This window comes from Aquarana catesbeiana, linkage group LG12, assembly GCF_042186555.1.
Source record: "Aquarana catesbeiana isolate 2022-GZ linkage group LG12, ASM4218655v1, whole genome shotgun sequence".
In the NCBI taxonomy this organism is placed as follows: Eukaryota; Metazoa; Chordata; class Amphibia; order Anura; family Ranidae; genus Aquarana; species Aquarana catesbeiana.
Window position 1 is genome coordinate 209,588,477 of NC_133335.1, and position 72,089 is coordinate 209,660,565.

A 72,089-nucleotide genomic window follows, 5' to 3' on the forward strand; every position below is an offset into this window, starting at 1 on the left:
GAAGTGCTGCCCACCATAGACGGGGTAAGTGCTCTGGATGACCCGACGGACCGGACCGGGGGGTGGGGTGGGGTGGTGGTAGAGCAGGTTACCCGACTGACTGGGGGATGGAAGCTGTGGGTGCACTGATTGCTGCGCCCCCCCCCAAAAAATGTTACTACCAGCTGCCACTGGCAGATGGTCTAGATGCAGGCTTTGTCTGCATAGTGTGTTTACTACACCGGCAGAGAGCAGGGGTGGACCTTCCATTAGAGGCGCACGGGCACTGCCCCCCTATGTATGCATCTGGCCCCCATGCAGGACGTCGGATGTATGGATTCCAGTGGGGGGGGGGGTTAAGCACGTGATTAGAGTCAGAGGCTCTAATAGGCTTCCAAATAGGGTGGGATTGGGGTGCAGGGCACTGCAAACCGAGCCCGCCCAGTTGTGTGATAATAGAGAATGAATATTTTCTCCTCCCGGACATTTATGAAGCGGGTCTGAGACTTCTCAGACCACAAAAGACTTCAAGCTGTCATTGATGTTAAAGGGGGCAATACACGGTATTAAGAACTGGGGTATGTAAACTTTTGATCAGGTTCATTTGGGTAGTTTTTGTTGCCATTATGATTTAAGAAGAGTAAACACAGTTGATTGATAATAAATGGCTTCAGCCAAACACTAACCATGAGTGAAAAATGTTTGTGTTATCATTCATATTCTCTGAAGAATGACCAAGAAATTATAAATTATGCCGGAGTATGTAAATTTATGAGCACAACTGTATATATATATCCTGGAGTTTAAATAGCTCATCTGTATACAGTAAACACTTTCTTTTCTTTACATCTGCTCTATATTCCATATACTGTGTCACATGATCGCAATGCAGATGATTTGGCCAAAGGTCTGGGTGTGATCAGGATATGACAGGTAAAGGTGCACAGTGTACAGTGGGTGTGTCTATCTCTCATACAGCCTCAGACAGTCATCCCGGCTACACTACACCTGCACCCAGCACAGGGACCATGAGGACCATTCGCTGCTCCTACGCTCCCCTGGTAAGTGACAGAAGGCTGCCGGTACATTGTATGCTAACCTTCTGCTATGTGTGTATTGTCACTTGTTATTGTCATGGATGACTGTGGCAAAAAGCTGATTGTCAGAGACCCTTCTCACCTTTCAGCAAGAAAATAGCATAGTTCGGAATGACAGGCTACTTATTGGGCTATTGATCTTTTTTGATATTATATTATGTAAATTTAGTGCGAAAGTCCGACTGCAACCACCGGAAGAGCTTAGTCAATTCTGCCAGCCCCTTGGTATATAGACATATATTGCAGCATTGCTGTCTTTTACATATGTTTAATGGTGGCCATGCACACATTGTTTTTTTTTTTTATCCAATCGGTATGCAATTTGATCAAAACTGCAACAACTGACTAGCCATATCTTCCCTTGCGATCAGATTCAATCAGTCAAGTGGAAATATATTGATCGGTGTGCATCAATCAGCAGCACTGAGTACTTGAATCATGTTCAGGAATATGATCATATGTTGATATGATTGATAATTTACAATATCATAAATTATGATTTCATCTTAACTTCCAATGAAACCGTACTTCCCTGTGCGGCATATTGAACGAATGGGTTGTTGTCTATAGATCGAATATTCCTATCAGAAGAGATTGATTGGAAAAATTGTAATTTATGGAAGAGTGTATGACCACCTTAGTCTGACAATCTGATTGTACAATCTCCTTTAGATCTACTATTCACTTTGTAGCGCCTGCCAAATTTGATACTAATTGATTGGATTGTTTAGGTTTGTTTTTATATTACATAGATTGGGTAACTCTAATTCTCTTCATACACCTTAATGCCCCGTACGCGCGGTCGGATTTTCCAATGGGAAATGTTCAATGGGAGCTTGTTGTCGGAAATTCCGACTGTGTGTAGGCTCCATCGGACATTTTCCATCGGTATTTCCGACAAACAAAATTTGAGATCTGGATCCCAAATTTTCCGACAATAAAATCCGTTATCGTAACTTCCGATCGTGTGTATACAATTCCGACGCACAAAGTTCCACGCATGCTCGGAATCAAGCAGAAGAGCCGCACTGGCTATTGAACTCCATTTTTCTGGGCTCGTTGTACGTGTTGTACGTCACTGCGTTCTTGGCGATCGGAATTTCCGACAAGATTTGTGTGACCGTGTGTATGCAAAACAAGTTTGAGCCAACATCCGTCGGAAAAAAAACATGGATTTTGTTGTCGGAATGTGCGATTGTGTGTATGCGGCATAAGGGTTGTAGACACAATGAGAATATTGGAGGAATGATTGTCTGTTTTTTTTTGCACGCTAGTCTCCATATCGAAAGTTAAGAGGTTACTCAATTTACGAAAATTCTCGAATGACATAACACAACTTCGGAAGTGTTATAATGTATTGTATTGTATTTGTATTGTATTTTCGGACAAAAATTGTACAATCGAAAAATTTTCATGCTTGTCCCTTCTGATAATTTCGGTTGAACTGTTGTGATCGGCTCTTGAAAGCTGTGTACTAATGATCAGATTTTGGTATACATATAGTTGTTATATAGTACATTATATTACGATCGATTCAAAGCAGTATTTTTTTGTGTGAGTTTCTGATCAAGTGTACTAGGCTTTACAATTTGACTGTATGACTATCTGTACCGAAAACAATGTAGTAGAAGGGCCTTCCTGGTTAGATACAGATAGATAGCATAGAAAAAATATTGCATAGTTTTGGTAATTCTAAAACTGATTGTGCAAAGGTCAGATTACAGCATGTATGGTGACCAAAGAGGAAATCCGTCAAGACCCTGTGTATACGCTCGTAAAATTCTTCTTTAACCTCTAGCCAGGGAGGTAGCATTTTCAGAAGGTGAGCAGAAATGGAAGTCTCTATAATTCTCTAAAAAAAAAAGGTTCACTTCAAATATGTGAATATTTAACCCATTTATGTTTTTGATTCTTCCTATTTCAGTTCTTTGTTGGTTGAATAAATGTGCAGCATTTCATTGCAACCAATCAGATTTCAGTTTTCAGAAGTCAGATCTTAAAAGGTGACATGTTATTGGCTGCCATGGCGGTTGCATAAACAGTAACAGCTCTTTATGTATAGGAACATGTTTCCCCAATATACTCCCATTGCTCCGCTGCTGCTCCACTCATGTAAAACCCCAATTCCAGAAAAGTTGGGACAATGTGTAAAATCTACATAAAAATAGAATGTAATGATTTACAAATCTCATAAACCCATATTTTATTCACAATAGCAAATATATCCAATGTTTAAACTGAGAAAATGGACCATTTTAGAAATAAATAAGGTCATTTTGAAATTGATGGCAGCAACATGTCTCAAAAAATTTGGGACAGGTAAACACAAAGCTGGCAAAGCAAATGGTACTAACAGGAAAAGCTCTAAAAACATTTTGCAACAGGTCAGCAACATGATTATGTATAAAAAGAGTATCTTAGAGAGTCAGAGTGTCTCTAAAGTAAAGATGGGCAGAGGTTCACCAATCTGTGAAAAGCGGAGTCTAAAAATTGTTGAACAATTTCAGCATAATGTTCCTGATCGTAAAATTGCAAAGTCTTTAAATATATCATCATCTACAGTACATATCATCATCAAAAGATTATGAGAATCTGGAGAAATCTCTGTGTGCAAAGGATAAGGCCGAAACACGATATTGGATGCCACTGATCTTCAGATCCTGAGACGGCATTGCATTAAAAACAGGAATGAGTCTGTGATGGACATCGCTGCATGGGCTCAGGAATACTTCCACAAATCACCGTCTGTGAACACAGTTTGCCATACCATCCAAAAATGCAAGGTAAAGCTCCCTCATGTAAAGAAAAAGCCGTATCGGAACATGATCCAGAATTGCCGTCGGTCTCTCTGCTCATTTAAATGGTCTGTTACAAAGTGGAAAACTGTTTTGTGGTCAGACGAATCTAAATCTGACACTCTTTTTGGGTCACCATCCTCCAGGGGTCTCAAACTGGCGGCCCTCCAGCTGTTGCGGAACTACAAGTCCCATCATGCCTCTGCCCATGGGAGTCCTGCTTGTAACTATCAGCCTTGCAATGCCTCATGGGAATTGTAGTTCTGCAACAGCTGGAGGGCCACCAGTTTGAGACCCAACTAGACTAAAGAGGAGAAGGGCATTCTGGCTTGTTATCAGCTCTCACTTCAAATGCCTGTGTCTCTGATGGAATAGGGGTACATTAGTGCGTAGGAATGGCCAGCTTACACATCTGGAAAGGCTCCATCAATGCTGAAAAATATATATCCAGGTTTTAGAGCAGCATATGCTCCCATCCAGATGACATCTTTTGTCAGGGAAGGCCTTGTGTATTTTAGCAGGACAATTGTAAATCACATACTACATCTATGACAACAGCACAGCTTTTCTAGTAGAAGAGTCCGGGTGCTTAACTGGCCTGCCTGCAGTGCAGACCTTTAACAAACTGAAAATATTTGGTGCACCTTGGAAAGAAAAATACGACAAAGAAGGCCCAGGACTGTTGAGCAGTTAGAAGCTGACAGTGCATCCAGAAAGTATTCATAGCACTACACTCTTTCCACATTTTTTTATGTTGCAGCCTTATTCCAAAATGGATTAAATTAATTAATTTCCTAAAAAGTCTACAAACCTTACCCCATAATGACAATGTGAAAGAAGTTTTTTTTAATACTTGCAACTTTATTAAAAATAAACAATAAAAAAAATCACATGTACATAAGTATTCACAGCCTTTGCCATGACGCTCAAAATTGAGCTCATGTGCCTCCTGTTTACATTGATCATCCTTGAGATATCTCTACAAATTGATTGGAGTCCACCTGTGGTAAATTCAGTTGATTGGACATGATTTGGAAAGGCACACACCAGTCTATATAAGGTGCCACAGTTAACAGTGCAGGTCAGAGCACAAACCAAGCCATAAAGTCCAAGGAATTGTCTGTAGACCTTATGAGACAGGATTGTATCGAGGCACAGATCTGGGGAAGGGTACAGAAAAATTTCTGTAGCATTGAAGGTCCCAATAAACACAGTGGCCTCCATTATCGGTAAATGGAAGAAGTTTGAAACCACCAGGACTCTTCCTATAGTGGGCCGCCCGGCCCAAACTGAGCGATCAGGGGAGAAGGGCTTTAATCAGGGAGGTGACCGAGAACCCGATGGTCACTCTGACCGAGCTCCAGCATTTCTCTGTGGAGAGAGGAGAACCTTCCAAAGAATAACCATCTCTGCAGCACTTCACCAATCAGGCCTGTATAGAAGAGTGGCCAGATGGAAGCCACTCCTCAGTAAAAGGCACATGACAGCCCAGGTAGAGTTTGACAAAAGGCACCTGAAGAACTCTCAGATAATAAAAAAAAAAATTCTCTGGTTTGATGAAACAAAGATTGAACTCTTTGGCTTGAATAGCAAGGATCATGTCTGGAAGAAACCAGGCACTGCTCATCACCTGACCAATAGCATCCCTACAGTGAAGCATGGTGTTGGCAGCATCAGGGTGGTGGTTGGAACTGGGAGACTAGTCAGGATCGAGGGAAAGATGAATGCAGCAATGTATAGAGAAATCCTTGATGAAAACCTGCTCCAGAGTGCTCTGGACCTCAGACTGGAGCGAAGGTTCATCTTCCAACAGGACAACGACCCTAAGCACACAGCCAAGATAACAAAGGAGTGGCTACGGGACAACTTTGTGAATTTCCTTGAGTGTCCCAGCCAGAGCCCAGACTTGAACCTGATTGAACATCTCTGGAGAGATCTGAAAATGGCTGAGCACCGATGCTCCCCATCCAACCTAATGGAGCTTGAGAGGTCCTGCAAAGAAGAATGGGAGAAACTTCCCAAAATAGGTGTGCCAAGCTTGTAGCATCATACTCAAAAAGACTTGAGGCTGTAATTGGTGCCAAAGGTGCTTCAACAAAGAATCATTATGTACATGTGATTTGTTAGATTTTTAATTTTTAATAGATTTGCAAAGATTTCAAACTTCTTTCACGTTATCATTATGGGGTATTGTTTGCAGAATTTTGAGGAAAATAATGAATTTAATCCATTTTGGAATAAGTTTAGAGTGTTGTTAAAAACAGAGGGGATGATGCACCATGGTAAACATGACCCTGTCCCAACTTTTTGAGACATGTTGCTGCCATCAATTTCAAAATGACCTTTTTTTTTTTTTTTTTTTCTTCTTAAAATTGTACATGCTCGAGTGATATACGCCAGAGCGCGGGGTCTTCCTCTTCCCCGCCCCTCTCTTTCCTTACCCTTCTCCTTCCATCTTTTTTTTTTCTCTTTTCTGAATTGTTTGCTTAAAATGTTCTGCATAGGCAACTCCAGTAAAGGAAAATAGAGGGTCCCCTCACCTTGGAGGAGGGAACCTTCTCTTCCATATATAGAGGGCGAATCCTGAACTTCATTGACACACCTTGGTTTCGATGCAAATATTATGCCATAACGAGTTGATTCGATATTTATAATCTCTCTATAAGATATTGTTGTTTGATCTATAATGTTTGCAACTAAGTGCCTCGGATATGCCTGGAGACGGCGCTTTCGAGGGAGTACTCTCTAGTTAACATGGGGCTTAAGGCTACATGCCTCCTCTTTTTCTTTGATTGTTAATACACACTTTTCTTTTGTGGATATACGAGCACTTCAGATTGTGGAAAACTGTATGTTACGCAAATATCTTCATTGTTATTTATGAAAACTTTCAATAAAAAATATTGAAACAGAAAATTGTACATGTTCTCGGGTTTAAACATTTGATGTTTTCTATTTTCTATTGAAATGAATGAATAAAATACGGGTTTATGAGATCTTCAAATTATTGCATTCTGTTTTTATGTAGATTTTAGACAACGTCCCAACTTTTTGGAAATGGGGTTGTAACTAAGTAAAGAGAAGAAGCTCTATAAGCTGTGACAGGAGTGGAAGGGGAGTCAGTCACATGGTCACCCATACATACCTAGAAGTAATATGTATAGATAGGGGTGCAAACAAAAGGTAAGTATAAACTGACGGGCAATTAAGTGAATTGTTGCTTTGCCCTGTATGGGTAAAATACAGGTTAACTTTAAAATAGATCTCCTGCCAAAATTTGTTTTAAAATTATTTCTATTATTTTAATAGTATTAATATTATTATTATTATTATTATTATTATTATGAGGGGTCTTCAAATATTTACCGCACTCACTGGAAAAAGGTACAGTGAAGTGGGCAGGATTTAGTTCCAGTGGCAGTTGGGGAATTCAAGCCGTTCGTAACAAAGTAAGGCTGGGTTCACTCTACAGTTTGTATAATAGAGGTTAAAAAAAGTGCAGAAACGTTTTGAAGAACCCTTGTATTATTATTATTATGATTATTAATAATTCTAATAATAATATTAAAAATATATAGCCGTGGTTTCCAATCTGTGGCCCTGGGGACGGATGAGGCACTTTGCTAGACTTTATCCCCTTGGGGCACTTTTCCTTCCTCTGATACAAGACAATGGGGCAATATTCCTCAACCTGACATGAACAGTGGGGCACTATTCCTCCCACAGACGTCATTGATGGGGCACTATTTCTTCCCCTGACACCAATTATAGGGCACTATTCCTCCCACTGATACCAGCGATGGGGCACTATTGCTACCACTAATAACACACGCATTGTTTACTCCCACTGATGCTAGGACAAATTCACTTCCAATGGCCACAGTCAAGCCCCCACTAAAGTCTGGAGGACAGTCAACTGGTGCTTTGTTTAGAAAGTTTGGAGACCCCTGACATATAGGATTAAGCTTGTGCAGCGCTTTACAATATAAAGCTACAATACAATTCAAGACAATAGGGTTAGGAGGGCCCTGCTTGTCAGAGTTTACAGTCTAAAAGGGAGGGGCAGGTGATACAAAAGGTAATAACTGTGGGGGAAATGAGCTAATGAAGAAAGTAGAAGTACAGTTTTTAGGTAGGATAGGCTTTCCCGAAGAGATGAGTTTTTAGGAATCGTCTAAACACAGACAAAGTAGGAGACAGCCAGACTGATTGGGGTAGGGAGTTTCCAAGGATGGGAGAGGCTCTGGAGAAGTCCTGGAAGTGAACATGGGAGGTGACGAGGGAGCTAGAGAGAAAGAAGTCTTGGGAGGAGTGAAGAGGATGGTTTGAGTGATATTTTGAGACAAGGTTGGTGATATAGCTGGGGGCAGAGTTGTGGATGGCTTCTTATGTTATTGCTATTTTGAATTTTACTTGTTGGGTAAGCTTGAGCCAGTGGAGGGATTGGCAGAGAAGGGCTGGGGACAATTAACAGTTGGTAAGGTAGATGAGCCCAGCAGATGCTTTCATGATGGACTGAAGAGGGATAACCTCTGTAGAGTTAGGCCAATGGCATAACAACAAAAGTCGGAATAACTGAAAGGGAGGAGTCTGTGCAGAGGAGGCAATAATTAACTGATGTTTAAAAGTAGGATCTTGCAAGCAGAAATATCCTGAGTAAGCCTCAGTTCACAATAGATGCAGTGTGAATCCACAGCTAATTTGTTGCGGATTCCGCACTGTAACAAAATCGCAACCCGTTCATGCGAACTGATTGCGGAGTGTATGTTAACTTGATGTAGCACCCTGGAGTTTAGGCAGGGTTGCTCCTCAAAAATTAACCTGCCAGGAATAGTCATCTTGGCTAATTGTTAGAGATCAATTTTTTCTCCCTAAGTTTGACCTTGTTTCACTTTTCTCTTCTACCACTAGGTGGCCAGGTACCCGGTGGTACTGGATATGAGAAGGGCATTGCAAGGTCAGATTATGGGTATATGGGGTATCTCAGCCAATGGGCAGGGATCTTCTTGGGTCCCTTGGCCTGCTGGGAGAGCATATTTATTTGGGTGAGGTCAGGTGATTGGGGTTCTGTGCCACCTGGACGGCTGTCTGGGTGGACGTGTGTTGTATTGCCCGGGGCTGCTAGGCCGGAGATTGGGCCTATCCTGGGGGGTATCTGGCTGCTAGGCTGTCTGAGGGCCTATCCAGAAGCAAGAGAGCAGCACAGGGTTGGGACTTCGGCTTGCAGTCCAACCAAAAGTGACTGTTCTACCGGAGAACCTGTTGTTGTCGGAGGTAGAGGGGCAACTGTCGCCACTAAGGGTCCAACGATCTTATTACCAGGGACCACAGTGAGTAGCTGAATCAAGTACCAGAGCAGTATTCTCATCAACCGGGGATGGTGAAGAATTGGGAAACTTCAGTGGGTATCAAGCTAGGGACCCAGCTACCGCAGGTGATGCTTGCAGAGCAGCCTTGTGTGTCAAGCTAGGGACTGAGCAGGCCAGTGGGGTGAAGCTTGACAGGTATCTTGAGTGCCAAGGGTCACTAGGGTTGTCACCCCCCCTCCACCAACTATAGTCCGCCCTCAGTACAGACCCCCCTCCACTAACTACAGACCCCCCTCCCGCAATATAGATCCCTCTCCCGCAGTACAGACCTCCCCACTAAGTACAGACCCCCCTTCCGCAGTATAAATTCCCCTCCCTCAGTACAGACCCCCCCCACTAAGTACAGACCCCCCTTGGGCAGTATAGATCCCCCTCCCTCAGTACAGACCCCCCTCCATCAGTATAGACCCCCCTCCATCAGTGCAGATGCCCCTCAGTGCAGACCACCCCCCTCCATAAGTGCAGACCCCCCGTCCATCAGTGCAGACCCCCTCAGTGCAGATCAACCCCCTCCATCAGTGCAGATCCCAACCTCCATCAGTGCAGACCACCCCCCTCCATCAGTGCAGACCCCGCCCCGTCCATCAGTGCAGAGCCCCCTCAGTGCAGACCCCCCTCCATCAGTGCAGACCCCCCCTCAGTGCAGAACTCCCCCCCTCCATCAATGCAGACCCTCCTCAGTGCAGAGTGCAGGCCACCACCCCTCCATCAGTGCAGACCCTCCTCAGTGCAGAGTGCAGATCACCACCCCTCCATCAGTGCAGACCCCCCAATCAGTGCTTGAACTTTAGTACATTAAACTTTACAGACCTCAGACCGCGCCGCAGAACTAAGCTGCCTCCCCCTCCTGTAGATGTAAACAGAGAGGAGGGGGGGGGGCTTTGATCCGCTCCGCTGTGTGAGGCAGCCGGCAAAACGCGAGATCAGTGTAGGGGTGAGGACCGTGCAGCATTAGCGGTGCCGCTGCCCACAGGTGTCACCCCTCTGGCGGGTGTCACCCAGTGCAGCCCGCACCCCCTCCCCCAGCGACGCCACTGGACCCAGCAGAAAAGCAGAGGTGACGCTTGAGGAAGATGCCACCGTGAAGATTGGAGAAGCTCAAGGGATTCAGTGACAGTGAATCATCTAGTCTAGTGAGAGACTGGGAGCTGCAGAACTTTGGGAAGTGATTGTGGTGGAGGTGAAAGAACTGTTGCGCTTTCTGTACATGCAGATGTGGCGTCTTGCTGGAGGCCTTTCCCTGCATGGCTGTCCTCCTATTGAAGTCTCTGAGTCTGACAATTAATCTTGTGTCCTGGCCCTAACCCTCTCTCCCCAAAAAGAGAAATAAACTCTCTTGTACATTCAAGAAGTGTCTGGTGCCCAATAACTTGAACTACCTTGCACCTACCATGCCTCACAACCCACCATATACAGAAGGATGTCAGCTGCCTCTGGCCCTGGAGGTTCTCATTAGACCGAAGGAGGCCTGGAACCTTGCTACATTAACGACACCTCGAAATCAGTTTGCATAATCCATGCGATTCGATTCTGGTGGGGACAAAAAGAAGAGTCCTGCACGAGTTTGGTGCGAATGCGGTGTGATTTGGGCCATGGGTCAAATTGCACCCCAGAGACGCTGCATGTAATACACACAGGAATGTGATGCGATTCCTGTGCGAATTACATGTGGGGTCTCATATCACAAGTGTGAACCTGGGATAAAGAGTGTGAAGGGATATGCATAAATGAAATGTGTGAAAAATAAATGAACAATGAATGTATGAGTGGAAAATGGATGTGTAAACCTTTGTTACCATGCAATTGCAAACTCACTGTAATTTGAAAGGATCCCATTCAGATGTCTTGGCATGGAACTGCAGGGCAACACCTCCAAGTATGTGAGTACATTACAAGGTAATGTGGCCAGAATGTACAAGCCCTTACATAACCCTAAGACAATGGTTCTTGGAAAGCATTGCACATGCAATTGCATCATAATGTACTGCTGGTCGGTTCTAAAAACCAGGGACACTTTAACCCCTTGCCAACCCGCCACAGTGCATTTTACTATGGCATGTCGGCTGGTACAGGCACAATCACGTACTTGTATGTCGCTGCAGCACAAGTTGATCAACAGGTCCCGACACCTGCTGATCGGCTCAGGGAATGACAAAAGAGAGCCCTGTGTCGGTAAACAACACAGAGCTCTCTTCTGTCAGTGGTAAAGTGAAGTTTTGCATGTTGTGATTTATCATGCGATTTAACAGTCACAAATCGCACCCCATTGTCGGCAATGGAACCATTCAAATTGCTGTGACTCACGTCGCAGCAACTTTGAAAAAGGCTCCTGCACCACTTCTTTCCAATTTCATTGCAACTTGCATAGACACCCACCCCCCCCCATGCTCTCAACATGCACATGTTGATGAGGACAAGGGCCTTTTCCCGACAACCCTGGGCTGTGGTTGTCGGGGTCTGCAGGCAGGGAGCTTATTGAAATCTGGAAGCACCCTTTAACAAGGAGGCCCCCAGATCACGCCCCCCCCCCCTATGTGAATGGGTATCGGGTACTGGGTGTCTGCCCCCCCCCCCCGAGCTATCTTCCTGTGCTGTCTTCTTCCTCTCCGCTGGTTACCCGCTAAAAACAAAAAAAGGCCGCTCTTCTTCTAAGGCTGTCTTCCTCTGTTGTTTTGTCTTATCTCTTACATAGCCATGGGGCATGGCTATCCAGATGGGATTTTCTTTTTACCAAAGACATTCAGCAGAATACATTTGGCCAAAATTTATAAAGAATTACATTTTTTTTAAAAAATATATATATATATTTTTTTTTTAAATTTTATATCAATTCTGTTTGCGTACTGCATTGAATGACCGCGCAATCGCCAGTTAAAGTAGCACAGTGCCGAACTGCAAAAAATGGCCTGATCACGAAGGGGGTCTTGGTTAAGAGGGATCATTTTCAGGGACAAAAACTCTGAAAGGCTTTGCCTGGGACATAAGCTGGATACACACTATACAACTTTTGTTGTTTGATTTCCTTTAGATTTACCTTCAACTATGAAGTGCCTGCCTGATTGCATACAAATTGAAAGTGTTGAGGTTTGACCTCATATTATATGGTTTTGGTAAATCTAAAGAAAAAAAATCGGAAGAAAATTGTATAGTGTGTATCCAGGTTTAGACGCAATCATAATAAAGGCCCAGCATAAGCACAGCCAACACCTGTATGATTCTATACATATACTTGCAGTATATGAAGTAAATCTATATGTCCCTAGCTTACCTGGTGCAGGTGCTCTCTCTAATAATTATCTTTAATTATGTCATCTCACAAAGCAGTTAGGGAAAATGGACCACTGGGGAATGAGAACAGCCTCAGACACAAAGCACAGGTGTCAATGTATAGTTTTATCTGCACACTGGCCATACTATATCAACCTATTTCCGAAAGAAGAGATGTATGTAAATCACAAGACTTGCTGAACAGAGTTACATATATCGTTTGACTAGTGAAACAGTTCACTTGTATCTATCTCGGCAGTTTTCCTAGAGTTTAATTTTAATAAAATACATCATAAATATATATGAGTATCATAAGATGAAGTGGAAATGTATAATATCAATGTAGTTTGATTTGTATCCTGGAATATTACAGTTCTACTCAATATTCTGTGTTCTGATTGTCTTCTGAGGATCAGGGAGAAATTTATTTTTTAACAAACAAATAGGTTGTGTTTCTCAGAAAATTAACAAATAATAAATACATGCGAATTCAAACAAAAGTGATAAGCATATATAAAATGATCTCAATTCATAAAAAGTGAATAAATAAATCAATTGAAGTTCATATACTATCAGCAATCAACTCTATAAATAAATAAATGACCAAACGTTCATAAAGAAACATGCAGCCAAATGAAGCCCAAGAAAGTTCCATGTGAATAGGTACTCTCAAGTGGATGAAACACAACCAGAGTGTTCCTATGCTTAAAAACCCAGTGACGACGTCTGCTTAGACTAAACAAGTAGGGCGGAGTTACAGCGGTGATGTCATCACTCCTGCCGGGGCGTTGGGTGCTTGATTTTGACTTTTCTTCCCATGTGAGTAGATGTCTAGTGTTTAATAAATGTGTTTTTTAATTACTGCACTATAAGCGTTTCACTTCCTCGTGCATGCGATACCTTGATATGATTGTTCCATGGGGGCACCCGTGCATGCTCCCTCCTGAGCCATCTAGTCTGCATCTATTGGCACAGACCGGGCAACTCGGTCCCACCTCTGGCTCCCTCATCACAGCATTTGATTGATAACAGTGGCAGTCATTGGCATCAATCTACCCAATGAGAAGGGAGATAGTGGATCAGATTGGGCTCAGGTAAGAATACTTTAAGTATTATTCCTTATTCTAGCACCCATAGACATAACAAGCATTTATCCCTTGCAGTGGGGGAGAAGCCCAATTGCAAGGCTATTCTGTTGCTGATTGTATCCTGCAGCCTGTTTGTGACCACTTTCTGCTTACACACATTCCAGTGATGGCTGAATGGCATATCTTAGGGCGGGTTTCCTGGTGGTGTCAACGGTGGACCATGCCTGCATGTTGTGTGTTTAAAATGGTCCCTTGTAGTCTCCATCCAAAGCCTATGTGACAAGCTGACAACGCAAGGGCACAATTGGAACAAAAGAACAGTGCATTGTCACCCGACAAGAGGAAGTACCTAAACAAGAATGTTGATGGCAGGATCACCAAGTACTATTTTATTAAAGCTGCAGATTTAAATATTAAAATTTACTTTTGAAATAGCGTTGGTAAAGCTTATATGATATTTTATCGATTTTACATAAGCTTTAAATAAACATCTACTTTGTGCTACATGAACCTTTTTCAAACCATCTCACAGCAAAAAAGGTTTTTTGCCATTTAGCCCCAAACCCCCCCCCCCCCCCCTCCCCTTTCCTTGTACCCATCCACATTGGAGTCAATACCTGCTAGTAATTTTCCTGTTTAGTATTTATGACCCACTTGTCATTGAAGTGATGCCTGTTGTCCTGTAATTGGAAGCAAGGTTAATGTCCTATGTAACTATTACTTACAATGTTGGGAAGGCGCGGTGTTTATACTACAAGCTTTTGCATGTTTAGCCAACACGGCTCATTTCCAACCATGTTTACTCCAATACAGTGACTAGTCAGGGTGCCATGCTGGGAGGATTGGGAAACATGTTGTCTGTAATTGCAAACCCCGCAGAGAGGAGGGGAGGGAAGATCCCCCCCACCTAGGCAATCCTACGGATGGTTCGCCAGGATTCATGGAGTGTGAAGACAAATTATTGATAGACTTCCCTGAAGGATGTTATGGAGAAGATGTGAAATGGAGCATGTGACATAACAAGTTCTCAGTTACAACACCTATTAGGGGATTAGGGGGTGCCTAAGTTTAAGGGCCCTTTTACATCTATGCGTTGCTGGAACCTCAACTGCAACAAATGTTACATTCATTTTAAATGGTATCCCAATACATTAGAACAGAGCACCATTTTTCTTCATAGAAGAGTCAAGGTCCTTAAGACAGTTCATTTTTCATTGTTTATTAGCTGAATTATCTAATAATCTGGATGTAATATGAGGTTCCTCCTTCTGTTACATTCTCCATAACATAAAATAACTACATTATCCATCAGGGAAAATATAGCTTTGCCTATAACATAGCAAATCTTCACTTTTTGAATTCAGGTCAACTTTAAGGGCGGTCAGTCTACTAGGTGAGATGTGACTGCTCAGAGGCATAATCCGCAGCTAGGGGTTACAAACATGTCTATTGAACCATATTTAGCAGGACAGAGGGAAGAGCAAACAGGCATTCCCAGTACTGCATGTCTCTGGAATTACTAATAGCATTTAGACAAGGCTGTAAAATCTTTCAAACAATCATCCATTCCAAGAGTGGTCAGTTGGTAAGTCTCAGAGTGGTCATCTGGTGGATCTCAGCATGGTCAGCTGGTAAGTCTCAGTGATAAACTGGTGGGCCTCAGAGTGGTCAGCTGCTGGGTCTCAGAGTGCCCAGCTGGTGGATCTCAGAGTGGTCATTTGGTGGATCGCAGCATGATCTGCTGGTAAGTCTCAGAGTCATATGATGGGTCTCAGTGTAGTCAGCTGCTGGGTCTCAGAATAATAAGGTGCTGGGAATCAGAGTGGTCAGCTGGTGGTTCCCAGGGCATTCAGCTACTGGGTCTTAGAGTGATCAGCTGGTGGTTCCCAGTGCGGTTAGCTACTGGGTCTCAGAGTGGTTAGCTGGTTGGTCTCAGAGTGATAATCTGGGGGATGTCAGAGTGATAAACTTGTGAGTCTCATGAGTGGTCAGCTGGTGGGTCTCAGAGTGGTCAGCTGGTGGGTTTCAGAGTGGTCAGCTGCTGGGTCTCAGGGTGGTCAGCTGGTGGATTTCAGAGTGGTCAGTTGCTGGGTCTGAAAGAGTTCAGCTGCTGGATCTCAGAGTGGTCAGCTGGTGGGTCTCAGAGTAGTCAGCTAATGGGTTTCAAAGTGTTCAACTAGTGGATCTCAGAGTTGTTAGCGGCTGAGTCTCAGAGTGGTCAACTTCTGAGTCTCAGCATGCTGAACTGCTGGGTCTCAGAGTGGTCATTTGGTGGATCTCAGCATGGTCTGCTGGTAAGTCTCAGAGTGATATGTTGGTGGGTCTCAGTGTGGTCAGCTGCTGGGTCTCAGAGTGGTCAACCTGTGGGTCTCAGCATGCTCAGCTGCTACGTCTCAGAGTGGTCAGCTGGTGGTTTCCAGGGCAGTCGGGTACTGGGTCTCAGAGTGGTCAGCTGGTTGGTCTCAGAGTGATATTCTGGGGGACCTTAGTGTGAGTCTCAGAGTGGTCAGCTAGTGGGTCTCAAATTGATCAACTGGTGGATCTCAGAGTTGTCAGCTGCTGGGTCTCAGAGTGGTCAGCTGCTGGGTCTCAGGGTGGTCAGCTGCTGGGTCTCAGGGTGGTCAGTGCTGGGTCTCAGGGTGGTCAGTTGCTGGGTCTGAGAGTGGTCAGCTAGTGGGTCTCAGAGTGGTCAGCTGGTGGGTTTCAGAGTGGTCAGCTGGTGGATCTCAGAGTTGTCAGCGGCTGAGTCTCAGAGTGGTCAACGGCTGGGTTTGAGAATGGTCAGCTGCTGGGTCTCAGCGTGGTCAGCTGGTGGGTCTCAGAGTGGTCAGTTGCTGGGTCTGAAAGAGTTCAGCTGCTGGATCTCAGAGTGGTCAGCTGGTGGGTCTCAGAGTAGTCAGCTAATGGGTTTCAAAGTGTTCAACTAGTGGATCTCAGAGTTGTTAGCGGCTGAGTCTCAGAGTGGTCAACTTCTGAGTCTCAGCATGCTGAACTGCTGGGTCTCAGAGTGGTCATTTGGTGGATCTCAGCATGGTCTGCTGGTAAGTCTCAGAGTGATATGTTGGTGGGTCTCAGTGTGGTCAGCTGCTGGGTCTCAGAGTGGTCAACCGGTGGGTCTCAGCATGCTCAGCTGCTACGTCTCAGAGTGGTCAGCTGGTGGTTTCCAGGGCAGTCGGGTACTGGGTCTCAGAGTGGTCAGCTGGTTGGTCTCAGAGTGATATTCTGGGGGACCTTAGTGTGAGTCTCAGAGTGGTCAGCTAGTGGGTCTCAAATTGATCAACTGGTGGATCTCAGAGTTGTCAGCTGCTGGGTCTCAGAGTGGTCAGCTGCTGGGTCTCAGGGTGGTCAGCTGCTGGGTCTCAGGGTGGTCAGTGCTGGGTCTCAGGGTGGTCAGTTGCTGGGTCTGAGAGTGGTCAGCTAGTGGGTCTCAGAGTGGTCAGCTGGTGGGTTTCAGAGTGGTCAGCTGGTGGATCTCAGAGTTGTCAGCGGCTGAGTCTCAGAGTGGTCAACGGCTGGGTTTGAGAATGGTCAGCTGCTGGGTCTCAGCGTGGTCAGCTGGTGGGTCTCAGAGTGGTCAGTTGCTGGGCCTGAAAGAGGTCAGCTGCTGGATCTCAGAGTGGTCAGCTGCTGGGTCTTAGATTGGTCAGCTGGTGGATCTCAGAGTGATCAGCGGCTGAGTCTCAGAGTGGTCAACTGCTGGGTCTCAGAGTGGTCAATTTGTGGTTCCCAGGGCAGTCAGCTACTGGGTCTCAGAGTGGTCAGCTGGTTGGTCTCAGAGTGATAAGCTGGGGGATCTCAGAGTGATAAGCTGGTGAGTCTGAGTGGTCAGCTAGTGGGTCTCAAATTAATCAACTGGTGGATCTCAGAGTTGTCAGCTGCTGGGCCTCAGAGTGGTCAGCTGGTGGGTTTCAGAGTGGTCAGCTGCTGGGTCTCAGGGTGGTCAGCTGGTGGGTCTCAGAGTGGTCAGCTGGTGGTTCTCAGAGTGGTCAGCTGGTGGGTCTCAGAGTGGTCAGCTGGTGGGTCTCAGAGTGATAAGCTGGTCGGCCTCAGAGAGGTCAGTTAGTGGGTTTCAGCTGCTGTCATAGACATGAGGTTGTCACCTCATCTAGCTGAAAATGGTTGGGGGAGACTCTGATGTCTATTGTCAGCTGTACTCTAAACTGCCCCTACTGCTGTAAGGCACAATACTGATATTAAGTATGGTTATAGATTATGTTTTCATGACCTATGTGTACATGATACAACTTAGAATGTCCTGCTACCCGCAGTACCTGGATATTATATTTGCTTAAATAAATTTGTGTATGCATGGCGGTTATTTTCTGGCATGAACATCATAATACATCCTCTGCCAGCACCTGCCTCCATTGTTTGATGATCTCAATATACATCCTAGTCCTTTCTTATGTTCTCGTTAGCCTTTGTTTACTCTTGATGTTGGTTTATGCATTAGCAAATAAAAAGATCTGTCTTCTCATAGAGAGCGTTTAGTCGAGAGCTGTGTTGGTCAGCTGTGGACCCTGCGTCTACATTCCCGATTGGCCCTCATATGGAGGAACTTTGCCTTTTTTTGGGACCTAATCCCTCTGTCCATCTTTCCCTCTCAGTTGTTCTTTTTTCTGATCTGATGTATAGACCTTCACAAAGAATGTTCTATTTAACTACCAAAACTGTAATACGGCACTAATCCAACCTATAAATTATTGTATGGTGTATTGTGGAAACCTAATGTACAGGATTCATAGAGGTGGAAAAAAAAGTCTGTACTTGGCCCCTACCATGGTCCTGATTTTGCAGTAGCACCCAGGGCCTACAAGCAGGAGGGGGGTGAAAAAAAGGGCAGGACCTGATACCTATGCAACTATAGTAGCTCCCGGGGCAGGGGATGCACTTTGGCCTTTTTACCTTGGGTGCTAAAGGACCTTGTCCCAGGACTGTTGGCGCCATGTTATTGATGAGAATAATACATATCAGTCCCTGTCCCCCAAAGGAGCTCACCATCTAATAATTATACTACACTGCCAGAAATTCTGCTAATTCATCTACCAGAGGAAACTCACGTGAAGACCTACACTATATTACCAAAAGTATTGGGACGCCTGTCTTTACACGCACCTAAACTTTAATGACATCCCAGTCTTAGTCTGTAGGGTTCAATACTGAGTTGGCCCAACCTCTGCAGCTATAACATCTTCAACTCTTCTGGGAAGGCTGTGCACAAGGTTTAGGAGTGTGTCTATGGGAATGTTTGACCATTCTTCCAGAAGCTCATTTGTAAGGTCCAGGCACTGATGGACGAGAAGGCCTGGCTCGCAGTCTCCACTCTAATTCATCCCACACGCGTTGTATAGGGTTGAGGCATGGGCGTCCGCAGAACTTTTTTCTGGGGGGGGGCATCATTTTAAGGTCACTCATGCCCCGCCCCTTTTTGACAATGTCATGCTAGGGAGGGGCTTAGTAATTATCACATACAGCGCAGGCATGCAAAGGTTTGAGAAGCCTGATGCAAGAGCTTAATAAAAGAATCAAGCTACCGTTGTCTTGTTAGCAATTTCTAACCTGTTTTTATGTTTACAGAAGTTTCCACTACTGACTTTTCTTTCTTTTAAATGCCAGCACCATGGCTCTGTTGTTCCAATATTTATATTAACCCAGAGGAGGGATGCAGATAAGAATTTTTAACTTTCCTTAAACTTTTTGATGTGCATACAGGCTTTGGCTTAGAAAGCATTCAGACCCACGGGTCAGCATTACAGCCAGGTAAAGAGCATTTTTATGTTAGCGATGATATCTCTCGCATATCTATCATGAAATAATTGATTTAACACCTTCACTACAATTATACAAGTAGTGCTGTTAGATGAGCTCCAGAACATGGACACAGGCTGCCTCACCTCGGGCAGGTGCTAGTGCAGGTGCACAGCTCACACTTAGCTCTTCAGGCGTGCTGGGCTCTGAGCCGCACTGCCTGGAGAAGATGGAGGAGGTGGGTGGGGCCAAAATAGACCAGACGCGAGGGAGGAAGATGTTCCTCCTCCGCTCTGAATGCTGGGGCCTCGCCTCGGCCTCATGATGTGACATCACTAGTTGCTAGACGCCAGGCGAGTCTAGCAACCAGTGCAGCCGGCAGCAGAGAGGCTAGCAGACAGTGCAATAAGAGAGTCTTGGGAGTCGGGGAGGCACCGCTGCTGCTGATTGTAACAGTAAGTGACTGCCACAGCTTCGGCATTCCAATTTTACGGCAGCTTGTGGCGCCTGGGCGGAGTGCACCCTGGGCACCCGTCCAGGTGCAGACACCTTGCTCCAAAGGGAGCACTTGGCCCCCCATGCAGACACCCATGGGTTGAGGTCAGGACTCTATGCAGGTCAGTCATGTTCCTCCACCCCAAACTCTCCCATCCATGTCTTTATGGACCTTGCTTTGAGCACTGGTGGGCAGTCATGTTGGAACAGGAAAGGGTCATGACCAAACTGTTCCCACAAAGTTGGGAGCATGAAATTGTCCAAAATGTCTTGGTATGCTGACGCCTTAAGATCTCCCTTCACTGGAACTAAGGGGCCAAACCCAACCCCTGAAAAACAACCCCACACCATAATCCCCCCTCCACCAAATGATTTGGACCAGTGCACAAAGTTTGGGTTGGAGGAATTTGACTGTCCTGCACAGAGTCCTGACCTCAACCCGACAGAACATCTTTGGGATGAATTAGAGCGGAGACTGCAAGCCAGGCCTTCTCGTCCAACATTCTGGAAGAATGGTCAAACATTCCCATAGACACACTCTTAAACCTAAAGACAGGCGTCCCAATACTTTGGGTAATATAGTGTACAAACTCCACACAAAAAGGGGGTTTTGAACTCAGGGCCAAATCCACAAAGCAAGATTAATAACCCTTTAGGCAATAATTAGCTTTTTTTTATATTTGTGCAAAAAGTCCTAGGGGTCTATTTATAAAAAATTTGCTGTGCGAATGTCTCAGCATTCACACAGCCGCCACAACTAATCCCTGTAACATATCTAATTAATTTATTTCTTGGGATCGTTTGCTCCATCTAGTGGCCCCAATGTTGCATGTTTGAGGTATTTCTGCTGTAAGTTATTGCCCCTTGTACATTAATGTCCAAACAATGTCAAAGCAAACCCCCCTTTTTTGTCTAACAGGAAAACAATTTCCAAGACGCACTTTCCGGCGATGATTCTGATTTCGAGATCATAGAAGAACCAGATGTGAAAACTCAGAAAAAAGTTAATGAGAAAAAGAAAGAGGAAGTAGAGGAACCCGTTTTGATTGGCTGCAGTCAGATTGTTGGGAAGGATGAAGTCAAGCAGGTGAGTGGTATTGGTGGCCCACTGTGGCTTTTGTATTTAGATACCCCAACAGCAGCCTCATCTGATTGGATGCAGCAACTTTGTCTGGCAATTTTCCCAGATTCTTTGATTTTTCAAAGCAGGGCCACCCACTGAGCCAATCTTAGCCAATTCCTCAGGAACCGACTGAAATTCGTAGAGTTTGACCAGCTTAAAGTGTAACTAAAGTAGATTTTTTTTTTTTTTGTGTTGGAGAGGGGTTAGAACCCCTGTCAAGTTTTTTTGCTGTCTGTGTTAGGGAGATCCACCCACTCACTCATTATCACCGAGAGTGAAAGTGAAAGTCCAAATTTTGGGTTGTCACCAGAGCAGAAATTGCAAGGAAATCATCCAATGGGAACACTAGTTCAGGTGTTCTTGGTCACAACCAGGGATTCCTTCACTGAGGAGGGAATTTTCTCTCATTTCCTGTTTTGGTTATGAGACAGGAAGTAAAAGAAAATCTCCCCTCAAAGGGACACAGATGGCAAAAAAAAAAAAAAATCTGATAGGAGTTAAAATCTTCTCTTATGCCCTGTACACACGATCGGACATTCCGACAATAAAATCCATGGATTTTTTCCAACGGATGTTGGCTCAAACTTGTCTTGCATACACACGGTTGCACAAAGTTGTCAGAAAATCTGATCGGTCTGAACGCGATGACGTAAAACACGTACATCGGGATTATAAACGGGGCAGTAGCTTTCGTCTCTTAATTTATTCTGAGCATGCGTGGCACTTTGTGCGTCGGAATTGTCCACACACGGTCGGAATTTACGCGAACGGATTTTGTTGTCGGAAATTTTTATAGCAAGCTCTCAAACTTTGTGTGACGGAAATTTCGATGGAAAAAGTGTGATGGAGCCCACACACGGTCGGCATTTCTGACAACAAGCTCCGATCGCACATATTCCGTCGGAAAGTCCGACCGTGTGTACGGGGCAATACTCTAAAATGGTAAAAAAATTGCCTTTAGTTATGGCTTTTGATACACCCTTAAGCTAGGTTCACATCAATGCAGGTTGCGGTTGATGCGTTTTTTCCGGTGCGTTTTTGAACACACATTTTCGATGAGTTTTTGATGCGTTTTTTTTTTATTGGTTAATAGTAAAGTAGTGCGACTCTGATGCCAGTTTGATGCAACTTTACACTGTCTGGCACTCAGGTAGTATCAAAGTCGTCATACTTTCCTATTAGCCCCCCAAAAAACGCAAAACAAATCAAAAACGCAACACTGGTGTTTTTGATGCAGGTCCATTGAAGTCTATTACATGCAAAACGCAATCTGCTGTGGTAAAAAGTCCCTGACCCTTTCCAAAAAATGCACCGGCTCAAAACGCACAGATGTGAACTAGATCCATAGCAAACCATGTTAAATGGACTTGAGCGGGTTTCTGCAAAACGCACTAAAAACCGCATAGGTGTGAACCAAGTGTAAAGCAGAACTAAACTCACAAAGTTCCGACCTCCACCTTCTAGTGATGTGGTGGTTATATTCCTCGAGTGCTGGGTTTTCAGCCTCTTGCTTGGTCGGTGGGGGGGGAAATTAATCCTGTGCATGCGCTGCTTAGTGTACATTTAATAGAAAAATGTGAGATAAGTGTAATATTGTGGAGGAGACAGCATGTATCTTCTGTAATAAAGAGCTGCCAGCTTGCAGTTTATTTTAAGATCATTTTTAGTTTCGACTTTAAAGCACTAATTGTAAAGGATATTTTTTTATTAACCACCTCAGCCTCGGAAGGTTTTACCCCCTTAATGACCAGGCCATTTTTTTTGCGATACGGCACTGCGTTATTTTATCTGACAATTGCACGGTCTTGCGACGTTGTACCCAAACAAAATTTATGTCCTTTTTCCTCACAAATAGAGCTTTCTTTTGGTGGTATTTGATCGCCTCTGCGGTTTTTATTTTTTGCGCTATAAACAAAATAAGAGCGACAATTTTGAAAAAAAAAATATATATATATTTTTTACTTTCTGCTATAAAACATATCCAATAAAAATATGTAAAAAAATCAAATCTCTTCTCAATTCAAGCCAATATGTATTCTTCTACATATTTTTGGTAAAAAAATCACAATTAGCGTATATTGATTGGTTTGCGCAAAGGTTATCGCGTTTACAAACTATGGGATATTTTTTATGGCATTTTTATTTTTAATAGTAATGGCAGCAATCAGCAATTTTTAGTGGGACTGCAACATTGCAGCGGACGAATCGGAAACACTAAAGCCTCGTACACACGATCGGATTGTTAGCAGACAAAGCGCCAGACTTTTGTCCAAAGGGCGTGTGCCGTGAACTTATCTTGCATACAAACGGTACACAATTGTCGGCCAACAAACACGAACGTAGTGACGTACTACGAGGAATTTCAGCTCTTGAGCGCATCCCTTTGGGCACCTTCTGCTAATGTCGTGTTTGGTGAGCATTGATTCCGAGCATGCGTGTTTGTACTTTGGACTTTTGTGTGACGGACTTGTGTACACGCGATGCGAAAATCTTTCAACAGACCGTTGTCCGCTGAAAATTTACTAGCCTGCCATCCAACATTTGTTGGCCGAAAGTTGGACAACAATTGTCTGATGGAGCGTACTAACGGTCGGATTTTAGGCCAACAGCCTGTCATCACACAAATTCCTGCCGAAAATCTGATCATGTGTACGAGGCTTTAGTGACACTTTTTGGGGACCAGTGACACTAATACTGTACTAATGACACTGGATGGGAAGGGGTTACCATCAGGGGCGATCAAAGGGTTAAGTGTGCACCTAGGGAATGCTTTCTAACTGTGTGGGGGATGGACTGACTGGGGGAAGAGAGGCATCTGTGTTCCTGATTAGCAGGAACACAAGATCTCTCTCTCCCTCTGTAACAGACCACCGTTCTGCCTCTCCACGAACGATTGTGGGTGGCCGACGGCCATCGCAGCCACCAGACCCGCTGATTGGCTCCCACTGTGTCCAATCACAGCGGGAGCAGGACTCTGGAGGCGCGCGCACGTGCCCCAGATCCAGGAAGAGGAGACAACGTACAGTTGGGTATATGTGTGGTGGACGGTACAGAAGCAGTTAAAATAATAAACACTAATTACTTACCTACAGGGCAACCCCAAACCTCCTCTTCTGAGGTACCCCTCTGGCACTCTTGGCTCCTCCTCTTCGGTGTGTGCCTCCAAAGCTTGCTATGGGGACACTCATGGGGGCTTACTCCCGAGCCGGGCTGTGTGCATCAATAGACACACACAGTGTGGTTCAGCCGCCAAACCCCCCCCTCTCTCCTTACAGGATTTGATTGACAGCAGCAAGAGCCAATAGCTGCTGCTGCCGCCTCTTTGTCCTGTGAGAGGTGGTACACGGACCAGTGCCGCTGCAAGGGAGCACAACGCTGGAGCGAGTGAGGATGCAGGTAAGTATTTAGGGAGGTGAGGGACATTTTCTACCTTAATGCAGGGAATGGATAAAGGTTAAAAAAAAAAAAGTATTATCTTTAGAACCACTTTAACTAGTGTCAGACAAGAGCAGAAATATTGCCTGGATGATATGGAATGTAAATACTAGAGGTGCACCAAATTTTGGTGCCGAAACTGAAACCGAAAATTCAAGATGCACTTGGCTGAAAACTAAACCAAAAAGGACAGTTTTTTTTTTTTTTTAATACTTTTATATATAATTGTATTGGATTCAACTTTTTCATTAATATCATCAATTGAATTGAAAATGAATTTATTGTCGGCCATTATCGCCACATTTAGCGCAAGAAAAGCTCAAGAAAACTGCATCCCTTTAACCATTTGCCGACCGGCGCACGCCGATATACGTCGGCACAATGGCAGCGGTGGGCAAATGGGCGTACCTGTACGTCCCCTTTAATTGGCAGGGCTAGCGGGCACGCCCGCCGCGTACAGCGTGACCTTGTCTGCGGGTCCCGCGGACTCAATGTCTTCCGGTGTCCCGGCGATCGTGTCCCGGAGCCGCAGAATGGGGAGATGCCTATGTAAACAAGGCATTTCCCGTTCTGCCTAGTGACATGACAGAGATCTACTGCTCCCTGTCATCAAGAACAGTGATCACTGTCATGTCAGTGGAAGCCCATCCCCCCCACAGTTAGAATCACTCCCTAGGACACATTTAACCCCTTGATCGCCCCCTATTGTTTAACCCCTTCCCTGTCAGTGTCATTTACACAGTAATCAGTGCATTTTTATAGCACTGATCGCTGTATAAATGACAATGGTCCCAAAATAGTGTCATAATGTGTCCGATGTGTCCACCATAATGTCGCAGTCATGATAAAAATCGCAGATCGCCGCCATTACTAATAAAAAAAAAATAATAAAAATGACATAAATCTATCCCCTATTTTGTACACGCTATAAATTTTGCGCAAACCAATCAATATACGCTTATTGCGATTTTTCTTACCAAAAATATGTAGAAGAATACATATCGGCCTAAACTGAGGAAAAAATTTGTTTTTTTATATATTTTTGAGGGATATTTATTATAGCAAAAAGTAAAAAATATTGCTTTTTTTTTTCAAAACTGTCGCTCTTTTTTTGTTTATAGCGCAAAAAATAAAAACCGCAGAGATGATCAAATACCACCAAAAGAAAGCTCTATTTGTAGGAAACAAAGGACGTCAATTTTGTTTTGGTGCAACGTCGCACGACGGCGCAATTGTCAGTTAAAGCGACACAGTGCGGAATCACAAAAAGTGCTCTGGTCAGGAAGGGGGTAAAATCTTCCGGGGGGCTGAAGCGGTTAAATTCTATGTATGTCCTCACAATGGTTCGCTGCGCTTCCGTTGTGGTGGTAAAAATCCAGCTTGTAGCATTTTTGGTCAGTTGGGTTCACACTTTTGTGATCGCAGACATCGCATGTGATTCCCACCGCATTGCTGTCTGCGATGTCTGTGCGATGCAAATTCGATGCATTAAAAACTGTATGGTTGAAATCGCATCACAGTCACACCAAAATGGTGCAGGAGCATTTTTTTTGGTCTGCACTGGGATCGGATCGCATCGGTGTTCACACTGATGCGATCCGATTCTTGCGCCATTTCACAGTTTGCACTGCGATCTACAAACCGATCAGGGTGTCATTAACTTTACATTGACACCCGCAGCCATTCGCAGATGTCAGTGTGAACCGCCGGCAATTCAGGTTCAGGTGCGATGCGGCAACAAGCACAGGTATCGCGCGGGTTCCCGCATTGCACAAGTGTGAACCAAGCCTTAAAAAAAAAAAAACGCACCTAAAACGCACCTCCTCTTTGAAGTGCATTGAAAACCCAGCAAGAATGCATAATTTAGTCCCAGTTCACACGTATGCAATGTGGGAACCAGTGCGATTCCAGTTCCCGCATCGCATGTTACTCACCGGCGGTTTACACATCTGCAACCGCTGCAAGTGTCAATGTAAAGTTAATGACACCCCCAGATCGGTTCGCAGATTGCAGTGCGAACTGTCAAAGGGTGCAGGAATTAAATCGCATGGGTGTGAACACCCATGTGATCCGATTCCAGTGTGGACCCAAAAAAAAAAGCAAAAATGCAGGATGCGTTTGCGATCCCCATTACTTTTAATGGCACCCAAATTGCGGTGCGATGTTGCCGTGATTGACGCCCGACGAATTGCGGTAAAATCGCACAAACAGAATCGCGGGATGCCTGTCGCCCCAAAAGAAGCTTCCTGAACTTCTGTTGGGCGACAGGCATCCCGCGATTCCAATGGCACGGTTAAAGTAATGGGGATCACAAGCACGTCTGCGTTTTGTGGCAATTCAGAATTGTGGGCAGAATCTCGGCGATTCCACCCCGCGATCTGGAACGCCATGGTGTGAACAGAGCCTAATGCACCCGTGTTATGTTTTCGATGCATTTTTTTGAGTCGCATGACCTATGAAAAACAAACCATAACACAGTAAAATCGGCATAAAATCGTGAATTTGCTGCAAAATCGCATGCGTTTTCGTTGCCATTATCGGCACCTTTTTCTCTTATCGGCAGTAAATATAACAGTGACCTTTCTCCAAGGAAGTCCTGAAAAGTAACTTTTATGATCATGACTTCATATTGTATAAATAATGTCATCGTTTTATTGTTCCAGATTGCACAACATTTGCCACCAAAGGTCATAGGACAGAACTGGAGGCTGCTATACAGTACAGACAAGCATGGCTTCAGCCTGAGGACAATGTACAGGACTATGAGTGCAATCAGCTCCCCAGCTTTACTGATTATTAAAGATGATGAAGGAAAGGTAATTCACTAATAACATAGATTTATGATTGCACATAAAATGTTTTTTTTTTTTTTTTTTTGGTTTGTTTTTCTTCCCCCGTCATTGTTGGTAGGTTCCATGCACATTTTTTTTTAATAAATTTATTTTTAATTTTCTTTTTTATTTTATTTTCTTTTTTTTAGATTGTGCCCCTCTTTTCCCCCTGCTTTCTTCCCTTCCCTCTCCCTTCTCCTGCTCCTTATTTTGTTTTTTTTTTTGGGGGGGGGGGGGGGGTTAGGTTGGTTGGGTTTTGTTTTGGGTTTTTTTTTTTTTTTCATCGTTTGGATGAGGTGGGGATGGTGGGTTCTAAATATTGTATAGAAGGGTTTATTAGATAAATGATATAATTGAGAAAAGTGATTTAAGGTAGAAGAGCAAAGATAAAAGTGTATATATACAGTCTACACTTTATTTTTTTTTATTTTTTTTTACATATCTTTTTGTACAGTATTGTATGGTTTGTCCCAAATGTAATAAAAATTGAATTATATAAAAAAAATAAAAAAATCACTAATGACCAAGCCACAGACATCAGATAAACATCTGCCTATCCTGCTAATAACAGAAACAGTTGGCACGGCTCGTGAGGGCTCTTTCACACGGGACGGATCAATGATGACCCACCCCGTGAACATCCGCTGTGCTCAGCGGGGGATCGCTCCGCCGATCCCCACTGAGCAGGAAGATGACAGGCCTGTCTCTGCACACTGTGCAGCGACGGACCTGTCAGAACGCTGCTCTCCCCTATGGGGGGATCGGATGACGACGGACCATAGAGTCCGTCGTCACCCGATCCGATCCGAAAACGGATGGAAAAGTAGGTTTTTCCTCCGCTACACTTTTTCGGATCGGAGTGGGTCGGATGGCAGCGGACATGTCACCGCTGACATCCAACGCTCCATAGAGATCTATGGAGGGTCCGTTCAGGTCCGCCTAAAAAACTGACAGGCGGACCTGAACGGATCGTTCGTCTGAAAGAGGCCTTACGCGTATTTTTGCTTTTGATTTTGTTACATGTTCCGGTTCACATAGCATCACTTAATAAAAAAAAAAAAATGAAAAAATTGCCGCTTATCTTTTTACTTGGCTAAAAATCTTAACTAACTTTCCCTTTCTATTTATTATTTATGTGGTTCTAAAGGCAGAAGGTTTTTTTATCTTAGTGCATTCTATGCATTAAGATAAAAAGCCTTCTGTGTGCAGCAGATCCCCCTAATACTTATCTGAGCCCCATCTCGATCCAGTGATGTTGCCCAGGAGCCTCGGCTGTCTTGTACTCTCCCTTCTCATTGGCTGAGACAGCAGCATTGCGCCATTGGCTCATGCTGCTGTCAATCAAAGTCAGTGAGCCAATAAGGAGAGAGAGGGGGGCGGAGCCAAGCCTCCGCTCCATATCTGAATGGACACACACAAAGCATCGGCTCAGGTGCCCCCATAGCAAGCTCGGCAGGAGAGAGGAGCAAAGAGAGCCGGCGGGGGACCCGAGAAGAGGAGGATCTGGGCCACTCTGTGCAAAACCACTTCACAGAGCAGGTAAGTATAACATGTTTGATATTAAAAAAAAAAACAAAAACAAAAAAAAAACCAAGGCTTTAATATCACTTTAAGACCCCTTTCACACTGAAGGCTTTTTAGCGCTAAAAATGGCGCCTGTAAAGTGCCAGAAAAAAAACGCCTCCCAAGCCTCTCCAGTGTGAAAGCCCGAGTGCTTTCACACTGGGACGGTGCGCTTGCGGGACGTTAGAAAAAGTCCTGCAAGCAGCACCCTTGGAGCGGTGGAGGGGCGGTGTATACACCACTCCCAAAACGCCCCTGCCCATTGAAATGAATGGGCAGCACTGCCGAACCGCCTGCAAAGCGCTTCGGCAGCGCCGCCACACGGGCACTATTAACCCTTTATTCGGCCGCTAGCGGGAGTTAAAAGCGCTGCTAAAGCGATGGTAAAGCGCCACTAAAACTAGCGATCTAAAGCTGAAATTAGATCAAATCTACCCTTACAGTGCCCCCCCCCCCCCCCCCAATGCACGTGTTAAAGTATATGTGAACCCTTGCCTTGTAAGACAACCCAATCAGTTTAAAATAGGAATGAAAAACAAACACACACACATATATATATATATACACACACACACACACACATACACATTGTAAAATTCTTTTTTTTTTCATTTTTTTTTATAAGTGATCACATAATCTATAGTCTTAGCTGCATAAGGTACTTGGAGAGTTGGGGCGAAGAAACAGCAGCACACTGATCTTCCTAGTGAATGGCTATGCAGGGGGCGTGTCAGCAACAAGTCTGATCATTGGAGGACAAGCATGCTGTTCTCCCAGCACAGCCAGAAAACTGACCACGCTGGGAAGCATATGCTTCTATGCCTAGAGTGGTCAGTTTTGAAATAGGAAAGCAGGGGGGGGGGGGGGGGACTGGCAGGATCATCACGTATTTCACACAAAGGAGCAATACAAAGAGGACAGGATACTTGGTACATGTTGTAGATGGTACAACAGACACAATTCAGGATTATGAAATATTGAGGTAACCTATTCTTTATTTGCTTGTTTAGTCTAGGGGTGCGGGGATAAGGTGTCATACCTACCTTACTCCTGGCCGCTGCAGACTTCCTCCATACGTGTGATTAGTCCCTCGCTGCTGCCTCTCTGCCCTCTCCAAGGTGAACTGACCCTTTAATAAATCTCTTGCAGGTGTTTGGAGGCTTCTCTTCCAATGAGCTCAAGGTTAGCCCTAGTTTCTACGGAACCGGAGAAACTTTTCTGTTCAGCTTTTCACCACAGCTAAAGGTATTAATAGAGACAACTAATAATCCAGCTATGCTAAACTCTTTAAAAAAAAATGGATGCATTCTAAATGATACCCCAACGTGTCTGTGTACTAGACTCCTGTACTTTAGCCTTCAGACTGTGAGAGGCCAGCAATCCGGCATTCCTGACTTGCTGATTGGAGGAGAAAATGCAGAAATGACCTCATCAGTCAGCTGCTGCTTCATTGCTAACGAATCAGAAGTACCTTGGATTACGAGGATAATCCGTTCCAGGAGAATGCTTGTAATCCAAAGCACTCGTATATCAAAGCGAGTTTCCCCATAGGAATCAATGGAAACTCAGATAATTCGTTCTACAGCCACTGCTTGTCTATGCAGTACCGCATGTGGCCAGAGGTTTGGGGGGCGCTGGAGACACTCGGAGACAGGCACCCGGGAACGAATATCCGAATGTTGCAGCTGAAATTGAGACTCATCAGACCAGGCAATTTTTTTCCAATCTTCTATTGTCCAATTTTGGTGATCCTGTGCGAAATTGTAGGCTCAGTTTCCTGTTCTTAGCTGAGAGGATTGGCAACCGGTATTGTCTTCTGCTGCTGTAGCCCATCTGCGTCAAGGTTCGATGCGTTGTGTGTTCAGAGATGGTATTCTGCATACCTTGGTTGTAACAAGTGGTTATTTGAGGTAATTTTGCCTGTCTATAATCTTGAACCAGTCTGCCCATTCTCCTCTGACATCAACAAGGCATTTTCCTCCACACAACTGCCACTTACTGGATATTTTCTCTTTTTCAGACCATTCTCTGTAAACCTGTGCTGTGCACGAAAATCCCAGTAGATCATCAGTTTTTTAAATATTCAGATCAGCCCGTCTGATACCAACAACCATGCCACGTTCAAAGTCACTTACATCCCCTTTTTTTTCCCAGTCTGATGCTCGGTTTGAACTTTAGCAAGTCGTCTTCACAACGTCTAGATGCCTAGAGTTGCTGCCATGTGATTGGCTGGTTGTGTCAACAAGCAATTGAACAGGTGTAGCTAATGAAGTGGCTGATGAGCGTATATTTTACTGTATATTTATCCATTTGCTGATATTTCCACTGTAGAACAGATGTTTCCTACGACAGTAATACATATGGCCCTAGTTACTTGCTATCATAAAAATGTACAGCTGAACTCCAGACAGATATAAAAAAAGACACAAAAGAATGTAGCTCTGTAATCACTAATATATCATTAAATGTATTTTTAAGTACCCACATTTTACTTACTATAAGCCGGCTTATACAATCCCCTATACAGCATAACTCAGACTGGGAGATGTAAAAGCAGCACAAGGAGCCATTCGGTTGTGCTGCAGTGATCATGTGCTATCAAAAGGCAGACTGATAGGGGGAGAGAGCAGAGTGACATAGAGATGAAATCCTCATTCTGCTGCTTCTCCCTTATTGGCCATTCACAGGCTGGGAAAGTGAGGCACTAGCTAGTATCAGAGCCAGATACACACAGGTTACATACGCCGCGATCGTTACAGCGAGAGCGATAACTCTAGCACTAGACCTCCTCTGTAAGGCTGAAATCACATCTATGCATTTTTAGCGCTTTTTGCATTTTTCAGATTTGCTCTAAAGAACGTGTTCCATAGGAAACCATGTTAAATGGACTGTAGTGCAAATCTGCAACATGCAAAAAGCACTAAATCTGCATAGGTGTGAATCCAGCCTAACTCTAAACATGTAACCTGTAAAAAAATTTAAAGCGTCAACTATGGAGATTTAGAAGTACTGAAGTTTGGCACCATTCCACAAGTGTGCGCAATTTTAAATCGTGACATGTTAGGTATCTATTTACTCGGCGTAACATCATCTTTCATAGTATACAAAAAAATTGGGGTAAAGTTAGTCCCCCCCCCCAAAATTTTAAAAAAATTGGTGCGCAACTACCGTATTACATAAAAATTGCAATGACCACCATTTTATTCCTTATGGTGTCTGCTAAAACAATATAAATAATGTTTGGGGGTTCTGAGTAATTTTCTAGCAAACAAAATGATGATTTTTACATGTAGGAGAGAAGTGTCAGAATTGGCCTGGGTGGCGAGGGGTTAATTACCATAATTAAGTAATATACCTATAATTATTATATATTGTTTTTAAGGTAATTTACTATATTTTCAAAAACTGTACTCAAGCAGGTGGCTTAATGAACAAATTACTGAAGTTTGAAGTTATAACTTCCAACCAGTAATTTCACAGTAAATAGATAAATAATAAATTATTATCGTATAACATATAGCATAATAATATATAATTTTGCTTGCACCTTTTCAGCAGCAGCAGATTCTCATTCTCCTTCTTAACTGTGTTAGAAAAACATGGGATTGTGGGTAAATCCTAGACACATAAACACATGTATTTCCTTGTAGTTAAGAGGGCTGGGCTGGAAGAGATCATTTGTCTTTTAGACACACCCCCTTCAATGACACTGCAGTGAGAGGCGTGCCTCCACTGCAGTATTTTTACTGGACAGCTGGGACCAATGGTACTCTACCATTGGTCCAAGACTCCAGTCTGTCCATTGAGCTCAGTGCTTCTGACAAGAAGTGAGGAGAGGCACTGTGAGCTCATCCTCTCAGTCTGCTGCAAACAGAGTGTGCCGGCTTTTATTTAAAGTGGCCGCTCTGTATGTAGCTTCTGACAGGCTGCACAAGGAGCCCCGTATCTCCGGAACCATAGGTCGTAGAAGCCCCAAATGGTGGGGCAGGATTTAGGCTACATACCCCCCAAATTTGGGGTCTCGGTGACCCCAGGTCGCCGAGCTATTTCTTTTTAATGTTCATGGCCCTGCCTCACCTGCCTTCCCTGACTGCACATCCCTGGTCAGGAGGCAGTAAAACCACAGCTCAACTGCCTATTTTTACCCCCCCCCCCCCCCACCACCACCACCACAAGTGCGCACTAAACTGCAGCACACAGGCTACATACCCCCCAAATTTGGGGTCTCAGTGACCCCAGGTCGCCGAGCTATTTCTTTCATGTTCATGGCAGGTGAGGCCCTGTCTCACCTGCCTTCCCTGACTGCACGTCCCTGGTCAGGAGGCAGTAAAACCACAGCTCAACTGCCTATTTTTACCACCCCCCCCCACCACCACCACCACCACCACAAGTGCGCACTAAACTGCAGCACTGAACTGTCAAGTCCCTGCTCTGCCAGTCAGGGCTTTGCTGTGTGCCGGAGCTGTGTAAATCTCAAGACTGGATGGACAGAGCTACAATCCTCAGGCAAACAGTTCTTATACTGTATATGCATTTCATCTGTGTAATCAGACTTTTAACAGGAGTTCAGCTTTACTGTTTTAGAGTAAATAATAAATGTTACTTTTACTTTTATCCTGGCCCCGGCTTAGAAACCGTGAAGAAAGTTTCTTTCTGTATCTCTGTTTGGAAATGTGACTAATTAATCTGAACCCGGCTGTATCCGGTCTTTTTAAAGACGTCAACCAGATTGTAAGTGTATACAGTACAAAGGTTTGTCCGATATATTCAGGACTTTTGTGTCATTTATTGTAGCAGGAAATGAGGACCTTTCACCGGCAGTGTACAGCACAGGAAAGTCTTCTTAGATCAGAAGATGTTTCCATCACATGTCCCATAATAAGAGAATTACTTCTGATTCTTGGACAGTGGTTGGAGCCATGCAAATCATTCTGTTACACCTCAATGGCAAGATGCACATCCAGAACCCAGTGGTATCTGGTGCTCAATATTTTGGGGGGAGGCAGCAAACCAACACGGATGAGAAGACGACGATCCCCCAACCCCCGTCCCCTGCAATCACCACCCGCGGGAGATGGACGGACAGAGGTCTCCTTACCTTATGACAAGGATCCGGGGTAGGGCTGCTGCTCCTCGCTCTGGGGCCGTTGCTTCTCCTCCGCCGAACAGGAAGTGAGTCCTGAGACCCGATTGGCCGGGAGTCCTAAGACTCCCGGCCAGTCGGGTCTCAGGACCCGCTTCCTGATTGGCTCGGAGGAGAATCAGGAAGACAATAGTGAATATTAATTCGCTATTGTCACACAACTGGTTGGGATCGGGGTGCAGTGATCTGAGCTTCCTGAGCCGACCCTTTTTTGAAGCCAATTAGAGCCTCAGGCTCTAATGACGTGCTTAGGAAAAAAAAAAAAAAACAGTTGAAATACATGTGTCCGGCACCCTGCATGTAGATTAGGGGCCGGGCGCATGGATTAGGGGGGGCGGCGCCCCTGCACCCCGTATAGATGGGCCGCCACTGCCAGAACCACTGGTGTATAGTGCAATTATACGCTCATATTAATAATTCCAAACTGCATACAGCTGTTTCAGGCTTTTTGTCCATCGTCAGTGCATTGTGTGAAAACCATGGCCTCTATGGAGCAGGGCTTGGGACCCAACAATGGATAGAGTCTTCTGATTGACAGAAAGAGATGGGAAATCTCTCCAAAAAACATATCTATTTTTAGTTTAGAGAGGAAGGGATACAACTTCTCACAGTGTTTTTTTTTCCTTCCATGCTTAATTTTCTTCTGACAACTGCACCCCCATTTCTTGTCTTGGTGTCAGGACCAGGATCTGAACCCATGACCTCTGCTGCATCTGCCAATAGATCTTGCTGAGCCACCTGAGATACTAAGCAGCTCCCTACCTGAATCCTTAGATATAAGTACCTTCTGTTGTCTTATTTCTGGGGAACCTTGAACTCCTTGCTCCTCCCATGAACTTCCTATTTAACCCATGCTTTTGCACTTCTTGTTTATCAGATTATTGTGTTCTTCTCCAGCTAATATCTTGCTCCTTTCACTCCTGCTGTCCTCTGTATCTTCACTACAGCCCTTGGCTTGTTCCCCGACTACGCTTCCGCTTAACCCCAACCTGCAACCACTGGATACCAACCTTTGGCGTGTTACTCACAATGTTTCTGCTTGATCCCCATCTGCTACCGGCCCCCAAACTTGCTCACATCCTGGTAGGGCGATCCTGAGAACCACGGCCTGTCCCTAGCATGCAGCCAAACCTATTTCCACCATCAGGAGCTCTGGTAAATACCGGCTTGTGTTTAGGCCCCGCAACCTGGGGTGAGCCCGCATCATCTGCCAGGGTAATCTGCTTGTGTTCTTACCCTGCTGGTTGGTGGGAACCTCTCTACTGCTATAGCTACTGGTCTCCAATCCTGACCCCTGACTGTGACACTTGGGGGTTGAATTATCAATAATGGAATAATAATAGAGTGCAAAATCTGGTGCAGCTCTGCATAGAAACCAGTAAACCTCCAGGTTTTATTGTCAAAGCTTAAAGTATAACTAAATGCAAAATTTTTTTTTTTAAAGTTTTGGATAGAGTGGAGATGGATTAGAGGCCCTGTCAATTTTTTTTGCTATCTGTCCCCCCCCCCTCCCGTTAAGGAGATTTACTCTCTCTATTTGTCCTGTTTACCATTATTATTGAAAGTCAAAATAAAAGAAACTCCCAAATTTTGAGTTGTCCCCAGAAAAGTAATAAATGTGAAATCTTCCAATGGGGACACTAGTTCTGGTGACCTGGGTGTCCCCAAGAAATTCCTTTATTTTTCAGAGATTTCCTCTCACTTCCTGCTTAGCTATGAGACAAGAAATGAAGGTAAATCTTCACAATGGGACAGAGATGGCAAAAAAAATCTGACAGGGGTTATAACCCCGCTCGCACTATCCAAAATGAAAAAAAAAAAATGTTTTGCCCATAGTTCTACTTTAATTGAACAAGCTGATGTTAGAAGTTGATTGGCTACCATGCACAGATGCACCAGATTCCGAGTGCACCGGTTTTAGTAAATCTCCCCCTTGATGTCATAGGGATGGAACTTTTAACAATGTTTTCATTTCCTTTTCTAGTGACAACCACATCCCCATTTCTTGTCATGGTGTCACAGGGATGGGGCTGACACTGTTTTTATTTCCTTCCATATCTACATTGCCGATGAAAGCTGCTCCCCCATTTCTTGTCATGGTGTCAGAGGGCTAGGAATTCTGACAACGTTTTTTATTTCCTTCTATATCTACCTTTCCGGTAACAACTACCCTCCATTTCTTGCCATGGTGCCACAGGGATTAAAATTCTGACATTTATTTTATTTTCTTTCTATCCATGCCAACTGCTCCCCATTTCTTGTCATGGTGTCCCCTAAATAGAACTTCTGTTTTTTATTTTCTTCCATGACCACTTCTCTGGTGACAACTGCACCCCATTTCTTGTCATGGTGTCCCCTAGATAGAACTTCTGTTTTTATTTCCTTCCATGACCACTTCTCTGGTGACAACTGCACCCCATTTCTTGTCATGGTGTCCCCTAGATGGAACTTCTGTTTTTATTTCCTTCCATGCCCACTTCTCTGGTGACAACTGCACCCCATTTCTTGTCATGGTGTCACAGGGATGGGGCTGACACTGTTTTTATTTCCTTCCATATCTACATTGCCGATGACAGCTGCTCCCCCATTTCTTGTCATGATGTCAGAGGGCTAGGAATTCTGACAACGTTTTTTATTTCCTTCTATATCTACCTTTCCGGTAACAACTGCCCTCCTTTTCTTGCCATGGTGCCCTCTAGATAGAACTTCTGTTTTTATTTTCTTCCATGCCCACTTCTCTGGTGACAACTACACCCCATTTCTTGTCATGGTGTTCCCTAGATAGAACTTCTGTTTTTATTTCCTTCCATGCCTACTTCTCTGGTGACAACTGTACCCCTATTTCTTATTTTAGCATCACAGGAATAGATCCCCTGACAATGTTTTCATTTCCTTCAATACCTACTTTTCTGGTGACAACTGCACCGGCTTTTCATGCCATGGTGTCACAGGGATAAGAAGTGAGGGGGAAAAAAAGCTTCTCGGTGAGGTTACAGACAGTGATAAAAACCTGTGCAAAATTGTGACCACTTATGCAAAGTTACAAAAATTGAATAGAGTTAGATTTAACATCTATAATTAACTTGTATGTTCCATTAAAGGTCTTTCGGTGGACAGGAGACAACAACTTTTTTGTCAGAGGGGATGTCCAGTCCTTGACATTCGGAGGTGGCAAATAGTAAGTATGCCAGAGTGCTCATGGAAGACAGAAATGTTTATTTTTGGACACATTTAACTTATTTTTACTATACTTTCCCATTATTTCCTTCGCAGTGGTCATTTTGGTCTGTGGCTGGATGAAGATTTGTATAATGGAAGAAGTCAGAGGTGTGACACCTTCAACAACCTCATACTGTCCAGTAGGGAGCAATTCCGCATCCACGGCCTTGAAGCCTGGGCATTCACCTGAGTGTCCCTTGTGGTCCTCCATGTCCATCCTTTGGACAGACTCTTAAAACGATTTGTTGGATGTAACAAATGTTCAGAGAATTGGGCAAAAGACAGATGGGGATTTGCTGGCAATTCAAAATGCTGACGACGGCGGTGTTTTTTTTTTTTTTTTTGGTGTTGGCTGATACAGAACACTGCTGACTGTTTCTGTGACATGGCCTTCCAGGACTATTAAATTAGGGAAGTTCATGAAATATATCTAAGCTTTTAGGCATTGACTGATTTCCCATATTGTGTCACAGAAATTCAAGGTTGTTAAAGAAAAGTAAAATTTTTGACAGTGTTTTAAGTATATATAATTTTAAATTATCCTAAAAATTGTTTTTTTTTGTGAATAGTGTGTGATTATATACTGTATGTACATGAGGCCATAGCTGGCCATTACCTGTTCAGGATCTGCTTTCTGTTTGTGTTCTCCATTATCACCATATCCATGCTTTATTTTTTTCCTCTATGGGTGAAGTGTGATTAAAAACCGTAGATTCTGTGAGCCTATTGTAGCTCTCAACAGTCATTGAAGAGACCCTGTCCCCTTCTTAAAAAATTGAAGGAAAAAGTACAGAAATTTCTTATATTTTAAATGTTTACCTGCACGATTTTTTTCCTTTCTGTAAATTATTTTGTATTCATTTACAATGTGCCTTTGAACTTGCTGGAACATTTGACTACTCCAGAAGAGTCAATTCCCTAGCACAGCCCCTCCCCGCCTTACACATCATAGCCCTCTCCTCTTCTGGGAGTGTCTAATTAGTGTCTGTGCTGGCCCAGCTACTCCTCCCCTCCCTTCTGCTACCTACATAATCTTTTTTTCCTGGCGCCAACATGCATGTGGTAGCATGCTGCCATGGATTGACTCCAGAAAAGAAAAATTACGGTAAGAATTTGCTATAATTTTCCATTCCCTGGCACCAACATGGCAGCATGCAACCACATGTATGCTGCCATGAATTGGCTCCAGGAATGGAAAATTACAGTAATTATTTAATAAAATGTTCCTGGTACCAGCATGGTAGCATACGTGGATTGGTGCCAGGGAATGAAAAATTATGGTAAGTACTTGATACAATTTTTCCATCATGTAGCTGTCGGAGGTGAAGAGAAGATGAATACCATAGAGCTGCCTTTATCAACTTGTTTTACCCCAGAGGATCCCTTGAAATTAATTTCTGGTCCTAGGACAGGGGTCTCAAACTGGTGGCCCTCCAGCTGTTGCTGAACTACAAGTCCCATCATGCCTCTGCCTTTGGGAGTCATGCTTGTAACTGTCAGCCTTGCAATGCCTCATGGGACTTGTAGTTTCGCAACAGCTGGAGGGCCGCCAGTTTGAGTCCCATGTCCTAGGGGAACCTATTAAATCAGTGGGAAGAATGTCCCTCTTACAGTTGTGGTGAAAATGCCCCCTTACAGCTAAAAAGACCATTGGTGTAATGCCATTGGCTCTGCAACTATGCAGGCACCATGAGATGGGAGGTCAGTCAGCTACAGCTCAAGAAACCCCTTGGAACCTCTGGAGGAACCCTAGGACCCCACAGAACCCTGGTTGAGAAGGCTGCTATATAGGGTCAATTGAGTAACAGTTCTGAGTCCGCTGGGGCTGCTAATATCACATCCAAGATGATGGCACTCAGCAGCAGTCTCAGGGCATTTGGATAAGGGAGGCTTTTCCAGGTAAATAACATGTCTAAAATATGTTAATGCAGTATAGAAAGAAAAACCCACTCAAGGTGGCTGTTCCAAAATATCACCTCCCCACCGCCAGTTAGGGTGCAGCCTCAGTATGTAAGATACATATGAGCAAAAATAATCCTGATGGCCACACTCCAAGAAAATATCTTTATTGAAGAAAAAGTCCATACAATCAGAATAAAAATGTACAGCAGCTGACGTGTTTCACACCACTCTTTTACTGGTGCTTAATCATAGCTACATAACAAATGAACAACAGTGATATACAGTAAAACCTTGGTTTGAGAGTAACTTGGTTTGGAAGCGTTTTGCAAGATGAGCAACATTTTTAAACAAATTTTGACTTGATTTACAAGCGATGCCTCGATATACAAGTAGTGTCATGTCACAACTGAGTATAAAAGAGAAGAGAGGCGCCTGTAAGCGTAGCAACATGGTTACATTTGATGAAGGTACAACATATTGCTACACTTAGAGGCGCCTCTCTTCTCTTTTATACCCTGTGGCCCCTGCTGGATTTTGCTTCTAATCCCCTTGTGGAGTCTTCCATTTGTGGATGGACCTTTTATGGTTACACAACCTATCACATTGCTATAGTCTTTTTATATGGACTGTAAACTGAAGGACTTATGAATAAATGGTTGTGGAACGAATCATTTGAGTTTCCATTATTTCTTATGGGGAAATTTGCTTTAATATACAAGTGCTTTGGATTACAAGCTTGCTTCCGGAACAACTTATGCTCGCAATCCAAAAGTTTTACTGTATATACAGATAAAAAATACTTGACGCCCACACAATCATGTGATGCTTCGGGTCCACTCAATAGTAATGGGAACAGTTGAAACCCAGATCGTAACCCTTTGTTGGTATTAGAACCAGGTGGAATCAAAGCCTACATGATGGGCAATAGGTGGCGCCACAGGAGCTCTGCCCCATGCTTTACAGTGCAATACGTTGAATTCCTATGCATTTTGCAAACAATGTTCCTGTTTTATGATCCACTTATTATCATCATCGTTGGATCATGACCCTTAATGTCCTCATATTAATCATGATCGATCTCCCCTAAGGGCAGTTCGTTTTTCTATCATGTTTTAGTCCTTTTTCCATTTACCATCCTTATGCCGATGGAATAATTCCATCGGATATTCCGATCCTGCGTGGGCTTCATCGGATTTTTTCTTTTGGAAATTCTGACGGACCTAGAAATAGAACATGTTTTAAATCTTTTCAGTTCCTATCGGGAAAAACGTTCGTCTGTATGCTATTCCGACGGACCAAAAACGACGCAAGGGCAGCTATTGGCTACTGGCTATTGAACTTCCTTTTTCTAGTCCCGTCGTAGGTCATCGCGTTCTAAACTATTGGACTTTGGTGTGATCGTGTGTAGGCAAGTCCGTTTCAGCGGAACTCCGTCGGAAAAACCGTCAGAGTTTATTCTGACGGAAAAAACGGTCGTGTGTACGCGGCATAAGACAAATGCATAAGACATATTGTTTCTAACACTCTGTGGCCTGTGTCTACGTGCGCACTGCCAGGGTGTTGGTCCGATTTTTTGCCTATTACCTCCCGGAGCTGCGATGCTTTCTTGGCGCCCCTCCCCTGTCCCCCCTACCCGATTCATTATTGGGTGCGGGGACGTGGGCGGGGCTGTTCCTCCCTGGCACAGTGCCACGCTACCGCTTGTGTAGTTGATGCATTTGCGCCGTCTGCTTACACAGGTAGGTGTCACTATCTTGGCTGACGGTGGGATGGACGTCTGGGGTTCAGTGAGCGGCTTCCGCCCTGACTCTGGCGCCCGTCCTAAATGTCATGCCTTGCGTGGCGCTGGCTGGGTGGGGTCCGCTCGCTACACAGGGAGCATTTAAACAGCCCTTTTTTTATTCACAGCCAGTTCTCCCATTGATACATAATTTGTGCAGTCTGCTCTTGTTACTACTAGTTGTCACTCCCACTGGGCGGGGTCCGCTCATTACATAGGGAGCATTTAAACACACTTCTTTCATTCACAGTCAGTCCCCTGGGGACCTACGCTGTCTTGATATCAGTTCATACTCATGCTATTTGGGCTCTTTTCTTTGATTAGCTTACTTCTTTATTTTTTAGCACCATTTCGTATTCATATCTTTATTGATCCACAGAATGGAGCCCATTTTTCCTACTGTTCCAGATACTCTGGGTCACACCTACAATTATGCTCCCTGTGTTCCTGTTGGACCCTACTACCACAGCTTCCGGACCAGGCATTCCTTCCAGCCCTAGCACCCCGGCGGTGTGTTTGTTTCACACTAAGCAGATATGTGAGTCCTACAGGGATGACTATCCTATCCTCCCTGTATGTATATTTATTCTTTGCCAATTTTTGTCTATGAATGGTTGATTTTGATATACTTACCTCCCTTTATATAGATGTATCATTCATCCGCCCCTGACGATTGGATAGATCCCATGAAACGCGTCGGGCTTAACCTAGATGCAATGCATACATATCTACATGGTTTTTGGATCCAGGCAATATCATGGATTATAACTGTTATATTATAGTGATTTTTTTTTATTATGGAGGATAATGCTATTGTATATTCTATTTATACTTTTAACATGTAAATGATTTGGATACATGATTTGTTATATTATGTGCCATTATTGCATGTATTGTCTGCCATGTACCTACTCAATCATGGCTAACAAATAAAAACTTGTTCATGTTTTACTTTGATTCCTTTGATTAACCACAATATACACACCTCATTTAAAGTCCCTACCCATTTTCTTTATGCACCTATTATTAACGTGTTTTACTCAAATATTGAACTGAACAAATGTCTGTAAAACTTTTGCTTATATTAATAATAATTATTATAATAAAAATGATTCAAGCAGAAAATCTCCGCAGGAACACAGACAACAAAATCAGTAGACACGTGCACTGCTAAAAAATGTGTTCATTTTCATTTCATTCGTTTTTGTTTTTTTTTTTAGTTTTTCGGGTTATTCATTATGATCGCAATTCGTAAATTTGTACATTTGTAGATTTGTAGATTCGTACATTCGTAAATTCATACATTCGTTCATTCATACATTCGTATATTTTGTAAATTCGAAAATTTATAAATTCGTACATTCGTAAATTCGTAAATTTGTAAATTTGTATATTCGTTCATTCGCACATTTGTACATTCGAAAATTAGAAAATTCGGAAATTTGGAAATTCAAAATTAGAAAATTCGAAAATCTGAAATAGTAACTAACTATTAAATTAGGTATAGGTATTGTAATTTCCTTTCAAATTTGGCTGATAGTGAACGTAACAAATACGAATTTATCCGAAGTTATGAATTATCTGAAATAACGAATGCCGCATCTAAACAAATGGAACGGAACAAATTAATAATTAATAATAATAAAAAATGTTTTTATTATTATCATTGTTATTTATTATTAATTAATTGCGTTCCATTCATTTAGATGCGGCATTCATTATTTCGGATAATTCATAACTTCGGATAAATTCGTATTTGTTACGTTCACTAACAGCCAAATTTGAAAGGAAATTACAATACCTATAATTTAATAGTTAGTAATAGTTAAGTTATTATTAGGTAATTATTATTTAAGATTTCCGAATTTACAAATTTACGAATTTACGAATGTACCAATGTGCGAATTTAAGAATTTACGAATGTACGAATTTACGAAATTCCGAATGTACGAATTTACAAATTTACGAATGTACGAATTTACAAATTTTCGAATTTACGAATATTTGGAAAAATTTGTCAAACGGATTTTCGTTAATTCGGATATTTCCGAATTAACGAATTTGTCGAAATTTGATAAAAAATGAATTCGGAACGAAACGAATTGCACATGTCTAAAAATCAGATGGAGATCTAGTCTTTTGGAGACTTTCTGTCACTTCCTGTCTATAAGGGCCCGTTCACACCAGAATGTGATGTGGAAAAACCCATGTTCAGTTTTCTGCACTGCAATCTGCAGCGGGTGTCAATGTTAAGTTAATGACACCCCAAATGCAGGCCGTAAATGCAGTGCTTTTGCATATAGTACAGAAGTACCATGCAATCTGGTTTCAGTGCGTTTTTTTTTTAAATAGTGCACGCACTACTTTTTCTGCGGTCCAGTGGGATTCAGCCCATTCAAAATGAATGGGCTCTAATCGCACCACGAAGTACCATGCGATCCAGTTGCAGTGCATCTCCAAAAGTAGTGCATGCACTTCTTGTGGTGTGGTGCAGGGTGATTTGAACCCATTCAAAATTAATACGCTCAAACCGCGCCGCACTGAAACGCATGTGAATCGCAGCGCATTCCTGTGCGATTCCTGGTGTGAACTTGTCCTGAAATCGACATGCAATAATTAAGATATGGAACGTGACAGTCACTGTAAAAATGTCCTGCTGCAACCAACACTCAAAATGTGCACTTTCTGAAAATACAAGTTTCCCTTCAAATAAGGCAAATGTTTTATTTTAGTCTGTTTTTATCTAAAGTCCAATGGTAGTACAATTTAACCACTTGCTTACTGGGCACTTAAACCCCCCTCCTGCCCAGACCGATTTTCAGCTTTCAGCGCTGACGCACTTTTAATGACAATTGCGCGGTCATACAACACTGTACCCAAATTAAATTTTTATCATTTTTTTTCACACAAATAGAGCTTTCTTTTGGTGGTATTTAATCACTGCTGGGGTTTTTATTTTTTGCTGAACAAACAAAAAAAGATGGAAAATTTTGAAAAAAAAATCATGTTTCATAGTTTGTTATAAAATTTTGCAAACAGATAATTTTTCTCCTTCATTCATATGCGCTGATGAGGCAGCACTGGTGGGCACTGATAGGCTGCACTGATGGGTACTGATAGGCACAGATAAGGCGCACTGATGGGCACAGATAAGGCGGCACTGATGGCCACTGACAAGATGGCACTGATGGCCCCTGATGGGTGGCACTGATAGGTGTTACTGATAGGTACCACTGATAGGTGGCACTGATGGGCACTGGTAGGTGACACTGATGGCCAGCATTGTTGATAAGGCACTGATTGGTGACACTGATAGGTGGCACTGATGGCCCCCTGATGGGTGGCACTGATAGTTGTTACTGATAGGTACCACTGATAGGTGGCACTGATGGGCACTGGTAGGTGACACTGATGGGCACTGGTAGGTGACACTGATGGGCAGCATTGTTGACGAGGCACTGATTGGTGACACTAATAGGTGGCACTGATGAGTGGCACTGATGGCCCCCTGATGGGTGGCACTGATAGTTGTTACTGATAGGTACCACTGATAGGTGGCGCTGGTGGGCACTGGTAGGCAGCACTGTTGTGCACTGGTAGGTGGCACTGGCAGGTGGCACAGATGAGTTGGCGGGAGCTCTCCTTGATCGGGACCGATGTCCCTCTGAAAGCCGCCGGTGATCGGCTTTTTTTTTCTCCTCGAGCTATCAGCACAAGAAAAAATAGCCGATTACCGGCTCTGTTTACATCACATGATCAGCTGTCATTGGCTGACAGCTGATCACGTGGTAAGGGGTCGGCATACTCCGATCTGTGATCAGCCGAGTCTCATAGACTCATAGGGCCGCACGCGCCCTGCAGGGGGAGCACAGACCGCTCGAGCACAGGAGAACGTCTATTGCCGCCCTCCCAGCATAGTAGGTCTACGCTGTAGCCATCATTTGGCTATAGCGCGGATCTCAAGAAGTTAAGGTTAAAGAGTAACTCCACTTTCATTGAAAAAAAATAGCAAATCAAAAATAAAATAATATAGCATATACTCAAGTCATATTGTAATTAAATGTTATTAAAAATGACCTTTCCTTTTCAATCTGCAGCTCTGACATTTTCTATAAAATATGACCACCTGGAGGCGTTCTGTACACAGATGGCTCCCAGATATGTAGTTTCCTGTTTGTGTGATTGGCTTACTGAGTTTCTGCACAAAGTTACAAGTTCGATTTTAGCATCCGCTGCAGCAAAAAATTTTTTTGATGAGATACTCCCAAAGGGAAATCACGTCTAACGGGATTCAGACCCTGCCGCCTTCCTCATTAGAACCCTGCAAGTGCAGCAGCTGATTGATAATTATAAAATCACATTAGATTCATTCAGCACCTGGACTCAGACAAACAAACAGCTATTTCTTCAGAATAACAAAAGGTAGAAATCTGCAACAAAGTTTGGTGAACTCCTTGCAATGTACACAGATCACCCCGAGGGGAATGTTTTGTTTAATTTTTTTTTTTTATTTGTAACAAAAGTGGAGTTACTCTTTAACTTCAGCTTATTCCTAATTCCTCTGCACAACGTTTCTGCACAGGCTGACGCTGGAAATGTGCTTACTCCTGAAATTAAAAGAAATGTGGTACAACCAGATCGATTGCATATCTGCTTTCTTTCCTGTGTACGTCTGAGGCATTACATACAGGGAGGCAGGGAAAATGGAAAAATATATATATATATTTTTTTACAAGAGTCAAAAATCCTTATAATTGCTTTGAAAGTTTATATTTATTGACAGGTCCAGGAAACTATAGTATTGTAGCCATGGTGTTGCAGCTAGTAACAAACAATCCACCAAATCACCTCACTGTCAGACTTCATACATCACTTCCAGAGACAATGAACAGTCTTTTGCTGGTTTTGTTTTTGTTGTTTTATTGGGGAGGGTACAACTTGGATAGGGATTGGAATATGGGATGTCCATAGGATTAATCATTGCCATCGTATTTATAATTGAAGCACAAAAGCACAATATTAGAGCCAGATGATTGGATGCGCATGGACATTACATGTAAATCTCCTCCTGCATCTCCATGTGGACTGTTACTCCTCCTGCATCTCCATGCGGACTGTTACTCCTCCTGCACTTGCTTACTGAAATGAAGTATGTCACATACTCTTCTATTGGGTAATAGGGGCCTACTGTGAATAAGTCCCTTTACTGGCTCTGGCTGCTCGCTGCCACTAGGCCTGAGGCCTGCAGAATCTCTCCCTGGAGGCCTAATAGGTTAAAAGCATGTCTTTAGGTAATGGACTACTGTTCCCAGCCAGCCCAACTTGCAAATCGTGTGCCCTCAGGCCACGCTGACTTGACACAGATCCCCACAGTCTCCTCTCTGATACAGTACTCCCCATCATCCACCGTGTGTATGATGAAGACTCTGCTAATGACCATGTAGAAGAAGAGTTCCCTCACAGACTTCCTGGCACATCCAGCCCTCCATTGTGGTAACACTCGCCCACCTTCCACTGCCCTGAGTACATGATGAGGAACTTGACCGGACCATGCGTTCCGACAGCTTCACCTACCCCTCTGTTCCAGGGGTTCCCTACCACCAACTGTGTGGTGGCAGAGACATTGCCAATGACCGTGTAGAGGCAATGTTCCCTCACAGTTCTCCCTGGGCCTCCTCCTGCGATCGGCGCACCCCCCCCCAGATGGGGATGGCTTCCTGCTGCTGCCTAGCATTCCATTCCTCACTTTTCTTAGCCGACTTCTCCCCCCGTGGCATCTCACCTCAGCTTATATACGAGGCCCCCGTGGCATCTCACCTCAGCTTATATATTGCAGCATAGGCCTGCCTAAATTTGCCTGTGCTGAAAATCCCTAGTAATATAACCCTTACTAGCACCTACCTACTGGTAGAGGGTGCTACAGTATAATACTAATGTCATTACAATATACTACCATTGTCAGCAACTGATTTTGGTATTTGTAATAAATCCCAGTGACTGTATTGTAGGGGTCTATTTATAAAAAAAAATATGACAAGCATTTGCCCGTCCTTGATGAATTTTGACTGTACATCGTTTAATACAGTGATAGTCAGCTCCATCTAGTGGTCATAATCCAGTATTTTTCTGATTGAGATATTTCAGAAAATATACCTCTTTTTTTGCCATTAGTTGGCGCTGACAATCACAGGAAATCACTGTGTTAAACAAAATAAACCAAAATTTGTCAAGGATGAGCAAATGAGTGTTACATTCCTCCAACAATATTATTTTTAATAGACCCCCGTAGTAACTAATTAAAAGAAAAATTTCACATTGTCACATTGGTCTAAGACGATATGTATCCTGGTGACCAGTGTCATGGATTAAGAGCTGCTATTTATTACGAAGCCCATGGCTATCTTCAAATACCAGAGATACTTGGAGGCTGGAGTGGTGTACTGTTGAAAAGTACAATCAAGTCGTATTATGTTTATACAGTAGATTATAAAAAAGGTTTTTGTTTTTGCCTTTATATTCCCCTCTTGGATGGGAAACTTTAGGCAGTAAATGAGCTTTTTTAATTCAATCTTATTTTATTCATATAGAGAACAAGAGAGACAAAAAAAAGGTAAACATTACAAATCTTGGTAAGGTAAACCAATAATAAGTATCATTTAGGTCGGAACAAATGCCTATCCAGGTTGTAAATGAGCTTTTTTAGGCAGGTTTTTCTTCATGGTATAGTAGAAAGAACAAGGCTTGCACTGGGCGGGTCTAGGAACTCTCCTCTTACCTCACAAGCAGGGGTTCCCGGATCATCAGATCACTATCACAAGGACCCTGGGTGAACTGGTGCACTAAAGCAAATGGAATACAGATATATAAACATATTTATATATCATATATATGAAACCAGGACTGTGCAGTACTTTAAATACATACTGCGAAAAATGAAATTATATCTTGTGACAGAAACAATATTTCACCAATAAAAATTGAAATTTAAAAATAAAACCAACAGTCCATTGGGTCCATATATTCTTATTAAATGTGACCTCAAAATGTGAATGTTTGTAATAATATTATTTCCAAATGGGCCAAATGGTTTTTAAAGTTTCCACCTTATATATATATATATATATATACAGTATCTTACAAAAGTGAGTACACCCCTCACATTTTTGTAAATACTTTATTATATCTTTTCATGTGACAACACTGAAGAAATGACATTTTGCTACAATGTAAAGTAGTGAGTGTACAGCTTGTATAACAGTGTAAATTTGCTGTCCCCTCAAAATAACTCAACACACAGCCATCAATGTCTAAACCGCTGGCAACAAAAGTGAGTACACCCCTAAGGCCTCTTAAGGCCTAATGGCGACCTCCAGAGTTAGGGGCAGCTGCAATCTTTCTATGTAGGGTGGGTTACAAGGCATGTTGGGTGTAATGCAAAGGGAGATTCATGGGCGCCCGACACTTCATGAATGCTAAGAGATTAATTTTTTCAGAACTGTGGGAGAGAGGGTTAGGACCAGGATACCCTTTAGTAGTTGCAATGTTACATACCTCCCAACTTTTTGAGATGGGAATGAGGGACGCCTATCAGCAAAAGTATGCAGGCATAGCACACACCCCTTGCCACACCCCCTTAAAGGAGAATTGTGCAAAAAAACAAGATTGGTTAAACCCACAAGTGCTTTTTTTGCCACTACTATTCCTTTATATTGGCTTTCGGAATTTACAAATGCAGCAATTTAGAAATCAAATGAAAGGTTTAGTGCTGGAAAACACTTTTTGATAGATAAAAAGTGCATTTTATATACATCTATATAAATCAGACCAAAAAAAGGGACAAATGAGGGGGAAGAGGGACAGAGGGACATTGCTCCAAATCAGGGACAGTCCCTCGAAATCAGGGACAGTTGGGAGCTATGATGTTAATAAGCACTCTGAGACTTCTATAGGTAGACAGCCAAGCAGGGAAAGGCACCCAGCCGGACACCACATCTGCATGTGTAGACACGCTGCCTCCTATGGCAACAATCTTGAACAGCTTCTAACAAAGGTTGCAATGAACTCTTTCACTTCCTCCACAATCTCCTCTTTAGATCTTCACTCAACTAAGCTCCCAGTCTATCACCTAGACCCGCTGATCCACTGCCACTGGACCTCCTGAGCTCTTCCAATCTTCTCATTGAGTATCTTCCTCAAGCGTCACCCCCATGTCTCTGCTGGGTCCCTAGCTTGGCCCTCACAGATATTCCTCAAGCGTCACCCCACTGGCCTGCTTGGTCCCCGACTTGGCACACAAGGCTGCTCTGCAAGCATCACCTCTGCTGGCTGGGTCCCTGGCTTGACACCTGCTGAAGTTTCCCAACTCTTCAACGTCTCCGGTTGGTGAGAATACTGCTCTGCTACTTGCTTCAGCTACTCACAGTGGTCCCCGGTAATAAGGTGGATGGTCCCTTAGTGGCGACAGCTTCCCCTCTACCTCTGACCACGACATGTTCTCCAGCCAGCAGAACTGTCACTTCTGGTTGGACTGCAAGCCACATTCCCAACCCTACGCTGCTCTCTTGTTTCTGGATAAGCCCTCAGACAGCCTAGCAGCCAGATGTCCCCGGGATAGGCCCAATCTCTGGACTAGCAGCCCCGGGCAATACAACACACGTCCACCCAGACAGCCGTTCAGGTGGCCCAGAACCCCGATCACCTGACCCCACCCAAATAAATATGCTTTTCAAGCAGGCCAAGGGACCCAAGAAGATCCCTGCCCATTGGCTGAGATACCCCATCTATTCCTAATCTGTCCTTGCAATGCCCTTGTCTGATCTAAAGCCAACAGATACCATCTAGTGACAGAAGAGAGAAGTGCAGCAATTCCAGAATAATAGGGGGTACACACGGTCGGACTTTGTTCGGACATTCCGACAACAAAATCCTAGGATTTTTTCCGACGGATGTTGGCTCAAACTTGTCTTGCATACACACGGTCACACAAAGTTGTCGGAAAATCCGATCGTTCTAAACGCGGTGACGTAAAACACGTACGTCGGGACTATAAACGGGGCAGTAGCAAATAGCTTTCATCTCTTTATTTATTCTAAGCATGCGTGGCACTTTGTCCATTGGATTTGTGTACACACGATCGGAATTTCCGACAACGGATTTTGTTGTCGGAAAATTTTATCTCCTGCTCTCCAACTTTGTGTGTCGGAAAATCCAAGGGAAAATGTCCGATGGAGCCCACACACGGTCGGAATTTCCGACAACGCGCTCCGATCGGACATTTTCCATCGGAAAATCCGACCGTGTGTACAGGGCATTAGAGTGGAGTCAATTCATCTGCTATCAATTGGCCAAAGCAACTATACCTGGCAGGTAAATTTACTAGAAACCCTCCCTAAACATCAGGGTGCTACACGTGCATTTGTATTCAATACTTTGTAGAACCTCCTTTCACTGCAATTACAGCTGCAAGTCTTTTTGGGGATGTCTCTACCAGCTTTGCACATCTAGAGAGTGACAATTTTGCTCATTCTTCTTTGCAAAATAGCTCAAGCTCTGTCAGATTGGATGGAGAGCGTCTGTGAACAGCAATTTTCACGTCTTGCCACAGATTCTCAATTGGATTTAGGTCTGGACTTTGACTGGGCCATTTTAACACATTAATATGCTTTGATCTAAACCACTGCATTGTAGTTCTGGCTGTATATATACGTAAGGTCAACCTTGGCCCCAGTCTCAAGTCTTTTGCAGACCTTAACAGGTTTACTTTTCTAAGATTGCCCTGTATTTGGCTCCATCCATCTTTCCATCAACTCTAACCAACTTCCCTGTCCTGCTGAAGAAAAGCATCCCCACAACATGATGCTGCCACCACGTTTCACAGTGGGGATGGTGTGTTCAGGTTGATGTTCAGTGTTAGTTTTTCACCATGCATAGCCTTTTGCTTTTAGGCCAAAAAGGTACATTTTGGTCTCATCTGACCAGAGCACCTTCTTCCACATGTTTGCTGTGTCCCCCACATGGCTTCTCACAAACTGCAAACGGGACTTTTTATTTCTTTCTTTCAGCAATAGTTTTCTTCTTGCCACTCTTCCATAAAGACCAGATTTGTGGAGAGCACGACTAATAGTTGTCCTGTGGAGAGATTCTCCCACCTGAGCTGTGGATCTCTGCAGCTCCTCCAGATTTACCATGGACCTCTTGGCTGCTCCTCTGATTAATGGTCTCCTTGCCCGGCCTGTCAGTTTAGGTGGACGGCCATGTCTTGGTAGGATTGCAGTTGTGCCATACTCTTTCCATTTTCGGATGATGGATTGAACAGTGCTCCGTGAGATGTTCAAAGCTTGGGATATTGTTTTAAAACCTGACCCTGCTTTAAACTTCTTCACAACTTTATCTCTGACGTGTCTGGTGTGTGCCTTGGCCTTCCTGATGCTGATTGTTCACTAAGGTTCTCTAACAAACCTCTGAGGGCTTCACAGAACAGCTGTATTTATACGGTGGACTCTATTTACTAATTAGGTGACTCCTGAAGACAATTGGTTCCACTAGATTTAAGTTAGGGGTATCAGAGTAAAGGGGACTGAATACAAATGCACGCCACACTTAACATATTTATTTGTAAAAAAATTTGAAAACCTTTCATCATTTTCCTTCCACTTCACAATTATGTGTCACTTTGTGTTGGTTTATTATTATTATTATACACAATTTTTATAGCGCCAACAGTTTTCGCAGCGCTTTACAATGTAGAGGGGGGACAGCACAATTACAGTACAGTTCAATACAGAAGGGACAGGAGGGCCCTGCTGGTAGAACTTACATTCTAAAGCAGAGGTGGCTCTCTAATTAGGCAAATTAGGCGATCGCCTAAGGCCCCACAGTCAGAGGGGCTTTGCGGTCGGCTAATCTGCCTGTGATCAATTACTGATGCTGTCAAGGTCTCATCCCGGTCCGGTGGTAGCAAGTGCGGGGAGCGGGACAGTAGAGTCTTCTAGGTGGCGGCTGGATGATAGCACCCGGCTCCAAGGCATGCGGGCGGCATGTCCATGTGGGACCTGCAGCCGAGCTGCTCCTTCTGCCTGTGCCGCTCACCCGACCTCTCCGCACCTGCCTCCTATTTGGTTCTGCAGTCGGGGCCGGGGGGGGGGTCGCTGAAGCTATCCAGCTGAGCTGCAGTGCCCCATGATTGTGAGGAGGAAGGAGCTCTTATGCTGCCTGGCCAACCGGAGAGAAGGTGAGTGTCCGTGCAGCCTCCCTGTGTGTCTGAATAGGAGGAGCGGTGGGGAGACTGCCCATAGTGGAATTGATTTTTCCATATTACTCCATGCAGCCGCTGAATGATCACTTCTCCCCCTCTCCTTCCTGCAGACATTCAGCGGCTGCATGGAGTAATATGGAAAAATCAATTCCACTATGTGTAGTCTCCCCACCACTCCTCCTATCTAACTTTTTCTGCATCCCCGTGCTCTCCAGCCCCTCCTTGCACTCCCTGGCACCGCCCCTCCTGCTCTCCAGCCCATCCTTGTCCTCCCTGGCTCTGCCCCCATTTCATCAGCACCCCCCTGCTCTCCACTCCAATTCTTTCTCCCCCTTTCAAGCTTCCCCCCAGCGCTCTCCAGCCCCCACCCATCCAGTGCTCTCCACCTTTCAGAGCACTCTCCGCCCCCACCCCCAAGCACTCTCCGGCCCCCACCCCTCAGCACTCTTCGCCTCCACCCCCCAGCACTCTCCGCCCCCACGCTCCAGCACTCTCCGCCTCAAACCCCCAGCACTCTCTGCCCCCCACCCTCCAGCACTCTCCGCCTCCACGCCCAGCACTCTCCGCCCCCCAGCACTCTCCGCCCCCCACCCTCCAGCACTCTCCGCCCCCAGCACTCTCCAGCTCCTCCCTGCTCTTTGCCCCCCCAGTGCCTTCACAGACTGGGACATGGGGCACAGGAGGGGCTGCAGACAGGGACAGGGCTAGAGATCTCTCTCACCCCCTTTCCCTCACCCCCCTCTTTCTCACCTCCCCTCTCTCTCTTACCCCCTGTCACTCCCTCTCTCTCCCTCTCTCTTTCTCTCCTTCCCCCCTCTCTCTTACCCCCTCTCCCCCCTCTCTCTCTCCCTCCCCCTCTCCCTCTCTCACCACAATCCTCTCCGGCTCTCTCCCCCCTCTCACTCTCTCACTTCCCTCTCTCTCTCTCTCTCTCCCCCTCCCTCTCTCCCCCCTCCCTCTCTCCCCCCTCTCTCTCCCTTCCCTCTCTCTCCCTCTCTCTCTCTCTCCCTCTCCCCCTCTCTCTCTCCCTCTCCCCCCTCTCTCTCCCCCTCCCTCACTCCCTCCCCCCTCTCTCTCCCTCTCTCTCTCTCTCCCCCCCTCTCTCTCCCCCCTCTCTCTCCACCTCTCTCTCTCTCTCTCTCTCTCCACTTCTCTCTCTCTCTCTCTCTCTCTCTCCACCTCTCTCTCCCCCTTTTGTGCACCCTTTCTCTACCCCTCTCGCTCACCTTCTCTCTCCCCCCTCTCTCTCCCCCCTCTTTCTCCCCCTCTCTCTCTCCCTCCCCCTCTCTCACAATGTCTTGCTCGCCCTCTCTCTCCCTCCCCCTCTCTCACAATGTCTTGCTCGCCCTCTCTCTCCCTCCCCCTCTCTCTCTCCCCCTCTTTCTCCCTCCCCCTCTCTCTCTCACTCTCCCCTATCACAATCTCTTGCTCCCCTTCTCTTGCCCCCTTTTTCTCTCTCTCCCCCTCCCTCTCTCTTCCCCTCTCTCTCTCTCTCTCTCTCTCTCTCTCTCCCTCCCTTTCCCTCCCCTCCCCCCCTCTCTCTCCCCCTGCGCTGTGCTGAGATCCCCCCACTCTACTTCCTCTGTGGATATGGAATGACTCAGTGACATCCCCTCCCCATTCTCCCAAGACACGGGAAATTCTTAGAGGGGTTGCCACCTTGCTGGGCCCCAGATGTTTTATTGGCTGCTTATGTCTGATGGGTGAGTAGGGTGCCCTGGAAGTGGTCCTGATGAACTATGTGCTAGATCTGTCCTCCTTTTTCAGCCATTTTTATTGCTTGAATTTTTTTTCCCCATTATGGGCGTGATTGGGGCCTCACGTGTAAGTTTCGCCTAAGGCCTCACAAAGCCTAGAGCTGCCTCTGTTCTAAAGGGAGGGAGTGGTGGTACAAAAGGTAATAGATGCGGGGAATGATTTGATGGTTTATTACATAAAATCCCAATAAAATACATTTACGTTTTTGGCTGTAACATGACAAAATGTGGAAAATTTCAAGGGGTATGAATACTTTTTCAAGGCACTGTATATTGTATCACATCAGTCCCCACAATAAAACCAGGCACATAACCCCAAAAAAAGAAAAGAAAAGAAGTTTGTCTTTACTTCTACTTTAAAGCGGAGCTCCACCCAAAAGGGGAAGCTCCACTTGTTCGCACCCCCCCCCCCCTCCACTGTCATATTTGGCACTTTTTGGGGGGGAACGAGTACCTGGTTTTGACAGGTACTCATTCCCAGTTCCGGGTTAGATCACTGCGCAGCAATCTGCATCATGTCCGGCCCCTCCTCCTTCCCCGCTGCCTTCTGGGACTTGCGTGTGTCCCAAAAGACGACGGGACCATTCATAAAGCGCAGCGCGACTCGCGCATGCGCAGTAGGTTTCACTGCTGGCTTCCAATACTTGTAATGTCGGCGCCTGCAATCAAAGCCGATGGACGAATCGGCTCTGGGTGCTGACATTGCCGGCTCCCTGGACAGGTAAGTGTCCTTATATTAAAAGTCAGCCGCTACAGTGTTTGTGCATAAACAATACAATGAAGACATGAACTAAATATTCCAGTCCATGGATCATCTTACACGAATGGTGGATTGTTTTCTGTCACCTGTTTTACTCCTCCTTTCATGGACTGGAATATTTAGTTCATGTCTTCATTGTATTGTTTATGCACATTGTATTTTTAGTAGTGCAGCATTGTTTATTTATGCATTTTTTAGGTGGAGGTGGAGTAAAAAAAAAAAAAACACTTTGCGTGATAGCAGCTACTATTTTTAATTCACTGTCACATTAATTGTTATTTAGGATTTGATTGCGCTGATTGATTTCAGTATTTGTAGCTGCTGACCTTTCTTTTTTTTTTTAATTTCTTTTTTTTTTACAGGCTGGATCTCCGCTTTAACCAATGTGGAGGAAAAATGATAGAAACAAAGATAACAAAATAAAACGTTGATATGTCATTATATTGTTTTCCTGTTTCCATACCTCCCAACTTTTTAAGATGGGAACGAAGGACACCTATTAGCAAAAGTATGTAGGCATAGGACACACACCCCTCTGCCACGCCCCCTTAAAGGAGAATTATACAAAAAATGATTTGTTAAGCCCACAAGTGCTTTTTTTTATTTATTTTTTTTACCACTATTATTCCTTTATACTGGCATTTGAAATTGGCAAATTGAGCAATGTAGAGATTGGATGAAAGGGTTAGCACTGGGAAACACTTTTTGCATACCTCCTAACATTTTGAGATGGGAATGAGGGACACCTACTAGCAAAGGTATGTAGGCATAGGACACGCCTCCCCTGCCACACCCCCTTAACAGCTTCAGATCCGGGCCATTGCCAAATGACGGCAACAGCGCGGATCTAAATTGCCGGGACTACGTCTATTGACGTCGTCCCGTGCACGAGCGGCCTGCGCGCCCCCTGCAGGGCGCGCGCAGCGCGCTCGGTGATCAGCGAGTCTATGAGACTCGCCTGATCACAGATCAGAGTAAGGGGTTGGTCCCGACCCCTTACCACATGATCAGCTGTCAGCCAATGACAGCTGATCATGTGATGTAAACAGAGCCGGTAATCGGCTATTTTTCCTCCTCGCGCTGACAGCGTGAGGAGGAAAAAAAAAACCCGATCACCGGCGGCCGTGATCGGGACATCAGTCCTGATCACGGCGCTATTACAACACAAAGCAATAGGCAGCAGTGCTGCCTACAAGTGCCCACCAGAGTCACCCATCAGTGCCCACAGTGCCATCAATCAGCGCCACCCATCAGTGCCCACAGTGCCACCCATCAGTGCCCACAGTGCCACCCATCAGTGTCCACAGTGCCACCCATCAGTGCCCACAGTGCCACCCATCAGTGCCACCCATCAGTGCCACCCATCAGCACCCACATCAGTGCCACCCATCAGCACCCACATCAGTGCAACCTATCAGAGGCCCATCAGTGTCACCTACCAGTGCCCATAAGTGCCAATCAGTGCCACCCATCAGTGCCCCCATCAGTGCCACCCATCAGTGCCCCCATCAGTGCCACCCATCAGTGCCCCCCATCAGTGGTACCTATCAGTGCCCATCCGTGCCACCTATCCGTGCCACCCATCCGTGCCACCCATCCGTGCCGCCCATCCGTGCCGCCCATCCGTGGCCATCAGTGCCGCCTTATCTGTGCCCATCAGTACCGCCTTATCTGTCCCCATCAGTACCGCCTTATCTGTCCCCATCAGTACCGCCTTATCTGTCCCCATCAGTGCCGCCTTAACTGTGCCTATCAGTGCCGCCTTAACTGTGCCTATCAGTGCCGCCTTATCTGTGCAGCCTATCAGTGCCCACCAGTGCCGCCTCATCAGCGCATATCAATGAAGGAGAAAAATTACCAAAAAATAAAAATCCCAGCTGTGATTAAATACCACCAAAAGAAAGCTCTATTTGTGGGAAAAAAATGATAAAAATTTCATTTGGGTACAGTGTTGTATGACCGCGCAATTGTCATTCAAAGTGCGACAGTGCTGAAAGCTCAAAATTGGTCTGGGCAGGAGGGGGGTTTAAGTGCCCGGTAAGCAAGTGGTTAAAGGAGAATTAACCAAAAAAAAAAAAGGTTAATAAAATCCACAAGGGCTTTTTTTTTTTTTTTTACCACTACTATTCCTTTATGTGATGTGGGTTATTCCTGCGCTACCGTGATGGAGAGAAAAAAGAAGAAAAGTGTACGTCTGGACAGCTGCACGCACCAAAATGGGTCAAACAAAATCCAAAATGGAAATAGACAAGAATGGGGGAGGGGGTGCTGCGCTATCCAAAACAAAAAACTGCTGTGTATGATATACGTGAAAAAACTACTAGGAAGTGTGGTGCAAGCCACTAAGGGAATTATCAACTAAACTTCATGCTGATACCCCATTATAAATAAAACACATAAATAAGTGCAAAATCTGACAAAAAATATGCAGTAAATCAAAATCCTAAAAATTGATGATTATATCCTGTGCAGGTGAGAATAGATACATGTGCCGATACCAGCTTGTTTTTTCATTGAGCTGGTATCGGCACATGTATTTATGTACCCCCCCCCCCCCCCCCATACTATTCCTTTATATTGGCTTTTAAAATCGACAAATGCAGCCATTTAGAATTTGGATGAAAGGTTTAGCACTGGGAAACACTTTTTGAAAGATAAAAAGTGCATTGTATATACACATACCTCCCAACTTTTGGGGATGGGAATGAGGGACACCTATCAGCAAAAGTATGCAGGCATAGGACACACCCCTGGCCATGCCCCCTTAAAGGAGAATTGTGCAAAAAAACAAGATTGGTTAAACCCACAAAATGCTTTTTTTTTAACCACTACTACTCCTTTATATTGGCTTTTGGAATTTACAAATGCAGCAATTTAGAAATCAGATGAAAAGTTTAGCACTGGAAAACACTTTTTGATAGATAAAAAAGTGCCTTTTATATACATCTATATGGATCAGACCAAAATGAGGGACAAATGAGGAGCAATGAGGGACAGAGGGACATTGCTCCAAATCAGGGACAGTCCCTCGAAATTAGGGACAGTTGGGAGCTATGCTTTTTGAAAGATAAAAAGTGCATTTTATATACAACTATATAGGTCAGACCAAAATATGAGACAAATAAGGAGGAAAGAAGGACAGAGGGACTTTGCCCCAAATCCGGGACAGCCCACCAAATCAGGGACAGCCCCTCCAAATCAGGGACAGCCCTTCCAAATCAGGGACAGCCCCTCCAAATCAGGGACAGCCCCTCCAAATCAGGGACAGTCCCTTCAAATCAAGGACAGTCCAAGGACCACGGCTATGGAACGCTCTACCTACTCACATTCGCATGGAAGAAAACCATCAGGCCTTCAGAAAGAAACTCAAGACCCACCTCTTCTAAGAAGCTTGACAACACAGGACGGATCCAGTGCCTTGAGGCGATTCAGTTCGCAACTGCAGCGCTATACAAGTCATTCATTCATTCATTCATTCATTCATTCACAGTCCTTCCAAATCAGGGACAGCCCCTCCAAAACAGGGACAGTCCCTCCAAATCAGGGACAGTCCCTCTGAATCAGGGAAAGCCCCTCCAAATCAGGGACGGTCCCTTCAAATCAGGGACAGTCCCTCCAAATTAGGGACAGCCTTTCCAAATCACGGACAGTCCCTCCAAATCAGGGACGGTCCCTCCAAATCAGGGACAGCCCCTCCAAATCAGGGACAGCCCCTCCAGATCAGGGACAGCCCCTCCAGATCAGGGACAGCCCCTCCAAATCAGGGATGGCCACTCCAAATCAGGGACGGCCCCTTCATATCAGGGACAGCCCCTCCAAATCAGGGACAGTCCCTTCAAATCAAGGACAGTCCCTGCAAATCAGGGACAGCCCCTCCAAATCAGGGACAGTCCCTCCAAATCAGGGACAGCCTCACCAAATCAGGGACAGTCCCTCCAAATCAGGGACAGTCCCACCAAATCAGGGACAGCCTCACCAAATCAGGGACAGCCCCTCCAAATCAGGGACAGCCCCTCCAAATCAGGGACAGTCCCTCCAAATCAGGGACAGCCTCTCCAAATCAGGGACAGTCCCTCCAAATCAGGGACAGCCCCTCCAAATCAGGGACAGTCCCTCCAAATCAGGGACAGCCCCTCCAAATCAGGGACAGCCTCTCCAAATCAGGGACAGCCCCTCCAAATCAGGGACAGCCTCTCCAAATCAGGGACATCCCCTCCAAATCAGGGACAGTCCCTCCAAATCAGGGACAGTTGGGAGCTATGCTTTTTGAAAGATAAAATGTGCATTTTATATACAACTATTTAGGTCAGACCAAAATATGGGACAAATAAGGAGGAAAGAAGGACAAAGGGACGTTGCCCCAAATCAGGGACAGCCTCTCCAAATCAGGGACAGCCCCTCCAAATCAGGGACAGCCCCTTCAAATCAGGGACAGTGTATACACCCAGAGCCCACACAGGTGGGTACAAATATTCATTCACAGACACAGCTCCTGTGAATTAGTGTGTCGCACACAAGCCATGAGTATAAATACATGATGTCACCTGTCCTGCCCCTGTACCCTTCTCCTCCACACCAACAACCCGAGAGCAGCTCAGCGACTGACGGTGATTTCCAGGTACAGGGGCAAAGCCAATGCCTCCCGCTCACCAAATCAGCGTTCAGGCCGGGCCTCCGGTCTGAATTTGGACCAATGCGACACTTTCTACTGCCTGGTTACCATCTCTAAGAGGTTTCTGGCGGATGGAAGCCTGTTTGAGTCCATATTAGTTTTCTTTCTGAGCTGTGACATGGTGCTAAGTCCTGTATGATAATAGGTAGCTGATATAGTCCATATCTTGTGGTATCCGGCCCTGCTCCAGGCAGAGTGGCAGTGCAGGTTCGGCCGGGAGATCGTGCCACATTCGCGGGTGTCCGTGAGCCTGCCGTCAAATGCGGGAGTATCCTGCGAATTGCATAATTGTTTTATTATTATACGTGAGGGGAGAGCAAATGGCAGAACGCGAAGGAGTGGGGAGAGGGGATGATCGGTGTGATTGGGAAGGTGTACAGACTTACATTACATGGAGAGAGGAGGAAGTAAAGTTAGAGGACAGTGACAATAGCATAGCAGGTGCCCCTTCCTCCCCCCAGTCCTGGCCCTGCATGTACGGTACCTTCTCTGTGTGTTTCCAGGGATCCATCTGTGTGCACTGCTGGCTGCCGAGTCTGTCACAGGGAGATGGATGGAGGACATGGACTGCTGCACGGACCTGAGCCTGCCACCTTTCTTCTTCTCCTGCCGATTCCCTCAGCACTTACTTGCTGAAGGAGGCAGGCAGTGTGTGAGCCAATTTACTCCTCCGCCAGCAGCACAGGGACTGAGAGCCGGGACTTCAAACTTAGTATCAGCAAATGCGGCCAGTGTAAATCCGCATAGGAGCGGAAATAGAAAAAATAGTCCCTCCAGTTAGTCTCCCCGGCTCTCCCGATGACCTTTATGCCCCCCCCCCAAGTCCAGGGGTCCTCTCTTATCAGCAGCCCTGGATAGAGCACTGGATGAATGGCCAGTTGGCCACCTACCTGTATGCAGGCTGGGCAACGACTGCCCTGGCACTCCACTGGCCAATCCTGTGTTCTATGGGCTAGATAGCAGCAGGCGGGGAGGTGTACAGGAGAGTCTGATGGCCGGCCATCCGACTCAGAGATGCTGAATTCTTGTGTTCCACCACCATGGGACCGGGAAAAGTTGACCAGCGAGACCGGAAGTGAAGCAGTTCAGCTAAAAGCACCGCCCTATGTCCTCCATGGCTCCGCCAATCACAAAGAATAATTGTATAGTGGGAGTGTTGGGGCACACGGCTCTGTGCCCTGAGGAAATGCTAAAGGAAGCCAATCAATCTTCCCAGCTGCAATCACATGATTGCAGAAACGTCATGATTCCCATAGACACCTGTGTGTTCTACATCACACTGAGACCAAGCAATTTCATTGAGAAACTCTTCTCTTTAGTTCTGCCACTATTTTGGTAGTTTTATGATATTTATATTTTGATGTTTTTGGCAGCAATACATGTATTAAAACTAAAATCCAGGTATGATCTTAATTGCATATTTATATAGGTCCATCTTGGACCAATTAAAGTATGCATATTTCATACCTGACAGACTGCTGTGGAAGCTGACAATCTTTATAGTATCTTGCACGATTACAGTGATAGTCACAATCTTCCGTGTTGAGCAACTGCCTAATGCATACATTTACAGAACGTCTTGTATTTTTCTAACCAACCTTCCTTTCCACCTCCTCCAATCAGAGATCATCTTGTATTCAGTAAAAAAAACAAAAAAAAACAAGGCATTCTGTGAATGCTGCCATTAGGCTACAGCACCCATGTGAATGAGCCCCATGACCTCACTCACATACGCAGCTTTATTTAACTCAAAGCGGCTTTATCTTTCAGATTTAGCAGGGATTTTGTAAGTTATGTTGTGTTTGTGTCCACTAATAACAATTTTATTGTAATTTTTATTTCTTTTTGGAAAAGGAAATTATGACAAAATAGAATATTCACAGGAAAAAAAGCAGCTAAATGCAATATGAGTTTAAAAAAACAGCCATAAAAATGCAGGTAAACGCAAGTGCTTCCATATGAGTTTTTCTTGCATTTTGTACTCTCACAATTGTGAACAGCCGTTAGGCATGTTTTGTATTCCAATAGACTTGTAAAGGAATACACCTCAAACATACAAAATCCCATGGACACAGGCCCTTCATCTAGTGGTCAGAATATCTTTACAGGTCATTGATGAGCCTCAATTCACACAGTTTTAGTACAAAGATAAGACTCTCTATTTGTAAACTGCCATTTTCAAATCTAAAATGCAAATAACGGTTATTTTTTTAGAAAATAATAATCCTTTTGTGTAACCCTCTTATCCCTAATTGTATTGCAACTGTAACTGTCTTCTTTTTATTTTGTAAGGCTCTGTGCAAACTGTTGCCATAAAAAAAAAAAAAAAAAAACTGGTGCCATTAAAAAAAAATAGAATTTTTTTTGCTATAATAATGTTAGTTGTGTGAACTGAGCCTATTCAAAATCTATATTTGAAAAATCTGTTAAACTAGAAAAAAAATGTTCATTTTTACAGTTTCATAAAGTTGGTTGAAAAAAAAAAAAAAAAAAAAACGTCAGTTGGAAAGTCCTCTGTGATGTCATCACCTGCAGGAATAAAAAAGCCAGCCAGTGCAGTGCTCATCAGATGCCTAGTAGGAGCCACACTGAAAGCATTGCTGAGGTGTTGGTCCTGCGATTTTCAGATTGTTATTGTCTTTAGTGAAATTTTTCACATATATATATACATTAACATCAAATAGGCATCTAATAGACATCTAATATTACCAAGATGTCAAGAGAAAGCTATTCACGACGCAACAACCGTGAAAGGCTATCAGAAAGGGAGAGATACCCATTTCCATATGGTAAGTCATGTGATCCATTTTAATATTATCATTTTCACTTATCAAAATGTACTTTTAATTCATTTTCTAATAGTAGTTTTTAGATTTGATGATTCCCAAAATGAAAATAGTTATTCTCATGAAAGAGAAAGTCAGTAATGAGTTTTCAATTAGATCTAATTTATAGGAAATAGGAGTTTATATCTGTAAACCTAGTGGAAATGGATTTCTTCAGAGGCTCATTTCACTCGGCTTTAACACAAGCAGAAGGAGATCTATTTTTAGACATGTAACGGTTTTTTATTTTCAAATCTCACTGGATGGCTCAGCAGAAAATAACTGCCAATCCTTGGAAAACATCCTGGTGTGTTAGCTTTGTGAATGGAGCCTATGGCTAATGGAGCCACGTATTATGGATGTAATCTTTCATATAAGATATGCAGATCCTCATTACAGAGCAATCACATAGGTAAAATAATTATTTCATTTTTTTCTCAGCACCTACTGTATATCTGCTGTATTCATTTTTTACTTCCTCCTCACTGGCCGCGGCCCATCGTATCATTTCCTGTTTGCAATGCCTTCTGGGAAGGGGCAGCAACTTCTTCTGAAACTGCCGTTGCTATGGAAACCCGACCTGAAACCTATTACACTGCTTGTGCTGCACTGAGCATGTGGGGCAGCAACTTCCTCTGAAACTGCCGTTGCTATGGAAACCTGACCTGAAACCTATTACACTGCTTGTGCTGCACTGAGCATGTGCGAGATCTGCAAGGATGAGATCCAGGAAGAAATACAGTCTGGCTTCAGATGCCCACTCTTAAGATGGCCACGGCCTGCTATAAGTTTATAAAATAACAAACTACTGCTATAAACTAACAAAACAGACCTTAGTTTACAGACTAACTTTACTAGAATACATTAAGCTTGTGTATTATAGGGGTATTTTTATTTAAAAAGTATAATTTCAGACGGAACACCACTTTAAAATCTGCAATTCTCAGCATTTTTGCCCCAGAGGAAGCCTTGAAATTACATTTAGATCTCAAGGAACCTCTGCTAAGAATACAGATAAACATATCCTCCTAACATACCTCTCATATAGATAGAGATTCATATATATATACATATTACTGGTGATCGTATTTATGATGGAAATCTGGTTAGAATTATAGAAGATTGGCACATGTGTGTCCTGTATTAGGGATTCTGCAGGAGAGTCCCTACACTGGAGCTCCTCCCTTCACACTTCTATGGCAGCAGTTACAGAGGGGTGTTTATTAGGGGGGGGGGGGTTATCCTCTGTTTTGGATATTAAATACATTGGGGGACATTTATCAAATAAATTAGGAACACAATTAGTCACAAATCAGGCTACATCTCTTTTAGTAAAGTCACTGCGACTGGTAAACTGACTTGTGTGACTATATTCCTGGGCAGCCAAGTACAACAGTTTGCAAAGTTCACAGATAGATTTATTACTGAAGATAAGACAGATTTTCACTAAAAACACTGAAAAAAAGAAGGATAGGGGTGTGTGGCGCTACCTGTGCCAGGGTATCCTGTATAGTAACTGCGCCGTGCCTTTAAACTTAAATCTGATAAAAACCTCTTGCAAATAAATCCATAAACATAAGTGAAAACTACAAAAAACGCACACCCCCTACCATATAAAGTGATTACACCTTGCAATAACGTTGGGAGAGATAATAGCCATCAGAGTCTCCCCCAATGTCCCATAAGAAATGGTATAAATCAATGTATACACCCTATACAGTGTCTAATGAAGTGATAATAGATAATCAGTGTCCAACAGGTGAAGCATGTATATAATCAAAATGATCTGGAGTCCATTGTGACCATCAGTCCCATCAGGCAACCAATACATGAATACAACAGTATAAATAAATAAAAATTAAATCAAAAATGGATAAAAGATGAAAAAAATGCGAAAAAAAAGTGAAGAAAAAATGTAAATGTGAAGCTCCAGAATGGCACAAAGTTCTTGTAATTAGTGACTCTCGTGATGAAAACTGATGTTATCCAGTGACTTTAGTGCTCCCCCTCAAGGGTCCCCACTCACCAGCTCCTCATACCCCTGCAGAGGTATTAGGCATGTAGCAACAGACGATAAAGGGCGTCCCAGATCCAGTGCAGCCGTCACCAGGTGTCTCAGCTCCAAGCAGTGGATGTTGCACCGATCTCTGTATCACGTCCTCATAGGAAAAAACAGGGCTCCCATAGTGTAGTAAGTTTTATAAAAAGGATTTTATTAAAAAACAGCCAATAAAACAGCCAATAAAATCAGCCTGAACTCCTCATGCAAGGGGAACCAGAAAACTCACACTCGATTGGGAGAAAAACATATACAGAGGGAACTGTGGATAGGAGACATCAGCCGAACTGCGTGCGCCTCCGCTGCGTTCCAAGCTCGCTCTGAGTTCCGGGTGTGACGTCACATCCATTTTTGATTCAATTTTTATTTATTTATACTGTTGTATTCATTTATTGGGTGCCTGATGGGACTGTTGGTCACAATGGACTCCAGATCATTTTGATTATATACATGCTTCACCTGTTGGACACTGATTATCTATTATCACTTCATTAGACACTGTATAGGGTGTATACATTGATTTATACCATTTGTTATGGGACATTGGGGGAGACTCTGATGGCTATTTCCTCTCTCAACGTTATTGCAAGGTGTAATCACTTTATATGGTAGGGGGTATGCGTTTTTTGTAGTTTTCACTTATTTTTCCGGATTTATTTGCAAGAGGTTTTTATCAGATTTAAGTTTAAAGGCACGGCACAGTTACTATACAGGATACCCCGGCACAGGTAGCGCCAGACACCCCTATCCTTCTTTTTTTCAGTATCTTATCTCACCCCCTTTGGGAGGTGCAATTCAGGGGAGGCTGCAGACCGGTCTATCTGTGAGCGTGGAAAAGTTGTGTTTGCTAGTTCACTAAAAACAGACACAGAATTAAGAAATGATCAGGGTCAGGATTACTGCAGTCACAAGTGCAGCCAAAGAAGGAGTTTAGGATTTAGGCCCCTTTCACACGAGGCGGACTCCGTTTCTACGGAGCCCGCCTCGGTCCGCCGGCTCAGCGGGAGATCTGTCCATTGATCTCCGCTGAGCCGGCGGATGACAGGTCCCTCTCTGCTCACTGAGCGTGGAGGGGCTTGTCAGGCGCCGCTGCCGCCTATGGAGGGATCGGATGAAAACGGACAGCATGTCCGTTTTCATCAGATCTCACCCGATCCGATAGCGACGGACCTGGAAGTAGGGCCATCCGTCTGCTTTTAGCGGATCGGACCGGGTCGAATGTCAGCGGACATGTCTCCGCTGACATCCGACGCTCCATAGACTAACATGGAGCGCCCGTTCAGGTCCGCCGTCAAAACTGACAGGCGGACCTGAACGGTCCGATCGTGTGAAAAGGGCCTTAGGCTCTAACCTTGTAATAAATCTCTTTCATGATTCATCTCACTGCTCCTGTTTAGCACTGCTTTACCTTGCAACAGGATTGAAAAAAAAGAAGTTTAAAGAACATTATTTGGAATTTGTCTTTTAATTGTTATTATCTTGTTTATTGTTATTGCAGGGCAATATTCTCCAATATCTCAAAGGAGAAGATCAAGATCCCCACTGCGGGACAGAGAGACTGAACATCGGTTTGACCGGAGATGTCACAATCGCATCATCCGAAGATACAGAACGCAGTCATCGAACATGACTGAAGATCAGCTGCGCCAGAGACATCAGGACCCCGACGTTCCAATGGAATATACGCCGCCTGAAGTCGATCGGAACCAGCCAGATCCGGGGAGCATCCAGAGCCCCCATCTTCATGATCAGCAGAGGGAGGAGCATCCTACTTGCAAAATCTGCCAACAGCAATTGGAAGAGGGAGCAGAGATCCGCAGACTATCCTGTTCCCACCAGTTTCATCCCATTTGCATCTTCAGATGGGCACAAGAGAGGGATTCCACCTGTCCCATCTGCCAGGAAACGTTCCCTTGGTATATGACGGTAAGTGTCTTACATCTGTTTTTTTTTCTCCCACATTTTAAAGGTGATTTTTTTTTATTAGCTGGATAAAATGATATAAACTTATTTAGTTGATTCAGAATTTTACTTTTGGGAAACTCTTAATAATGTAATAAATGTAATTTCTCTCTTTTCACATACAGCGTACAATTGTCATAGAGGATTATGGAACCATGAAGTTGATGATCCCTGGCTCACTCTGGGCCAGCCGGGCCTCATTTTCCATTGGATTTGACAACAGAGAGCCAACTATACAAGGACTGCCAGGTAAAATATTAATACAATTTTTGTTGGGTTAGCGGAAAAAAAGCCTTCTGCTGTGTGAAGGAAGCTTGGGTTGGTTACAAAATGAAGAATAGCTTTGTAATCATTCAGCAGGAACCGGCCGACATTCGGTCAGTGTGTACAGCAGTCTGTCCTACAGATCATTAGACTGGCTTTTGTCGAAGGGACATTCTGGAAAACCAGCATCCAATAGCCCTCACAGCCAATCAGCTGATCAGTGTATTCTGCCGGTGGAGGAGGTGGAGTCCCCATGTCAGAATACAATAGCACAGCGGGGGAGGTCGCCTCACCAATGTCGCTTGTGTTGGTATGGCAATCTGTCAGGTTTTTTTTTTTTTATTCAACCTGCTGGGTTGAATGAAAAAAAAAAAATTGTAGTTCCGGGGCATAATAATCATGTCTGCTGCTTTATTCAAATTGTCTACTTAGCTGCCAGACAACATGCAGCTGTTAAAGGGCTAGTCCACACAAAATTGATATCTAAGTGAAGAGGAGAAAGTAGAATTCTCACTACTGGTTCCCCAAGAAGAAATAAAATGCCACACACATGGGGATCAATGCATCCTCTATATAGATATAAAAATGAGTATATCATCTGCTGATGAATATATTTATTATGAAAATTAGGTTAGAATTGCAGATATTTGTCCTGTGTTTGTCCTGCCCTGGAGTTCCTTGCTCTAAACATCTGTAGCAGCAGTTACAGAGGGGGGTATATTCTCCATATTGGATACAAAATATATTTAATAACATACAGAAAATAATAGAAGGACATTTTGCCTAGACATTCTCCTGCTACTGAGGACAATGTCCTAAGGTCACCGCTGTGACTTTACACAAATGAAAAAAAGGTTAAAAGTAAAGAAATAAGATTTGGAATGTGTCTTTAGCATTAGACAGGAGGGAAGCCTCTCCAATTTACTAAACATCATTGTTTTTGCAGGCCAAGATTCTCCTATACATCATATCAGAGAATCCAAAACTTTAATATGGGCCCGTTGGCCTGAAGAACAAGAGCTCCAGAGTTCCAGAAGCGTCCAGAACACTGACGGAAACAGCTCTACGGTGGACCAGAACCAGGCAGAACCGGGGAGTGCCCAGACTCCACCTCCTTGTAACCAGCACAGCGATGAGCTACCTGAATGCAGCGTCTGTTTACTGGAGATAGAAGAGGAAGACAAATCTTCTAGACTACCCTGTTCCCACCAATTCCACAACGACTGCATCAGCAGGTGGATGGAACAGAGCAGAACATGTCCACTCTGCCGGGACGGGGTCAATCATCATATATGGGTAAGTGTCCTACATCGGTTATTCTTTTCTATCACTTATACTATTTCTGAGTACAAGTGATTGTTTTTTAATATCTGGCAAAAACATTTAGAAATGATTTTGTTCATTAAGAGCATTTTCTTTACGAAAACATCTTGATAAATCTAACTTTTCTTCTCTCACCTACAGTCCGCGTTTGATCTTCCAAATTATGGACGGATGGCCGTTATCATCCCTGGACTATTATCATCTCTACAGCCACCAGTTAGGATGGACTTTGATCGTGAAGCACTAACTTTACGAATTCATACACCCACCAGAGATGAATAAGGGAACAATTTCAGCAGCAGTAGGTAAGCCATGCCTGATAGAAGGATAGATTTCCCCCCATTACAATAGTTTTCTTTACAACTAACAAAATGATCACTTATTGAAAAATAGGGATCCTTATCCTTGTGTGATAGCTTTGTGAATAGAGCCTAATGACACTGAATCCTGTTATAGTGAATGTAATCTATGAGGTTTGCTATAATGCAGGTCCTTGTTACAGAGCGATTAGATGGATAAAATCTATCAATAAATTGGTGAATCAGATAAATAAAGCCTTCTACATTGTGAAGGAAGTTTGGGTAGGTACAAAATGAACATTAGCTTTGTATTTGCTCAGAATCATGTCCGCCAACTGATTTGGATTGTCTGCTTAGCTGCCAAAGGCTATAAAGCCCTTACAGGGCTAATTCACTAATATTTGATACCTCAATTGTTGGTAAATGGTGGAGGTACGGTGGAGGTACGAGTGAAGCTCGTTCCCCAGGAAGCAATAAAACCTAACAGAGGTTCTAAGCTTTCCCTGCTCTATGGAAAACAAAAAAAGAAAATATTTTATTGGATGATTCATTAGCTGCTGTGGCTGAATCAGGATATGAATGCAAGAGACGAGAACCTGTCCACTGTGACGGCAGAGGGTTACTTGGCTAATTCCGATTTGTGTCTTTTCTCCCAAAACCAAGACCCTGTTGGGTGACAGTGATTGTTTTGTTAGCTGGTATAATTATTTAGAACATTTCTTTTGCTGGTTATTTATACTTCTTTTATGAAATCCTTAATACATTTTTCTTCTCTCCCCACAGATACAACTGCTGAACTGAGGATAGATAGTGTGTTTGTTGTGTGTTTGTTGTGTTTGCGGTGTGTGTGTGTTTGCGGTGTGTGTGTGTGTGTGTTTGGTACGGGCAGCACAGTGGCATAGTGGTTAGCACTCATGCCTTGCAGCACTGGGTCCTTGGTTTCCTTGGATATTACCTGCATGGAGTTTGCATGTTCTCCCTGTGCCTGAGGGGGTTTTTCGCCGGGCACTCCGGTTTCCTCCTACACCCAAAGACATGTTTAAAAGGTGTGGTGAATGATTAGGGACTGGCCAGAGAGGGATTACTTTGACGCAGTTGGCCAGCTTAAACATACATTGCAATGTGTGTGAACTAAAAATCCCTGTTCTTATGCAAAGGGTGTATAGCAGTGTGCAGAATTTTCAGTGTTAACATGTGGTCACACCCCTTTATCACCTGAGATATATATATATCTATATATAGGTATATATATACATAGTTGCCAACAGTCCCGAATTTCCCAGGACAATCCTGATTTTGGGACCCTCGTCCCGATCGGAGGCTGTCCCGAATCGGGATTTGCCCAGGGAAAATTGGGAATGTTTGCAATTTCCATTTTTTGGGAAGCGGGCTTCAGTAAAATGGCGGCCGGTCCCGCCGCCGCCGCTCGATAGCTCCCACTTGTGTTCAGTAAAGAGGGGAAGATCCGTGCAGCCAATGAATCGGCTTCTCCTCTCGCACGGATCGGCCCCTCCCCTCTTCACTGAACACACGATCAATGAACTGAAATCTATATGAGGCAGGTAAGTAGATAATCAGGAAGTTGGAGGCGGTAGGAGACAAAGAGGGAGCTGATCGCTGAGCTGGGAACTGTAGGAAGCAGAGAGGGAACTAGTCGTAGACTGGAAGCTATAAGAAAGGGAGCTGTAAAAGGATCATGAAACTGTAAGTTGTAGGAGACAGAGAAGCAGATGAAGCAGAGAAGGAGATAATCCTAAACCATGTAGGAGGAAAGACGAGGCAGATTGGTTGTTGGCTCTGAACCATAAAGACATGCAGGAGGCACAGTGGACCCTGATTGCTGCCGTGAATGGACAATAGAGCAAAGTGACAACATACCCTATAAAAGCTTGAGATGCAGAGAAGGCACGGTAGTAGCCAAACGGGAAGGAAAGAGAGAAGAGACAGGTCATATGCCGATTAAGGATTGGGACGGGAGAATAAGAGATGGTAGATTTGTATAAATATGGTCAGAAGAAAGAAAGTGAGTGTCAGAATGTGAACTGATCAAAGATGTGTGAGGGCACAGAGGTAATCATACACTGGCAGAAGAGAAAGAAGGCCAGAGGTCTGATCATGACCTGAGGATAGATGTGGCTGAGGCTGAGTATGATCTGATCACAGGCTATTGTTAGAGTAGTTAAAGTGGCTCTGAACATGACTGAGGGCAGAAAAGGAAGATAATCGTAATGGTAGCAAAGATAGATAGGGGACAGTGGGAACAGATGTCTGCTCTGAGGGGGTCTGCACTGATGAGGGGGGGTCTGCACTGATGGAGGGGGGTCTGCACTGAGGGGATCTATACTGACTCTGCTGGGGACACCTGATGCAAGGACGGACTCTGCTGGTGGCACCTGATGCAAGGACGGACTCTGCTGGTGGCACCTGATGCAAGGATGGACTCTGCTGGTGGCAGGCGACGTGGCAGGTGACACGCACAGGGATCCCACTGATTCTGCATTATGGTGAGTTGAATGATTTATTTTTATATTACAATGTAATAATAGAAATAATGCGCTTCAATCATCCTGACACCATAACAATCATGGTGCCGGGATGATTGAAGAGCTAAAACCAGGTGTTTGGAGTATCTTTATCTGCTGATTGTTAAACTTTCTAGAATACACATATTTCTATTGTTGTGTAGGATCTGGGGCTGCTGTCCCTTCATTCCTCTCCCCCCCTTTCCCTCTCCATCCCTTATTAAGCTCAGACTCTAACCACACCCCCTTTGAGCCACGCCCATTTAAGCCACACCCACTATTTCACGCAAACCACGCCCATTTTTCGCCATAGCACGCTTTGCGCGCCGCAGTTTTGTTTTTTAATGCTAAGCCACGCCCACAAATGCATGCCCCCCGCCCCCTTATTATTATACGGCTCCGCCTACAGCCAAAAAAGTGTCCCACATTTTTATTTTGCAATGTTGGCAACTATGTATTACAGTTTTCGGGACCCGCGGGCACGCTCCCGCGGTGCTAGGCGGGAATTTCAAAGGGACATACGGGTACACAGTTTTACCTGCCTGTACCATTCTGCAGATGTAAATCGGCGTGCGGCGGTCGGCATGTGGTTAATATGCACCTTAAAAATCCCATAAACCTCCTATCTACTACAATGATTGTCAGCTTCTCAGGTATGAGATATGCATACTTACATTGGTCCAGCCAGACAAGCGTAAATACGCAATTAAGATCATGCTGGAAGTTTAGCTTTAAAGGAAGGTTTCCCACAGGATCTCAACAAAGTCACCCAGAAGGAGGGATCCCCTGCTCTCCTCTATGACACACTTCTACAATGGGGGATAGCACTGCCCCTCTGAAATTAGTAAACATATAGTTATATAGTTAGTTAGTAAGGTTGAATAAAGACACGAGTCCATCGAGTTCAACCTGAGCAAGTGTGGGTGCGTGTCTACAATTATCCCTATTTGTATTTAAGGTACCCATATAGCGCTGTGTCAATTTCTACGCAGCGCTCCACACATATATCACACACTCACATCGGTCCCTACCCTCAAGGAGCCACAATCCAAGGTCCCTAACATTCATATACTAGGGCCAATTTTTGGACAGAAGCCAATTAACCTACCAGCATGTCTTTGGAGTGTGGGAGGAAACCGGAGTACCCGGGAGGAAACCCACGCAGGCACAGGGAGAACATGCAAACTCCAGGCAGGTAGTGTCGTGGTTGGGATTTGAGCCAGCGACCCTTCTTACTGCTAGGCGAGAGTGCAACCCACTACACCACTGTGCTGTAGTGTAGCAACTGCTAAGAACTTATTTGAACCACTTTTCACCACTTCTCTAACACTCCAGGGAAATGAAATATCCAACCAATAAAACAGAATTACTTGCTCATCTCTATTTATTAGTTTCTATTTTTGATGCAAAACTTAGTCTATTATACCTTGACACCACCAAGTAAATTGCAAGTATATTTTACATTTTAGCAAACAATTTACAATTTAATTCAGAAAGTTAACTAAACAGTAATAGAGACCACAGCTTAACCAGATATGTCATCTCACCTGGCCACCGA

The 72,089-nt window shown here is 44.3% G+C and overlaps 1 protein-coding gene across 2 annotated transcripts; it reads left to right on the top strand.

Annotated features, from left to right (window-relative positions):
* Positions 1–933: 933 nt before the first annotated feature.
* On the top strand, positions 934–41,785 carry TLDC2 (TBC/LysM-associated domain containing 2). Of its 2 annotated transcripts, XM_073606602.1 has the most exons (6): positions 934–1,040; positions 20,758–20,925; positions 27,060–27,212; positions 29,940–30,035; positions 37,035–37,111; positions 37,207–41,785. In XM_073606602.1, the coding sequence occupies exons 1-6, from the start codon at positions 1,008–1,010 to the stop codon at positions 37,340–37,342; spliced, it is 663 nt and encodes a 220-aa protein (XP_073462703.1). In that variant the 5' UTR covers positions 934–1,007; the 3' UTR covers positions 37,343–41,785. The 2 variants fall into 2 exon arrangements, with proteins under 2 accessions (XP_073462703.1, XP_073462704.1); XM_073606603.1 differs by lacking the exon at positions 29,940–30,035.
* The last annotated feature ends 30,304 nt before the right edge of the window (positions 41,786–72,089 follow it).

What these genes read in the sequence shown, in the direction of transcription:
- TLDC2 (XM_073606602.1), top strand. Translation starts at nt 1,008, where the DNA reads ATGAGGACCATTCGCTGCTCCTACGCTCCCCTG. An exon ending in TTAAAGATGATGAAGGAAAG is followed by an intron (nt 27,213 to 29,939) that starts GTAATTCACTAA and finishes AATCTCTTGCAG; the next exon opens with GTGTTTGGAGGCTTCTCTTC. An exon ending in GCTTTTCACCACAGCTAAAG is followed by an intron (nt 30,036 to 37,034) that starts GTATTAATAGAG and finishes GTTCCATTAAAG; the next exon opens with GTCTTTCGGTGGACAGGAGA.